General features: G+C 45.6%; 1 protein-coding gene across 1 annotated transcript; it reads right to left on the bottom strand.

Annotated features, from left to right (window-relative positions):
* Positions 1–14,640: 14,640 nt before the first annotated feature.
* Dkc1 (dyskerin pseudouridine synthase 1) lies at positions 14,641–28,740 on the bottom strand. The gene is made up of 12 exons (XM_032890538.1): positions 28,549–28,740; positions 27,249–27,319; positions 26,768–26,854; positions 26,321–26,412; positions 24,989–25,173; positions 24,299–24,363; positions 23,070–23,196; positions 22,111–22,241; positions 20,781–20,924; positions 17,000–17,120; positions 15,431–15,549; positions 14,641–14,748 (listed from the first exon to the last, which is right to left on the bottom strand). Exons 1-12 carry the CDS (start codon positions 28,562–28,564, stop codon positions 14,641–14,643), a joined length of 1,266 nt encoding a protein of 421 aa, XP_032746429.1. The 5' UTR covers positions 28,565–28,740.
* Between the last annotated feature and the right edge of the window lie 43,349 nt (positions 28,741–72,089).

Here is a 72,089-nt window from a genome sequence, read left to right as displayed (position 1 = left end):
GTGATAATTATTAAGGCTGGGGTGAGTGGTTCAGTGGTCAGAGCGGGGGACATAAGGATGGAGAAGGGTGGCTCAGTGGTCAGAACTGGGGACATACGATGGAGAGGGGTGGCTCACTGGTCAGAGCAGGGACATCGTGATTATTGTTAAGGCTGGGGCGAGTGGCTCAGTGTTCAGAGCAGGAGAAGCCATGATTATTAAGGCGGGGGGTGTTGCTCAGTGGTCAGATTGTAGGACGTCATGGTTATTAAGGCTGGGGCGAGTGTCTCAGTGGTCAGAGCCGGGCATATAAGGATGGAGAGAGGTGGCTCAGTGGTCAGAGCCGGGGACATAAGGATGGAGAGGGGTGGCTTAGTGGTCAGAACTGGGGACATAAGGATGGAGAGGGGTGGCTCAGTGGTCAGAGCATGGACACCGTGATAATTATTAAGGCTGGGGTGAGTGGTTCAGTGGTCAGAGCGGGGACATAAGGATGGAGAAGGGTGGCTCAGTGGTCAGAACTGGGGACATACGATGGAGAGGGGGTGGCTCACTGGTCAGCAGGGGACACGTGATTATTGTTAAGGCTGGGGCGAGTGGCTCAGTGGTCAGAGCAGGAGAAGCCATGATTATTAAGGCTGTGGCGAGTGGCTCAGTGGTCAGATTGTAGGACGTCATGGTTATTAAGGCTGGGGCGAGTGTCTCAGTGGTCAGAGCCGGGCATATAAGGATGGAGAGAGGTGGCTCAGTGGTCAGAGCCGGGGACATAAGGATGAATGGGATGGCTCAGTGGTCAGAACTAGGGACAGAAAGATGGAGAGGGGTGGCTCAGTGGTCAGAGCCGGAGACATAAGGATGGAGAGGGGTGGCTCAGTGGTCAGAGCAGGGACACCGTGATTATTATTAAGGCTGGGGCGAGTGGCTCAGTGGTCAGAGCCGGGGACATAAAGATGGAGAGTGGTGGCTCAGTGTTCAGAGCGGGGGACGCCATGATTGTTATTAAGATCGGGTTGGGGGTTGGGGCTCAGTGGTTAGAGCAGGCGACGCCTTTATTCTTAAGGGTGGAGAAGGGTGGCTCTGTGGTCAGAGCGGGGGACACCATCATTATTAAGGCTGGGGCGAGTGGCTCAGTGGTTAGAGTGAGGGGCACGCCATGATTATTAAGGCTGGGGATCGTGGCTCAGTGGTGAGAGCACCCGGGGCTGGGGCTGGGGAGGGTGGCTCAGTGGTCCGGGCAGCACTGACTGCATTCCGGTGGGTGTCTCAGTGGAGAGAGCAGCACCAAATGTGGGGTGGTGGGTCAGTGGTGAGAGCACCTGGGTCTGGGGAGGGTGGTTTAGTGGTCAGAGCAGAATGTGGCGCTGGGGATTGTGGCTCAGTGGTCAGAGCAGTACCTGGGGCTTTGGAGGGTGGCTCAGTGGTCAGAGTAGTACCTGGGGCTTTGGAGGGTGGCTCAGTGGTCAGAGCAGTACCTCGGGCTGGGTAGGGGGGCTCAGTGGTCAGCGCAGTACCTGGCGCTGGGGGAGGTTTGCTCAGTGGTCAGAGCAGAACCTGTGGGTGGGGAGGGGAGCTCATTGGTCAGAGCACCCAGGGCTGGGGAGGGGTGCTCATTGGCCAGAGCAGTTCCCGGGGCTGGGGAGGGTGTCTCAGGGGTCAGAGCAGTTCCCGGGGCTAGGGATTATTGCTCAATGGTCAGAACAGTACCTGGGACTGGAATTGGTGGTTCAGTGGACAGAGCACACGGGACTGGGTAGGGTAGATTAGTGGTCAGGGCAGCACCGACTGAGGGCAGTGGGTGGCTCAGTGGTGAGAGCACGTCGGGCTTAGGAGGGTGGCTCAGTGGTCGGAGCAGCAAGGACTGCGGGGCAGTGGGTGGCTCAGTGGTCACAGCAGAACATGGGGTTGGGGAGGGTGGCTCAATGGTTAGAGCAGTACCTGGGGCTGGAGAGGGTGGATCAGTGGTCAGAGCAGTACGTGGACTGGGGAGGGTGGCGCATTGTTGAGAGCAGTACCTGGGGCTGGGGTGGTGGCTCAGTGGTCAGAGCTCCCGGAGCTGGGGAGGTCGGCTCAGTGGTCAGAGCATCACCGACTGCGGGGCGATGGGTGCCTCAGTGGTGGGAGCAGCACTGACCTCGGTGCGATGGGAGGGTCAGGGGTCAGCGCACCCGGGCTGGGGAGGGTGACTCAGTGGTCAGAGCAGTACATGGGGATAGGGAGGGTGGTTCAGTGGTCCGAGCAGTATCTGGGTCTGGGGAGGGTGATTAAGTGGTCAGAGCAATACCTGGGGCTGGGGATTGTGGCTCAGTGGTCAGAGCAGTACCTGGGGCTTTGGAGGGTGGCTCAGTGGTCAGAGCAGTACCTGGGGCTGGGGATCGTGGCTCAGTGGTGAGAGCAGTACGGGAGGCTGGGGATCGTGGGTCAGTGGTCAGAGCACCTGGGGCTGGGGTTGGGGATGGTAGCTCAGTGGTCAAGGCAGCACAGACTGCGCGGCGGTGGGTGGCTCAGTGGTTAGAGACCCCGGGGCTGGGGAGGGTGGCTTAGTGGTCAGAGCCGTACTTGGGGACATAAGGATGGAGAAGGGTGGCTCAGTGGTCAGAGCGGAGGATGCCATGATTATTAAGGTGGGGGCGAGTTGCTCAGTGGTCAGAGCCGAGGACATAAGGATGGAGAGGGGTAGCTCAGTGGTCAGAGCGGGGGGGACATAAGGATGGAGAGGTGGCTCAGTGGTCAGAGCCGGGGGACATATGATGGAGAGGGGTGGCTCACTGGTCAGAGCAGGGACACCGTGATTATTATTAAGGCTGGGGCGAGTGGCTCAGTGGTCAGAGCAGGGGAAGCCATGATTATTAAGGCGGGTGGTGTGGCTCAGTGGTTAGATTGGGGGACGCCATGGTTATTAAGGCTGGGGCGAGTGGCTCAGTGGTCAGAGCCGGGGACATAAGGATGGAGAGAGGTGGCTCAGTGGTCAGAGCGGGGGACGCCATGATTGTTATTAAGATCGGGTTGGGGGTTGCGGCTCAGTGGTTAGAGCAGGCGACGCCATTATTCTTAAGGATGGAGAAGGGTGGCTCTGTGGTCAGAGCGGGGGACACCATCATTATTAAGGCTGGGGCGAGTGGCTCAGTGGTTAGAGTGAGGGGCACGCCATGATTATTAAGGCTGGGGATCGTGGCTCAGTGGTCAGAGCAGGCGGGGCTGGGCCTGGGGATGGAAACTCAGTAGTCAAGGCAGCACCGACTGTGGGGCGATGTGTCGCTCAGTGGTTAGAGCACCCGGGACTGGGGAGGGTGGCTCAGTGGTCAGAGCAGTACCTGGGGCTGGGGGAGAGTTGCTCAGTGGTCTGGGGATCACCAACTGCGGGGCGGTGGGTGGCTCAGTGGTCAGAGCACCCGGGGCTGGGGAGTGTCGCTCAGTGTTTAGAGCCGGGGACATAAGGATGGAGAGTGGTGGCTCAGTGGTCAGAGCGGGGGACGCCATGGTTATTATTAAAGCCGGGTGGGGGATGCTGCTCAGTGGTTAGAGCAGGGGACACCATAATTATTATTACAGATGGAGAGAGGTGGCTCAGTGGTCAGAGCATTACCTGGGGCTGGGAAGGGTGTCTCAGTGGTCAGAGAATTACACAAGGCTGGGGATGGAAGCTCAGTGGTGAGAGCATCCGGAGCTGGGCAGGGTAGCTCAGTGGTCAGAGCAGTATGTGGGGCTTGGGTGGGTTGCTCAGTGGTCAGAGCAGTACCTGGGGCTGGGGAGGGTGGCTCAGTGGTCAGAGCAGTACCAGGGGCTGGGGAGGGTGGTTCAGTAGTCAGAGCAGTACCTGGGGCTGGGGAGGGTTGCTCAGTGGTCAGAGCAGTACCCGGAGCTGGGGATCGTGGCTCAGTGGTCAGAGCAATACCTGGGGCTGGGGGAGGATTCCTCAGTGGTCTGGGCAGCACCGACTGCGGGGTAGTGGGTGGCTCAGTAATCAGATCACCCGGGGCTCGGTAGGATGGGAGCAGCACCGACTGCGGGGCGCTGGGTGTTTCAGTGGTCAGAGCAGTACCTGGGGCTGGGGAGGGTGGTTCAGAGGTCAGGGCAGTACCTAGGGCTGGGGAGGGTGACTCAGTGGTCAGAGCACCCGGGGCTGGGTAGGATTTCTCATTGGTCAGGGCAGCATCGACTGCGGAGTGATGGGTGGCTCAGTGGTGAGAGCACCCCGGGCTGGGATTGGGGAGGGTAGCTCAGTGTTCAGGGCAGCATTGACTGCAGGGCTGAGGGTGGCTCAGTGCTCAGAGCAGTACCTGGGGCTGGGGAGGGTGGTTCAGTGGTCAGGGCAGTACCTAGGGCTGGGGAGGGTGACTCAGTGGTCAGAGCAGTGCCTGGGGCTGGGTAGGGTGCTCAGTGGTCAGAGCAGTACCTGGGCTGGGAGGGTCGCTCAGTGGTCAGAGCAGTGCCCTGGGGTGGGGAGGGTGGTTCAGTGGTCAGAGCAGTTCCTGGGGCTGGGGGAGGGTTGCTCAGTGGTCAGGGCAGCACCGACTTTTGGGCGGTGAGTGGCTCAGTAGTTAGAGCAGTACCTGGGGCTGGGGAGTGTTGCTCAGTGGTCGGGGCAGCACCGACTTTTGGGCGGTGAGTGGCTCAGTCGTGAGAGCACCTGGGTCTGGGGAGTGTTGCACAGTGGTTGGGGCAGCACCGACTCGGGGCGGTGGGTGGCTCAGTGGTGAGAGCACCTGGGCTGGCAAGGGTGGCTTAGTGGGCATAGCAGTGCCTGGGACTGAGGAGGGTGGCTCAGTGGTCAGAGCAGTACCTGGGGCTGGGGAGGGTGGTTCAGTGGTCAAAGCAGCACCTGGGATTGGGATGGGTTGCTCAGTGGTCAGGGAAGTACTGATGTGGGGCGGTCGATGGCTCATTGGTCAGAGCAGTACCTGGGGCTGGGGAGGCTGGCTCAGTGGTTAGAGCAGTACCTGGGGCTGGGGAGAGTGGCTCAGTGGTCAGAGCAGTACCTGGGGCTGGGGAGAGTGGCTCAGTGGTCAGAGCAGTGCCCTGGGCTGGGGAGGGTGGCTCAGTGGTCAGAGCAGTGCCTGGGGCTGGGGAGGGTGGTTCAGTGGTTAGAGCAGTACCTGGGGCTGGGGAGAGTGGCTCAGTGGTCAGAGCAGTACCTGGGCTGGGGAGGGTGGCTCAGTGGTCAGAGCAGTGCCTGGGGCTGGGTAGGGTGCTCAGTGGTCAGAGCACTACCTGGGCTGGGGAGGGTCGCTCAGTGGTCAGAGCAGTGCCCTGGTCTGGGGAGGCTGGTTCAGTGGTCAGAGCAGTTCCTGGGGCTGGGGAGGGTTGCTCAGTGGTCAGGGCAGCACCTGAGGGTGGGGGGGGTGGCTCAGTGGTCAGAGAAGTACCTGGGCTGGGTTCCTAGCTCAGTGGTCAGAGCAGTACCTGGGGCTGGGGAGGGGTGGCTCAGTGGTCAGAGCATACCTGGGGCTGGGGATCGTTGCTCAGTGGTCAACGCAGTACCTGTGCTGGGGAGGGTGGCTCAGTGGTCAAAGCATTACCAGTGACTGGTGTGGGTGGCTCAGTGGTCAGAGCATCCGGGGTTAGGTAGGGTGGTTCAGTGGTCAGAGCAGTACCTAGGGCTGGGGATTTTGGCTCAGTGGTCAGAGCAGTACCTGGGGCTGGGGAGGGTGGATCAGTGGTTAGAGCAGTTCCTAGGGCTAGGGAGGGTAGCTGAATGGTCAGAACACTACCTGAGGCTGGGGATCGTGGCTCAGTGGTGAGAGCACCCGGGCTTTGGCTCGGGATGTTAGCTCAGTGGTCAAGGCAGCAACGACAGCGGGCCGATGGGTAGCTCATTGGTGAGAGCACCCGGGGCTGGGGAGGGTAGTTCAGTGGTCAGAGCAGAACCTGGGATAGGGAGGGTTGTTCAGTGGTGAGAGCACCAAGGGCTGGGGATCGGGGCTGAGTGGTAGGGGCAGCACCAACTGCGGGGCGGTGGGTGGCTCAGTAGTCAGAGCTCCCGGGGCTGGGGAGGGTGGTTCAGTGGTAAGGGCAGTACCTAGGGCTGGGGAGGGTGACTCATTGGTCAGAGCACCCGGGGCTGTGTAGGGTGGCTCATTGGTCAGGGCAGCACCGACTGTGGAGTGATGGGTGGCTGAGTGGTGAGAGCACCCTGGACTGGGGCTGGGCAGGGTGGCTCAGTGGTCAGAGAACCTGGGGCTGGGTAGGGTGGTTCAGTGTTCAGGGCAGTACCTGGTGATGGGGAGGGTGGCTCAGTGGTGAGAGCAGTACCTGGGGCTGGGGAAGCTGGCTCATTGTTCAGAGCACCTGGGGCTGGGGAGTGTAGCTCAGTGGTCAGACCCGGGGACATAAGGATGGAGAGTGGTGGCTCAGTGGTCAGAGCGGGGGATGCCATGATTATTATTAAAGCCGGGTGGGGGATGCCGCTCAGTGTTTAGAGCAGGGGACACCATAATTATTAAGGATGGAGAGAGGTGGCTCAGTGGTCAGAGCGCGGGACACCATGATTATTATTAAGGCTGGGGCGAGTGGCTCAGTGATTAGAGTGGTGGGGGGCGCCACTACTATTAAGGCGAGGACTGGGTAGCTCAGCGGTCAGGGGTCCGACCCCCACCCTCGATCCCAAAGGAGAGGGCGGGGTAGGTCAGTGGTGAGAGCGGGGGACGCCATTATTATTAAAGGTGGGAGGGGCGTGGGGTGGGCTGAGTGGTCAGAACTGGGGGACGCCATTACTATCAAGGCCGAGGACTGGGTTTCTCAGTAGTTAGAGCAGGAGGGGTACGTCATGATTATTAAGGATGGGGAGAGTGGCTCAGTAGTGAGAGCACCCGGGGCTGGGGAGGGTGGCTCAGTAGTGAGAGCACCCGGTGCTGGGGAGGGTGGCTCAGTGATTGGGGCAACAACGACTGCATAGCGATGGGTGGGTCAGTGGTCAGAGCACCCGGGGCTAAGGAGGGTGGCTCAGTGGTCAGAGAAGTACCTGGGGCTGGGGAGGGTCGCTCAATGGTCGGGGAAGCACCGACTGCGGGGCAGTGGGTGGCTCAATGGTCAGAGCAGTACCTGGGGCTGGGGAGGGTGGCTCAGTGGTCAGGGCAGCACCGACTGCGGGGCGGTGGGTGTCTCAGTAGTCAGAGCACCCGGGGCTGGGGAGGTGAGGGTGGCTCAGTAATCAGATCACCCGGGGCTGGGTAGGATGGGAGCAGCACCGACTGCGGGGCGCTGGGTGTTTCAGTGGTCAGAGCAGTACCTGGGGCTGGGGAGGGTGGTTCAGTGGTCAGGGCAGTACCTAGGGCTGGGGAGGGTGACTCAGTGGTCAGAGCACCCGGGGCTGGGGAGGATTTCTCATTGGTCAGGGCAGCATCGACTGCGGAGTGATGGGTGGCTCAGTGGTGAGAGCACCCCGGGCTGGGATTGGGGAGGGTGGCTCAGTGTTCAGGGCAGCATTGACTGCAGGGCTGAGGGTGGCTCAGTGGTCAGAGCAGTACCTGGGCTGGGGAGGGTGATTCAGTGGTCAGAGTAGTTCCTCCGGCTGGAGATTCTGGCTCAGTGGTCAGAGCAGTACCTGGGGATGGGGGAGGGTTGCTCAGTGGTCGGGCCAGCACCGACTGCGTGTCAGTGGGTCGCTCAGTGGTCAGACCAGAATGTGGGGCTGGAGATCGTGACTCAGTGGTCAGAGTAGTACTTGGGGTTGGGGGTGGGTCACTCAGTGGTCAGAGCAGTATCGTGGGCTGGGTAGGATTGCTCAATGGTCAGGGCAGCACTGACTTCGGGGAGGTGGGTGGCTGAGTGATCAGAGCATTACCTGGGGTTGGGAAGGGTTGCACAGTGGTCAGAGCAGTACCTGTGGCTGCGGAGGGTGGCTCAGTGGTCAGAGCACCCATGGCTACGGAGGGTGGCTCAGTGGTCAGAGCAGTACCTAGGGCTGGGCAGGTTTGCTCAGTGGTCAAAGCAGTACCTGGGCTGGGGGAGGGTGTCACAGTGGTCGGGGCAGCACAGACTGTGGGGCGGTGGGTGACTCAGTGGAGAGAGCAGCACCAAATGCGGGGTGGTGGGTCAGTGGTGAGAGCACCTGGGTCTGGGGAGGGTGGTTCAGTGGTCAGAGCAGAACGTGGCGCTGGGGATTGTGGCTCAGTGGTCAGAGCAGTACCTGGGGCTTTGGAGGGTGGCTCAGTGGTCAGAGCAGTACCTGGGGCTTTGGAGGGTGGCTCAGTGGTCAGAGCAGTACCTCGGGCTGGGTAGGGGGGCTCAGTGGTCAGAGCACCCGGGGCTGGGTAGGATTTCTCTTTGGTCAGGGAAGCATCGACTGTGGAGTGATGGGTGGCTCAGTGGTGAGTGCACCCTGGGCTGGGACTGGGCATGGTGGATCAGTCGTCAGAGCATCTGGGGCTGGGGAGGGTGGGTTGGTGGTCAGAGCAGTGCCTTGGGCTGGGGAGGGTGGCTCAGTAATCAGAGCAGTAGCCCGGGATGGGTAGGGTGGTTCAGTGGTCAGAGCAGTACCTGGGGATAGGGATTGTGCTAAAAACAAAGGAAGGGGCTGGGAAGTTCAGTGGGTAGCGCTGTCCACGTCATAGACACAATATTGGGCTGGGCAGCTGTGTGGCTGGCGCACCCCGGGTTAAAAAAAAGAGAACAGGGCTGGGAAGTTCAGTGGTAGCACTGTCCACGTCATAGACACAAAATTGGGCTGGGAAGATGAGTGGCTGGCCCTTCAAGGGTTAAAAAAAAGGATGAGTGCTGGGAAGTTCAATGGGTAGCGCTGTCGACGTCACAGACACAAAATGATGCTGCATAGCTGCGTGGGTGGCGCTTCCCCTTTGAAAACAAAGACCCAGGCTGGAAAGTTCAATGGGTTGCCCTGTCCATGTCATAGACACAAAATTGAGCTGGGAACCTCAGTGGATGGCGCTTCCCATGTTAAAAACAAAGAACGGGGCTGGGAAGTTCAGTGGATAGAGCTGTCCACTTCATAGACACAAAATGGAGGAGGGCAGCTGTGTGGGTAGCGCTTCACCTTTGAAAAAAAAGACCCGGGCTGGGCAGTTCAATGGGTTGTGCTGTCCATGTTATAGACACAAAATTGAGCTGGGACCCTGAGTGGCTGACACTTCCGGGTTAAAAAAAAAGAACAGGGCGGGGAAGTTCAGTGGGTAGCGCTGTCCTCCTCATAGACACAAAAGTGGGCTGGGAAGCTGAGTGGCTGGCACTTCCATCGTTAAAAACAAAGAACGGGGCTGGGAAGTCCAGTGGGTAGCACTGTTGACGTCATAGACACAAAACGCAGCTGTGCAGCTGGGTGGGTGTCGCTTCCCCTTTGAAAACAAAGACTCGGGCTGGGAAGTTCAGTGGGTAGCACTGTCGATGTCATAGACACAAAATGGAGCTGTGCAGCTGGGTGGGTGGCGCTTCCCTCGTTAAAAACAAGGAACGGGGCTGGGATGTTCAGTGGGTTGCGCTGTCCATTTCATAGTTACAAAATTGGGCTGGGAAGCTGAGTGGCTGGCGTTTCCCGAGTTAAAAACAACGAACGGGGCAGGGAAGTTCAGTGGGTTGTGCTGTCCATGTCATAGACACAAAATAGGGCTGGTAGGCTAAGTGGCTAGCCCTTCCCAGGTTAAAAACAAAGAACGGGCCTGGGAAGTTCACTGGGTATAGCTGTCCACGTCATAGACACAAAAGTGGGCTGGGAAGCTGAGTGGCTGGCACTTCCCGGGTTAAAAAAAAAAGAACAGGGCTCGGAAGTTCAGTGGGTAGCGATGTCCATTTCATAGACACAAAATTGGGCTGGGAAGCTGAGTACTGGCGTTTCCCGCGTTAAAAACAAAGAACAGGGCTGGGAAGTTCAGTGCGTAGCGCTGTCCACGTCCTAGACACAAAATGGAGCTGGGCAGCTGGGTGGGTGGCTCTTCCCGCGTTAAAGACAAAGAATGGGGCTGGGAAGTTCAGTGGGTAGCGCTGTCCACGTCATAGACACAAAATGGAGCTGGGCAGCTGGGTGGGTGGTGCTTGCGGTATTAAAAACAAAGAACAGGGCTGGGACGCTCAATCGGTGGAGCTGTCCAGGTCATAGACACAAAACGGAGCTGGGCAGCTGGGTGGGTTGCGTTTTCCGATTTAAAAACAAAGAACGGGGCTGGGAAGTTCAGTGGGTAGCCCTGTCCACGTCATAGACACAAAATGGAGATGGGCAGCTGGGTGGGTGGCGCTTCCCGCGTTAAAAACAAAGAAAGGGGCTGGGAAGTTCAGTGCGTAGCGATGTCCACATCATAGACACAAAATGGAGCTGGGCAGCTGGGTGGGCGGCTCTTCCCAAGGTAAAAACAAAGAATGGGGCTGGAAAGTTCAGTGGGTAGCGCTGTCCACGTCATAGACACAATATTGGGCTGGGAAGCTGAGTGGCTGGCCCTTCCCGTGTTAAAAACAAAGAACGGAGCTGGGAAGTTCAATGGGTAGCCCTGTCCACATCATAGACACAAAATTGGGCTGGGAAGCTGAGTGGCTGGCACTTTCCAGGGAAAAAAAAAAGAACAGGGCTGGGAAGTTCTGTGGGTAGCGCTCTCCACGTCATAGACACAAAATGCAGCTGGAAATGTGGGTGGCTGTCGCTTCCCGCGTTAAAAAAAAAGAACAGGGCTGGGAATTTCAGTGGGTAGAGCTGTCCACGTCATAGAAACAAAATTGAGCTGGGAAGGTGAGTGGGTGGCACTTCCAAGGTTAAAAAAAAAGAGCAGGGCTGGGAAGTTCAGTGGGTAGCGCTCTCCACGTCACGGACACAAAATTGGGTTGGGAAGCTGAGTGGCTGGCGATTCCCAGGTTAAAAAGAAAGAACCGGGCTGGGAAGTTCAGTGGGTAGCGCTATCCAGGTCATAGACAGCAAATGGAGCTGGGCAGCTGGGTGGGTGGCGCTTCCCGCGTTAAAATAAAGGAACAGGGCTGGGATCTTCAGTGGGTAGTGCTGTCCATGTCATAGACACAAAATTGGGCGGGGCAGCTGGGTGGGTGGGGCTTCCCGCATTAAAAACAAAGAAGGGGGATGGGAAGTTCACTGGGTAGAGCTGTCCATGTCATAGACACAATATTGGGCTGGGAAGCTGAGTGGCTGTCGCTTACCGGGTTTAAAAAAAAGAACGGGGCTGGGAAGTTCAGCGGGTAGCGCTGTCCACGGCATAGACACAAAATGGAGCTGGGCAGCTGGGTGGGTGGCGCTTCCTGGGTTAAAAACAAAGAATGGGGCTGGGAAGTTCAGTGGGTAGCGCTGTCCATGTCATAGACACAAAATGGAGCTGGGCAGCTGGGTGGGTGGCGCTTCCCGCGTTAAAAACAAAGATCGGGGCTGGGAAGTACAGTGGGTAGCGCTGTCCCCGTCATAGACACAAAATGTAGCTGGGCAGCTGGGTGGGCGTCGCTTCCCACGTTAAAAACAAAGATCGGGGCTGGGAAGTTCAGTGGGTAGCGCCGTCTACGTCATAGGCACAAAATTGGGCTGGGAAGCTGAGTGGCTTGCGCTTCCCGAGTTATAAACAAAGAACGGGGCTGGGATGTTCAGTGGGTAACGCTGTCGATGTCATAGACACAAAATGGAGCTGGGCAGCTGGGTGGGTGTCTTTTCCCCTGTTAAAGCAAGGAACAGGGCTCGGAAGTTCAGTGGGTAGCGCTGTCCAAGTCATAGACACAAAATTGGACTGGGAAGCTGAGTGGCTTGCGCTTCCCGAGTTAAAAACAACAGGGCTGGGAAGTTTAGTGGGCAGCGCTGTCCACTACATAGACACAAAACTGGGCTGGGAAGCTGAGTGGCTGGCCCTTCCTGTGTCAAAAAACAAAAGAATCCAGCTGTAAAGTTCAGTCGGCAGCGCTGTCCATGTCATAGACAAAAATTCGACTGGGAAGTTGAATGGCTGGCACTTCCCGGTTAAAAGCCAAGAATCAGGGTGGGAAGTGCAGTGGGTAGCACTGTCCATGTCATAGACACAAAATGGAGCCGGGCAGCTGGGTGGGCGGCGTTTTCCGCGTTAAAAACAAAGAACAGGGCAGGGAAGTTCAGTGGGTTGCGCTGTCCACGTCATAGACACAAAATGTAGCTGGGCAGCTGGGTAAGTGGCGCTTCCCCCTTTAAAAACAAAGATCCGGACTGGGAAGTTCAGTGGGTAGCACTGTCGATATCATAGACGCTGACAGTGAGACTCAGACACACGGACACTCACACTCAGATTCACTCATTCTCACTCAGACTCACACTGATACACTCAGACTCATACACTCTGACTCCTACAAAGATGCTCAGACTCACTCATACAAATATTCAGATTCACTCAGACTCACACTCAGACACTCTGATGCACTCAGACTCATACACTTACGTTCAGACTCACAGACACTCAGACTCACACTGAGACTCACTCGGACACAGAGACACTGACACTCAGACTCAGACACACTCACAGACACACACTTGCTCAAACTCACACTCATGCTCACAGACTCATACACTCAGATTCACACCGACACAGACTCACACTGACACACTCAGACACTGACACACTCAGACACTGACACACTCAGACTCACACTCAAACTCATTCACACTCAGACTCACACTCAGACTCACACTGACACTCAGACTCAGACACACTCACACACACTTGCTCAAACTCACACTCATGCTCACAGACTCATACACTCAGATTCACACCGACACAGACTCACACTGACACTCACACTCAGACACTGACACACTCAGACTCACACTCAAACTCATTCACACTCAGACTCACACACTCAGACTCACACTGACACTCAGCCTCACTCACTCAGGCAGACACTCACCCACACAGAATACTCCGCTTTGCACACCAAACACGAGCAGCCGCGCGGAGTCGGATAAACCGGGTTTATTTTTTTTCCTTTTTTTTTTTTTTTTTTTTTTTAACAAACTTTTCTTAAAAAAAAGGGAGGGCAGGCGGGGCCGTCTGCGGCATGGCCTCCCGTGAATCGCCGCGGGCAGTCGTCGGGGGCTCCAGAGAGTGGAGGGGTCAGCGGCGGAGACCCCGTTCCTACGCCTCGCGTCCTTAAAACAGGACGGGACGGCCACCGCGTGAGGGTCGGGGGTAGTCGCTAACCACTGAGCTCCTCTGCCGCCCTTGCCTTCTTCTTCTTCTTCTTCCTTGTGGCGTGGCGTCCTTGGGGGTGAGGGGAGAGGTGGGGAAAGCTCAGTGCATGGAACACGGCGCACCGGCGCAGCTCCCAAGGGGTTCTGGGTAATGACGGTCAGTGTGTTCAGAGTGTGAGTCATACGCATCTTGCACACTCACCCCCAATGGATTCTGGGAAATTGCGTGTCTTGCACACTCACCCCGTCCTCCGCAGCCTCCTCCCCGCCGTCCGCCTTCTCCTTTTTCTTCTTCTTCTCCTTCTTCACCCGGGGCGTGGTGGTGGGCGTCGCCTCATCGGCGTCGCTGTCGCTGTCGCGTTTCCTCTGCGGGGGTTGGGGGACACGAGTGTCACACACACGCTCACCTGGGTGATCACGGCCCGCGCAACCCACTAGGCTGCACCGACTCACACGCCTGTGAGACTCACAGTGAGCTGAGCCGCACACCAGGCTACCCTGCCCCTACCCCCCCCAACTCCCGCACTGCACACCAGACTACCTGCCCCCCTGCCCCAGGCCTCTCGCAAGACTACACTGCACACCAGGCTACCCTGCCCCTGCCCCACGCCTCCACCACGGACCGCACTGCACACCAGGCTACCCTGCCGCCGCCCTACACCTCTTGCACGGACCACACTTCCCACTAGGCTACCCTGCCCCTGGCTCCACGGATCTCGCACAAACCACGCCACTCACTTTCACGATGCTGGCGGCGTCCGCGGCGACCCCAGCGCCCGGCGTGGCTTCGGCGGCCATCGCTTTCTTGCCGGAGTCACTGAAACAGGGGGACGGGTGCGAGGTTAGAGCTCCCCGCAGCGGCCATATCAGGTCCCGTGACCCGCGTCAGCCATGTTATTCCCCATCAGGTCCCGGGGTCGGGGTGGGCGGGGCGATTTCAGGAGGAATTGATAAACCCCACCCACCATCGCACCAAGCCCCGCCCACAACCCTAAGCCCCGCCCACACCATGAGCTCCATCCCTGCCCCCATAAGCCCCGCCCTTACCTGAGAATACGTCCCATAAACCCCACCCTCTCTAAGCCGTGCGCTCCCCTTTGAACCACGCCCACAAGCCCCACCCACCCTGCCCAGAGCTCTTTCTAGTCACTCCCGCCTCCCCAAGCCCCGCCCACACATGTAACCCCTCCCACCCTGTAAGCACCGCCCTCTCCTTTGAACCATGCCCACCTCCTTAAGCCCCACCCACCCCGCCCAGACCTGTCTAGTCACGCCCACCTCGGTGGCCCGCCCAAACCTGAGCCCCATCCAACCTTTAAGTCCCACCCTCTCCTTTGAGCCCCACCCACCTCCAAGCCCCACCCACCCTGCCCAGACCTCTTTCTAATTCCGCCCACCTCTGTAAGTCCCGCCCACACCTAAGCCCCATCGTGGCCTGCAAGCCCCACCCTCTCTGAACCACACCCACCCTATAAGTCCCACCCAGACCTCTTCTGGCCACGCCCACCTGTGTATGCCCCGCCCGCTTGTAACCCCACCCGCCCCAACTACAAGTCCTGCCCACCCCTAAGCCCCGCCCCTCACCTGTAGTCCACGTAGTCGCGCGTCCAGGAGGCAGGGGTGCCGTCCGTGGGTCGGCCATGTTTGTCCAGGAGGCCCTGCTTGATCAGCTGCTTCTTCTGGCTCGCCTGGGGGGAAGGGGGTGTCATCAATAACCATTACAAATCAATAAGAATTAGTGATCAATCAATACATCATCAATAACCATTATGTCATCGATGATCAATGAACATCATCAGAAATGTCATCAATGATCAATAATTAATGTGTTATCGGCCACCTTAATTGCCCATCAATATGTTATCAACAATCGATTATAAGATCATCAATAATTAAATCATTACATCATTGGTAATCAATACGTCATCAGTGAATAATCAATAAACAGGGAGGTGGCCATGTTGATTACCAATCGATATGTCACCAATCACTAATTAATCATCGATCCACACGGGAGGCGGCAATGTTGATTACCAATCGATACGTCACCAATCACTAATCAATCAATCATCGATCCACACGGGAGGCAGCCATGTTGATTGCCAATCAATACCTCACCAATCACTAATCAATCAATCATCGATCAATATGGGAGGCAGCCATGTTGATTACCAATCGATACCTCATCAATCACCAATCAATCATCGATCAACACAGGAGGCAGCCATGTTGATTATTGACCCACGTCACCACAACAAATCAGTTGATGATTGATCGTTGTTCAATGCAGCAATGGCCGCCCCCCTGACCTCTGATCCCCCACCCACCCCACCTCTCCGCCGACCTCTCACCCCCTCGAGCCCGACTGACCTTCGGCCCCAGGCCCCACTTGCGGGGGTAGGTGTCGCGCTCCATGATGACGCGCTTGATCTTCGCCACCACCCCGTGGTCGCATGTGGAGATCACGGCGGTCGTCATCAGCGCGATGGCTGCCGGGGAGAGGAGTGGGTGGGTCAGCGGTCAGAGCAGGGGACATAAGGATGGAGAGGGGTTGCTCAGTGGTCAGAGCCGGGGGCATAAGGATGGAGAGGGGTTGCTCAGTGGTCAGAGCCGGGGGCATAAGGATGGAGAGGGGTTGCTCTGTGGCCAGAGTGGGGGACACCGTGATTATTATTAAGGCTGGGGCGAGTGGCTCAGTGGTCAGAGCGGGGGACGCCATTATTATTAAGGATGGAGAGGGGTGGTTCAGTGGTCAGAGCCGGGGACATAAGGATGGAGAGGAGTGGCTCAGTGGTCAGAGCAGCAAGGGACGCCATGATTATTATTAAGGATGGAGAGGGGTGGCTCAGTGGTCAGAGCAGCAGGGGACGCCATGATTATTATTAAGGCGGGGGGGGGGCAGTGTGTGCAGCTCAGTGGTTAGAGCAGGTGACACCATGATTATTATTAAGACTGGGTGGGGGGGTGCGGGTCAGTGTTTAGAGCAGGTGACGCCATTATTATTAAGGATAGGGAGCTGGCTCAGTGGTCAGAGCGGTGGACGTCATGATTATTAAGGCTCGGGGAGTGGCTTAGTGGTGAGAGACGGGGACACCGTGATTATTAAGGATGGAGAGGGGTGGCTCAGTGGTTAGAGTTGGGGGGGGGAACGTCATTGTCTTTAGGGCTGGCGCTGTGGCTCAGTGGTCAGGGGCCCCGACCCCCACCATCGACCCCAAAGGAGAAGGTGGGGTGGTTCAGTGGTGAAAGCAGAGGACATTATTATTAAGGCTGGAGGGTGGGGTGGGGTGCGGCCCAGTGGTCAGAGCGGGGGGGGGGGGGGATGCCATTACTATTAAAGCTGAGGACTGGGTAGCTCAGTGGTCAGGGAGCGGGGGGAGAGGGAGGGAGGGGATGCCATTACTATTAAAGCTGAGGACTGGGTAGCTCAATGGTCAGAGCGGGGGAGAGGGAGGAGGGGATGCCATTACTATTAAAGCTGAGGACTGGGTAGCTCAATGGTCAGAGCGGGGGAGGGAGGGAGGGAGGGGATGCCATTACTATTAAAGCTGAGGACTGGGTAGCTCAATGGTCAGAGAGCGGGGGGGAGGGGAGGGGATGCCATTACTATTAAAGCTGAGGACTGGGTAGCTCAATGGTCAGAGCGGGGGGGAGAGAGGGAGGGGAGGGATGCCATTACTATTAAAGCTGAGGACTGGGTAGCTCAGTGGTCAGAGCGGGAGGGGTACGCCATGATTATTAAGGATAGCGGGGAGGGGTTGGGGATTTAGCTCAGTGGTTAGAGCACTTGCCTAGCAAGCACAAGGCCCTGGGTTCGGTCCCAGCTCCGAGAAAAAAAAAAAAAAAAAAAGGATAGCGGGGTGGGTGGCTCAGTGGTCAGGGGCCCCGACCCTACCCACCCCCTCCCCAGACCAAGATGGCGCCGGGCCCCGCCCTCACCGACGCAGATGGCCTCGCCCTTGGTGGTGATGACCACGATCTCCTGGTTGACCTCGATGCCATCCTCGTAGCGCAGGAGGCCGGGGAGCATGATCTTCGCGCCGTAGCAGATGGCGTTTACCTACGGGGGTGGGGGGAGACGGGGGTCACGTGAGGGCCTGGGCGCTGACCACTGCCCCGTCTGTCCCTCCTTCCGTGCTGGGATGGGGGACGGCTGATGGCACTGGGCGCTAACCACTTCCCCACCTGGGCGCTAACCATTGCCCTGTGTTCCCTCCTTCTGTGCCGGGATGGGGGACGGCTGATCGCACCGGGCGCTAACCACTGTCCTGCCTGGGCGCTAACCACTTCCCCACCTGGGCGCTAACCACTGCCCCACCTGGGCGCTAACCGCTTCCCCACCTGGGCGCGAACCATTGCCCTGTGTTCCCTCCTTCTATGCCGGGGGATGGCTGATCGCACCGGGCGCTAACCACTGTCCTGCCTGGGCGCTAACCACTGCCCCACCTGGGCGCTGAGCACTGCCCCGACTGTCCCTCCTTCCGTGCCGGGATCGGGGACGGCTGATCGCACCGGACGCTAACCACTGTCCCGCCTGAGGGCTAACCACTGCCCCGCCTGGGCGCTAACCACTGCCCGGTCTATCCCTCCTTCTATGCTGGGATAGGGGAGATGGCTGATCGCGCCAAGCGCTAACCACTGCCCCATCTGGGCGCTAACCGTCTGCCCTCCTCTGGTGCCGGGGCGGAGGAAGGGCGCTAACCACTACCCTTCCTGTCCCTTCTTCAATACCGGAATGGGGGATGGTATGGCCGTTCGCATCGGGCGCTAACCACTACCCCGCCTAGGCGCTGAGCACTGCCCCGTCTGGTCCCTCCTTCCGTGCTGGGATGGGGGGGGGGGTGGCTGATCACACCCAGCGCTAACCACTGCCCCACCTGGGCGCTAACCATTGCCCTGTCTGCCCTCCTTCTGTTCCAGGATGGAGGAAGAGCACTAACCACTACCCGTGTCTGTCCCTTCTTCAATACCAGGATGGGGGATGGCTGTTCGCATCAGGCGCTAACCAGTGCCCCGCCTGGGCACTAACCACTGCCCTGTCTGGGCTCTAACCACTGCCCCGTCTATCCTCCTTCCATACTGGGACTGGTGAAGGCCAACCGCATTGGACGATGACCACTGCCCCGCCTGGGTGCTAACCACTGCCCTGTCTGCCCTCCTCACGTGTCAGGATTGAGGAAGAGCGCTAACCACTACCCTGCCTGTCCCTTCTCCAATACCGGGATGCGGGACGGGATGGCAGTTCGCACCGGGCGCTAATCATTGTCCCGTCTGCCCTTCTTTCATGCCAGCTAATCGCATTGGACGCTAACCACTGCCCCGTCTGTCCCTCCTTCCGTGCTGGGATGGGGGACGGCCGTTCGCACCGGGCGCTAACCACTACCCCACCTAGGCGCTAACCACTGCCCTGCCTGGGTGCTAACCACTGTCCCATCTATCCTCCTTCCATACTGGGACTGGTGAAGGCCAACCACATTGGACAATGACCACTGCCCCGCCTGGGCGCTAACCACTGCCCCGTCTGCCCTCCTCCCGTGCCGGGATGGAGAAAGGGCGCTAACCACTACCCTGTCTGTCCCTTCTCCAATACCGAGATGGGGGACGGGACGGCCGTTTGCACCGGGCACTAACCACTAACCCGCCTGGGCGCTAACCACTGCCCCGTCCGTCCCTCCTTCCATGCCGGGATGGGGAACGGCTGATGGCACCAGGCGCTAACCACTGTCCCACCTGGGCGCTAACCATTACCCTGTCTCTCCTTCCATACTGGGACTGGTGAAGGCCAGCCACAGTGGACGATGACCACTGCCCCACCTGGGCGCTAACCACTGCCCCGTCTGGACGCTAACCACTGCCCCGTCCGTCTCTCCTTCCGTGCTGGGATGGGGAACGGCTGATGGCACCGGGCGCCAGCGCCAACCACTGCCCCACCTGGGCGCTAACCATTACCCTGTCTATCCTTCCATACTGGGACTGGTGAAGGCCAACCACATTGGACCATGACCACTACCCCACCTGGGGGCTGAGCACTGCCCCGTCCGTCCCTCCTTCCGTGCTGGGATGGGGGGGATGGCTGATCGCACCAAGCGCTAACCACTGCCCCGCCTGGGCACTAACCACTGCCCCGTCTGCCCTTCCATAATGGGACTGGTGAAGGCCAATCGCATTGGACGATGACCACTGCCCCGTCTGGGCTCTAACCACTGACTGCCCCGTCTGCCCTCCTCCCGTGCCGGGAAGGAGGAAGGGCGCTAACTACTACCCTGTCTGTCCCTTCTTCAATACCAGGATGGGGGATGGGACGGCCGTTCGCACCGGGCGCTGACCACTGCCCCGTCTGCCCTTCTTTCATGCCAGCTCATCGCACTGGACGCTAATCACTGCCCCGTCCGCCCCTCCGTACCAGATTCCCATACATCCTGTTCTATATGCCGCCCCCCATACGTCCCTGTTCCCACAGTGCAGGGGGGAACGTATAGAATGAGCGGGGAACATAGACTACTAATGGCACAGAGAGAACGTATGGAACGAACGTACAGAAATACTGACGCATAGAATCAGCGACATAGGAACGCATAGGACAGGTGGGGAATGTACGGAATCAACACCATCATAAAGGGGGCCTATACGGTTAGCGGGGAACCTATGGAACCATATACAATTAACGGTGTAGAGGGGAATGTATAGAAGAGGCGGGGAATGTGTGGAATCAGTGAGGAATGTATAGAATTAGTGGGGAACATATAGAATCAATAGCACTGTAAGGAGAACGCATACAATTAACGAGAAAAAGAGAATGTATAGAACTGGCAGGGAACATATAGGATAAGCAGGTGATGTACAGAATCAGGGGTAACATAGAATCAGGGGTGACTTAATGTATGTATGGGATATATGGAATCGGGGATGACATATGGAATGGGGGGGCAATGTAAAGGGATCATATGGAATCAATGCCATCCTAAAGGAACCTATATAATTAGCAGGAAACCTATGGAATTGGCAGGAAATGTGTAGAATCAGTGACTTAAGAATGTATAGGGCAGGTAGGGAACGTATGGAATCAATGCCATCATAAAGGGAGCCTATACAATTAGTGGGGAACCTAAGGAAACAGCAGGGATCGTATATATTAATGGTACAGCGGGGAATGTATAAGATAGACAGGGAACATATGGAATCAGTGGACAGTGTATAGAATTAGTGTGGAATGTACAGAACCAGCAGGGAACATATAGAAGGAAACATGGTAAAGAGAATGCATGCGGGTTGGGGATTTAGCTCAGTGGTAGAGTGCTTGCCTAGGAAGCACAAGGCCCTGGGTTCGGTCCCCAGTTCCGGAAAAAAAAAGAAAAAAAAAAAAAAAAAAAAAAAAAAAAAAGAGAATGCATGCAATTAGCAAAAATGGAACATATAGAACAGGCAGGGAGCGTATAGAATGGGTGACGTATGGAATCAGTGATGTAAAGGGAACATTTAGAAATGGGGGCATCGTAAAGGGAACATATAGAATCAATCAGGGGTGACATATAGAATCGGGGACGACATAAAGGGAACATGTGGAACCGGCAGGGAACGTATAGAACGGGTGGGTGATGTATGGCACCGGAAGTACCATATGGAACGGGCAGGTGACATATAGAACGTATAGAACTAGCAGGTAATGTATGGAATTGGGGTGACATAAACGTATAGACCGGGCACTGCCTGCGCCACCTACCGCGCTGTCCTTCATCACCAGGCGCTTGTGCGACGTCAGCAGCTTCTCCAGCGGGAAAACCACGCGGCGCAGGTAGCTCTCGTCCCGGTGGTGGTCGTATAGATACTGCGCGTCTAGCACATCATGCATCGTCACCATGTGGTCCTGGGGGGCGGGGCGGGGACCCGTGCTGTCATTACGTACGTCCTGCCCCCCATGTGACGTATAGCTATAAGTCAGACCGCCCCCCAAAATAACATATATCTATACATTGGGCCCTCAAATACTTCATTCTATGTCTGACCCCCCACATACTGCATATCTATACATCCAACCCCCACTTAATGTATGTCTATACATCAGACCAGATACTACATCACTCCCCCAAAAACAATGTATATGTATACATCCGACCCCCCTCAAAAATACTGTATTTCTATACATCCCATCCCCACATACTGTGTTATCTATACATCTGACCCTCAAATGCTGTGGTTCTATACGTCAGGCCTTCATATTTCTATACATCACATCTTCAAATACTTGACACATAACATATATCTGTATGTCAGGTCGCCCCAAAATATTGTATTTCTATACGTCAGACTCTCAGATACCATATATAAACATGTTGGACAACAAAATACCGTACATCTGTCAGTATTAACTACACATTGTCTTCTATACGTTGTCTGCTACACTCAGCGTGAACTACAGTCTCCTATATGATGCCACCCATACATCGTGCCATACATATATTGTCCCCACACATCAACTATGAATTGTCTTCTATATGCTGTCTCCTATGCATTTCCCCCATACATTGCATCCCATATCACCCTACATTCCCTCCCATACACTGTCCTTACATTTTCTCCTATACATTGACTCCTATATGCTGCCTCCCATACATTGCCACCCACACATCATCCCCTATACATCGTGTTGTATACATTCTTCCCATACATTGACCTCTACACACTGCACCCATACATCCTGTTCCATACATCGTCCCCCATATATCTATACATTAACTACAACATATCTTATTGTCACCTATACGCTGTCCCCATACTTCCTGCTCTATATGCCATCCCCTACACATCATACTCTATACATTGACCTCTGTATGCCATTCCCTATACATCACGTCCCATACATTTTCTCCTATACAGCGCACCCTATACATTCTGCTCTACTCTCCACCCCCCATACGTTAACCATACGTGGTCCCCTCTCCCCCGCTATACGAGTCCCGTAGATCATGTTCTATACATCACCCCCTATACATTGTTCCATACGTTGACCACTGCACGGTGCCCCCCATACGTTGTCTCCACCCCCTGCTCACCCGCTCGCCCACGACGCCCGAGCGTACGCGCCGCAGCTCCTGCATCTGCCCCCCGACGCCCAGCAGCAGCCCCAGGTGCACGCACAGCGTCCGGATGTAGGTGCCGGCCTCGCAGCTCACCCAGAACACACCTGGGGGGTAACGGGGAGGTCAGGGGTCACGGTGGGGTCGGGGGTCACGGGTCATGGGACGGACGGGGGGTGTGAAGGGGGAGAGAATGAACACGGAGTGATCGGGGGTCACGGGGGGCAGGGGGAGGTGGTCTGGGGTCACAGGGAGGTCAGGGGTCATGGGATGGACGGATGGGGGTGGGGGAGAGAATGAACACGGACAGGTCGGACTCAGGAGGTATGGGAAGGTCAATGGTCATGGGTAGGTTGGGGGTCTCAGGACGGACGGATGGGGGGGGAGAAGGGGGAGAGAATGAACACGGAGAGGTTGTGGGGTCACAGGGAGGTCGGTAATCACGGGACAGATGGACAGATGGGAACGGAGACGAGAAAAATAAATACGAAGAGGTCAGGGGTCACGGAGAGATCAGAGGAGGTCACAGACACCACATTCAAAACAAGTACACAGAGAGGTCAGGGGTCACAGGACGGACGGGGATGGACGCGAAAAATAGAGGTCAGGGGTCACAGAGGGGTCAGAGGACACAAGACGGACAGGGATTGGGGGGATGAGACTAGACGCGGAGAGGTCAGGGGTCACAGAGAGATCAAAGTTCATGGGACGGATGGACAAAATATGGGGAGGTCACAGTTCACAGGTATGGGACGTGAGGTCAGAGGTCACACAGCGACCCCGACAGCAGGGTCAGAGCTCACAGACTTGCGGTGAAAGGTTACACTTCCCAGAAAGGTCAGAGTTCACACAGCATGACCACCCGACAGGGGAACCCCCAGGAACACGCCCCGCCCTCCCTCCTGCCCATGACCCCATCGTGACCCCGGCCTCACCCAGCCTGCGCTCAGGGTCGTACTCGACAACGCGGCTCTCGTAGATCGTGCGCACACGCAGCTGCCGCTTCACCGCCGCAATGAGCGGGGGCCGCTGGAACAGGGCACCCGTCAGGGTCTCCAGGGCCTGGGGGCAGGGGCGGGGCAAGATGGCGGTCAGGGTCACGTGAGGTACAGGGGTGGAAGAGAAATTAACATTCAAATCCGTGAAATATTCAAATTTATGAGCAATATAATTAACATGCAAATTCCAGACAGTAATTCCAACTTATAATTCCAATGGATATGCAAGTCCAAAAAATTAATATTTAAATCCACAAAAATCAATATTCAGATTCATAAAACAATGTAATTAATGTCCAAATTCATAGCAGTTATAAAGTTCATAGAATTCAAACTCATAAAAATCTATTTACATCTGCAAGATTAACATTCAAATTTACCAGTTAATGTATTCAGTATGCAAACTCATAGATTTTACATATTCAAATCCAAAAACTAACTTTACAAGCTTGAGTTTGAATTAATGCAAGTTCAAGAAATTAATTCCAATTTGTAAACTTAGCATTCAAATCCATAAAATTTAATATTTAAATCCCCAAAAATCAATATTCTGATTCATAAAACAATGTATCACTGAGCCCCGTAATCTCCTCAAATCCGCGCACTCTCACCGTAATCTCTCTAAAACCGCGCACGTTCCCCTTAATCTCCGTGAAGGCGGGCACTCTGTACCGTAATCTCTTTAAAACCACGCACTCTGTACCGTAATATCTGTAAAATCGCGCAGTTTCCCCCGTAATCTCCCTGACACCGCGCAGCACTGCGTACCGTAATCTCCCTGACAGGGCGCACTCTGTCTAAAACCCCGCAGCACTGCGTACCGTAATCTCCCTTAAAACACCGTACTCTGTCCAGTAATCTCTCCAATGCAATGGACGGTACCGTAATTCCTCTAAAGCTGCTCACTGTCCCGTCCTCTCCTTAAAATGCGCACTCAGTACCGTAATCTCTCTAATACCGCGTATGTACCGTATTTCCTCTAAAGCCGCTCACCCTGTCCCGTAATCTCCTTAATGGCGCGCACTCTCTACGGTAATCTCCCTGACAGCGCGCAGCAGTGAGTACCGTAAATTCCATAAAACCGCGCACTCGGTACCATAATCTCCCCAATAACTCCCCGGGTGCCCCAGGCAGTGAGGCCACCTGCTTAGGTGACCCCAACTCACCCTGGAGAGCTGGGCGGTCCCCTCGATGGCGTTGTGCAGCCGCACGACCCCGACATACTCTTTGCCTGCAGGGAGGACACACAGGGGCGGTCAGGGCAGGATCGCGAGGGGGTGGGGTCTGCGTCAGTGAAGTCAGGAAGGGGGTTCGCGAACTGAGGACGCTTTGAGTCTAACATGGGCGATGTCTTAGTGAACGGCGCGATGACGTCACCCCGACCCCGAAGTGTGGAGTCTGAGATCTTCTGAGTGAAATAAGTCCCATCCCACGCCCCTCCCTCCTGCCCCTCCCCCTGTCCTCCATCTGTCTCAGCCCCAGCCTCACTCACAGAAACCCCCTCCCACCTGCGCATCCCCCTTGCAACTGCCCGTGTCCTGAGTACCCACCCTCCTTCCTGCCCCTCCTCCCCCCTCCCTCCTGCCCCTCCCTTCCCCCACTACCCCACTCTACCCCCCTCACCTGTATTACCCAACCCTCCCTCCTGCCCCTGCCCCTCCTTCCACCTTCCCCTACCCCCTCCCACGCTCACCCACCCCTCCCTTCCCCAGAACCCGTCCCCTCCTCCCCTGCCCTCCCTCTTGCCCCTCCCCATCCTCTACCCCATTCCCTGCACTACCCATCGCTCCCACCCCTTGCTCACCCACCCCTCCCTCTTTCATTGCCCCTCCCCTCCCCCCTTCGCCCCCCCTCACCTGCGCTCTGCTGTGACTTGACCAGGCGTGTGGCACGCTCAATGCAGACGATGAGGCACCCGGTGACCTTGGGGTCAAGCGTCCCGCTGTGCCCCGTCTTCTCCACGCGCAGGATGCGGCGGATCCAGGCCACGACCTCGTGCGAGGAGGGGTTGGACGGCTTGTCCAGGTTGATGAAGCCGGTCCTGGAGGGGGGGATGTATATGTCACGTGTAGGCCATATGTCACACGTCACTTATATAACATGTTACATATAGGCTACACGTCATATACGTGTCATGTATACACCATGTGTATGCAACATATAGAACATACATCATATATGTATCACACACGTGTCACATATACATTATATATACATCGTGTATAGGTTATATGTTCCATATACATCATGTGTTCAGATGCAGCCAGTCCTGGGGGGGGGATATGTATACGTCACATGTACTCTATATGTCACACATGTCACACACACACGTCACATATGCATCACATATACATCATGTATACATAACATAAAGGCCATACATCATATGTGTCACACACATCACACATACATTATATACACATTATGCATAGGTTATGTGTTCTATATATGTCGTGTTCAGACAAAGCTGGTCCTGGGGCTGGGGAGGGATGGATAAGTCATGTGTAGGCCATACATCACACACGTCACACACCTGTCATATATACGTCATATATATGTTATGTATAGGCTACACATCATATATGCATCATATATACCTCATGTATACATAACAGATAGTCCATACATCATATATGTGACACATATGTCACAGATACATTATGTACACATGATGCATAGGTTATATGTTCTCTATACATCATGTGTACAGACGAAGCTGGTCCTGGGGAGGCAGGAGGTGCATGGATGTATTCATTATACTGTATATATATGCTATATATAGGTTGTGTGTTTTATATACACTAAGTATCCTATGTATACACATTATACATAGGTTACTTATGCAGCAGATCGCCTATATGTATACATACAGGTGATATATGGAGAAAACAGATGACAGATTGCATATATATATACACACACACACACACACACACGTGATAATTGGAGCAAATCACATACATATAGGATATGATATGGCGATATATAATGTATATATGTAGGCTATATACATTATATGCTCACCCAACCTCGTGTGTATATATATAGAGGTCATACAGTATACAAATGTGTACCTACAGGTCACATACTCAGATCACGTATATACACATAGATTAGGATACAGATACTATGATATATATACATATAAATATATGGGTTAAACGTCCAGGTCTCCCTGTCCCGCCTACCTGACGTACTCCCCGATCTCCCTCTTCAACGGGTTGGAACCGCACGGGATGGGCGTATAGTGCGCCGTCCGCACGTTCAGTCTGTCAAAGTTCTGGGGAGGCAATGGCGGGGTGGGGGGTGAGGGGGTCAAAGGTCACCCACAGTAAAGATGGCCACCAAGCCAACTCACCCACGCCGCCCAAATCAAAGATGGCTGCCAACTCTCTTCGCTCAGGCCGCCCACCTTAAAGATGGCGCTGACCCACCTCTACGGTTCCTCCCCAGCCCAGTTTTGAGGAAGGGTCTCTCTCTACCTAGACGAGGCTAGCCCAGCCCACTGGTGTCAAAGGGGTGGAGCAGGACACGGCCTCCTAGTGGTCAGCGCCCTTTATGATTAGGGTTTTAGATAGGAAATGGTATGGAATCCACGCATCCTGTGACATGGGTGGGGGTGGGGCGGGACCTACCTTGAGCAGCAGGGGCCACTGGGAGGTGTCCAACTGAGCCGCCTTGGACTCCGGTTTGATCAGGAAATCTTCCACATGCTGGATCTCCTGCAGGGGCGACAGGAAGTGGGGGGTGACAGGAAGTGAGGGGTGACAGGAAGGGACAGGCCATCCCCCCCCGGGGGGGGGTGGTCAGGTCCGATAACTTCGGACGTGTCAGGCTGGACCCGAATATTTAAATATTTTAGCATATATTAATGTTAATGTTCTACTAAAGCCTGGGGCCGGAAGTGGAATGTCGGGATGACGTCATCGGGCAGTTCACTATGACATCACACACGCAACATATAGTCTGGAAAGGTCGGGGATGATGTCATCGCACACTTCATTGACATCATACGTGGGACGGGTCACAGGGTCGGGGATGACGCCATCGCTCCGTGTGCTGTGACGTCACACGTCAGAAAAATAAGAATAAAAAAAAAACCCCACGGCCACTCACAGCCACGTCAGCTTCCGGCAGCGGCTTCCGGTCTTTCTTCTTCTTGTGCTTCTTCGGGAACGTCATGGCGGCTATGGGGGAGACAAATGCAGGGACCTGAGCAGTGCCTGCACAGACTGAGAGGTTTAAAGTCGGCTCTGACGCCGGGGCCCAAAGAAAGCCTGATGTCACCGAAAACCCATTCGTTCGAAAGCCTGACGTCACCAAAAAAAATGTATTCTAAAGTCTAGCGTCACCAAAAATTAGGTCAGAAGTCACTGAAAACCGTTTATTTTGAACACTGACGTCACCCAAAGTTTATTCTTAGGTCTGACTTGACCGAAAAAACTTGAAAGTCTCACGTCACCAAAAGTTTTAAAGTCTGACGTCACCAAAAATTTATTTTAGTGTCTGACGTAAAATAAACATTCTAGGTTCTGACGTCACCAAAACCCCATTTGTTCTAAAGTCTGATGTCACCAAAAATTAGGCCTGACGTAACCGAAAACCGTTCATTTTAAACTCTGACGTCACCCAAAGTTTATTCTTAAGTCTGACATCACCGAAAAACAGGAAAGTCTCACGTCACCAAAAGTTTTAAAGTGTGACATCACCAAAATTAGGTCTGACGTCACAGAAAACCATATATTTTTGAGCTCTGACGTAACCCAAACTTTATTCTTAGGTCTGACGTCACCGATAAAAACTTTAAAGTCTGACGTCACCAAAAGTTAATTTTAATGTTTTACGTAAAAGTAATACACACTAGTCGCTGACGTCATCAAAAATTATTCTAAGGCCTGACGTAAAAATAAGCAGACATTTTAAAGTCTGACGTCAGCGGAGGGGGAACCACGTCCCTAACGCACAACCTGGCGAAAAGGCCCCCACACAGATGCCGATCAGCACCCCCCCCCGCCCTCGCCGTCACGGCTCCCGGCCTCTCGTGTTTGGCCCGAGGCAGGGAGCTAAGAAAGTCACGCGGGTCTAAAGCGCGTGTGTGGCCCCGGCATGGACTCTCCGCGCCTCCTTATGACGACACAGTCTGGCCAGCCTCTATGACGCACTCGGGAGGCGACCCGGGTCATGTTTGGCCCGGGACCCAGAGCCAAGGTAGTCACGCGGGTCCGCGCTCGGCCCCGGCACAGATAAAGGCCAGCGGCGCAACGGTCAGACCGCTGGACTGGAAACGCGCGGACCACGCGGGTCGCGCAAGCGCGGCGCTGCGCGACTGCCTCCGGGTCACTTAGCGACTGCGCTGGAACTCGCTCCGGGTTACGGAGCGCGCCGCGTAGGGCCTATCCGGCGCTGCGGTCCTTACCTTCCGCGTCCGCCATGTCGCAGGCAGACAACCCCGGCCAACCGCCGCTAACCGCCGCCGCGAGCCAAGAACCGCGCACGCAAACGGTCACCACGCGCCGCAGGGACACGCCCACCGCTGTTCGCACCGCCCCGGATGCAGGAAAACGGAAATAGCAGCCCGGAAGTCAAGGGGCGGGAACGGCCGTGAATGGCAGACTGCTACCGCCCGACACCCGTGAGGCTACAGCAAAACGGAAGTAGCTGCCGGGAAGGCGGCCCCGAAGTGGTGCGGCGGGAGCAGGTTAGGGGCGGAGTCTCCGGGAGCGAGCGTATCTCATTGGCTGGCTGTGCCGTAGAGGGTGGGGCCCGCACGTGCGCGGGGACGCTCTCCCGCGCTCCTCCCGGCCCTCCACACCGCCACCGCTCCGCTTAGCGGAGCCAGGGAGAAGCGATCGTTGCGGTGGCTTGGAGTGGGTGGGCATAGCCTTCGCTCTCCCCCATAAGCCTTTGCTCTCCCCTATCAGCGTGGAGCAGGTGGGCGTGGCCTTCGCTGCCCGCCATCAGCGTGAGGCGGGTGGGCGTGGCCTGCGCTGTCGGACAACAGCTTGGAGCGGGTGGGCGTGGCCTGCGCTGTCCGCCCTCAGCCAGGAGCAGGTGGGCGTGGCCTGCGCTGTCTGCCACAGCATAGAGCGAGTGGGCGGGGCCTGCGCTGTCCGCCATCAGCGTAGAGCTGGTGGGCGTGGCCTGTGCTATCCCCCAGAATCGTGTAAGTGGGTGGGCGTGGCCTTTGCTGTCCCCCATCAGCTTGTAGCGGGTGGGCGGGGCCTGCGCTGTCCTCCCTCTATGTAGAGCGGGTGGGCGGGACCTGTACAGTCTCCGTTAAGCGTAGGGAGTGGACGTGGTCTGGGCTGTTCATCTTTGGCGCTAACGCTCGTAGGCGTGGGCGTGGCCCGCAGTGTCGTAAAGAGGGTGGGTTGTTCTTGGAGCAGGTGGGCGTGCCCCAGACTGTGGGTCTTACGCCTCACCCGCTGTCTAAATCGTTGCCAAGGCCTAGGGAGGGCGGGCGTGGCCTACAGCGAGTGGGCGTGGCCTGTTCTACCTGTCTTAACGTCATCGCTGGTAGGCGTGGCCTATGCCTTCTGTTGGCTGGGTCCGCGCTGTCCGTCTTCAGCGTCACCGCTGTCTAAACCGGTGCCCGCCTTAATGGACACCGACCTTTCCCTCCGCCCGCCGCCACGTCCGTTCCCATTGAAAACCGTTTCTGTCTCTCACCGGACGCGGACGTCGTGTCCCGCAACGGTCCGCGCGGAGGGCGGCCGCGTCTGTGAAGAACGCGAGGAGGGAGCGGGGCCCTAAGATGTCTCCGGCTTTCCTATACGTTTACGGGAAACCGAGTCACGGACGCCGCGTGTGCGGTGTGCAAATGAGTCGTAAGGGGCTGGGGAGTGTGTGTCGTGTTTCCCCCGACCTCTGTGCAGTGGCCATCTCTCATACGTGTATATACGTGTGTCTATATTTCTGTATATGTATGTATATCATATATATTCTATATTCTATTATATATGTATATGTACATACAGTGGGGCTTCCATTTCTACCTGATCGGTGATCCCCATTTCCTTAGAGCGGACTCAATGCCCAAGCACATCATATTGTGTGTATGAATCGTATATATAGTTATATATATACGATATATAGTAAGTTGTATATCTTATATATATACATACAAATACAACATATAATTATATAAATATATACACATGCATACACAAGTATATATAGTATATATAGTAACTTGTATATTTCATATTGATATATATACATGTAGAATACAATATGTATTTCTATACATACATATACATACATATACATATATACTTATATATCTGTATGAGAGATAACCATTGTACACAGGTTGGGGAAAACACGACACACACTCACTAGTCCCCTTATGACAATGCACACGCATGCTCACAGACACACACACACATATACACATAGACACACACACATGCACGATACACACACCATACATGGACACACACACACGCACATCTCACACACACATACACATATATATACACATGCCCATGAACACGCATGTTCATCTCACACACACAAGGGCAACAATAAATAGACTCAGGACGTTTTACAGACAGACAGACACAGACACATGCGCGCGCACACATATGCATTTATTAACAACCCTGATTAAAGAATTCATGAGTTTGAGCGGGAGTTTGGGGTGCGCGTGAAGAGTTGAAGGCGGGAGAGGAAGGGGAAGTCATGTGTTCTTTTAAAGAAATATCAGCGGGATCCCGGGATAAAAATACAAATTTGAAATAAAATATATAATATATATATATAAGTATAAAATATAAAGTATTTTACATTTCGTTTCCCCCAGACAGGGTTTCTCTGTGTAGCCCAGGCTGTCCTAGAACTTGTTCCGTAGCCCAGGCCTGCCATGGACTCAGAGATTTTAGGTTTTGTGATTCTTTAACATAATTAATTAATGGGGTTGATGATTTGGCTCAGTGGTAGAGTGCTTCCCTAGCAAGTGCAAGGCCTTGGGTTCAGTCCCCAGATCCAAAAAAAGAAAAAGAAAAAAAAGATAATTAATAATAATTTAACTGAATGAAATGGAAATCGAGGTCAGTATTCTCGCGCGTGTACAGGTTAATTTAACACTCACACATCACACACATCACACACTCACTCACAGGTTGGCCTGGAACTCAGAGATTCTCTCGCCTCTGCCTCCCGAGTCCCAGGATTAAAGATGTAAAGGATGCGGCACCACGCATGGCTGGGCTTTGTGATTCTGTAACATAATTCATCGATGATAATTAATTATTAATTGATTAATTATTAATTGATTAATTAATGGTTAAATCGAATGAAATAAAAATAAAAAATTAAATAAAAATAAAAGTCGAGGTCAGTGTCCGTGCACATGCACAAGTTAATGTGTGATAAAAAGTGGATCAGAAGATGAAGTTATGAGGAGAAACGGATGAATAGAAAAGTTTTCACACTCACACTCACACACACACACACACACACACACACATTACATTACAGTTCAGTAGCAAAGTCACAATATATATATGATATATATGTGTGCACGCACGTGTGTGTGTGTGTGTGTGTGTGTGTGTGTGTGTGTGTGTGTGTGTGTTTGATGATCTCAGCGCCATGTCGTAACCTGACATTTCCTTCTCATTCATCAAACACCGTCTGGTTTGTAGATTTCTGTGTCCTGCAATTCCTCCAAAAACTCATTGGACCCAAAAATTCACTCCAAATCTGCATAATTTCAACCGAAAGAGCAGTGGTTAGAATGTAAATGAGGAAAGCAATAGACACAGAGTCAAATACTTGGGTATTAATTTTATTTATGTTCTCTTTTAACTTCGACTTTTATGCATAAATAAAATAAAAAATAAATATAAAATTAAAATAAATACATAGAAAAATAAAATAAAATATGATGTATTTCTTATATATTTTATTTTTTATGATGGTGAGAGGCCCTGCCCGCCACTCGAATGTGTGCTGCCCTGTCCTCTGCAGGTGAGCAAAGATAATAAAGATGATGATGATGATGACGATGATGATGATGATAATAATGATAAAGATAATAACAATAATAGTGATAATAATATAGATAATGATAATGATAAGAGTAATGACAACAATAATATTGATAATGATAATAATAATAATAATTTTTACTTCTTCCTTTCCTCTGTTGAACAGGTGTGGGGAGGGTGGGCGTCCTAACCTCTTGGTTTTTGACAAAATTCCTCAGGACTCTCTTTTTGTTTATGTCGATGTCGTTTTTTTGCCGTTGTCAAACTTTAAAATGGATGGGTTTTTTTCGATGACGTCAGACTTTAAAATGTTTATTATTTTGACGTCAGACTTTAGAATAAATTTTTGGTGACGTCAGACTTTCAAATGAATGTTTTTCGGTGACGTCAGACTTTTTTGGGTGCCGATATCAGAGCTGATTTTAAACTTTTCAGTTGCGCCATAACCGTTCAGTTTCCTGAGTTTGTCTCCCCTACAGCCGCCATGACTTTCCCGAAGAAAAATAAAATAATAAAATAAAAATGAAATGAAATGAATAAAATAAAATAAATAAAATAAAAAAATAGATTAATTAAATAAAAACAAAATGAAATGAAATGAATAATATAAAGTACAGTAAAAATAAATAAAATAAAAATAAAAAATAAAAATAAAAATTAAATTAAATTAAATAAATAAAAAATGAATAAGTAAAACAAAAGTAAAATAAAATGAAATAAATTAAATAAATAAATAGAAAAATAAAATAAATAAAAATAAAATGTATATTCAACATACAAAAAGGTGATCCGGAGCCTATGCCTGACATCTCTCAGGAAAATTCAATGCGTGTGCGGTTACATGTGATGTCTCTGCATAGAAACAGAATGGGGAAAGGGGGTAGAACAAGGAAGAAAGAATTACAACCACCCCAGGCCCTATCAAATCGACATTATTTATTATTATTATTATTATTATTATTATTATTATTACTACTACTACTACTACTACTACTATTCATGGGATTGAAGCACAATATCGATATTCTCTACTCTTTAAAAAATAATAATAATAATAAACAAAAAGGATCGATTCTCTGAAAGAACGGATCCTCGGAAACACGAATGAGCGTTCAGTGAGGGGAAGTGACTGAGTGTGTGAAGACCTCTGGATCTGACAGTGTGTGAGTGAGAGTGTGAGTGTATGTGGGTGTCTGAGTGTGAGATTAAAAGCTTGCTGATCCATATTTTGCAGGAAAAGAAATGAATATAAAAATAAAATGTCTAGAATGACACTGTATAGAAGAGCCACTTCAATGCACTGGGCACTCGCCAGTTAAAGTCGCTTAGAATTCACCGCCAGAACGGTGCCATCCGACTTCACTTATGTTCAAATTTATTTATTTTATTTATTTTTTTAACGTTTGAATGATTGGGTTTATTTACAATTTTTCGGGGCAGGAGATGCACTCGTATAGTTACTTGAGTCCCCATATTCCATGACGTAGGCCCAGTCAATGTATAAATTCTATACGTCCCCAAAGCAAGCATGACTGCCAGGCAGGTTATAGCCAAACAAAAAAAAAGTAAAAAAAAAAAAAAAAGTCAAAATGCAACAGAAAACTTCAAGTCACGTGGTTCAGGGACGTATAGAATTTATACATTCGGATTCAAAAAACTCAAAGGAAAATGAGGAAATTGATACAAGACATCAGCAGAGCGATGAGGTGGGGACCGAACCACCAGACAGAAGCCAAACCAAGAGGACGTGGATTGAGAAAGCTCAGTGGTTAGCGAGACACGACCCCTGAACCCGTGACGAAATTAATCAGATGCAGAAGAGGCCCGGGAGAGAGTGAGTTCAGTTCGAGGACTTGGTAAAGTTCGATAATAAAATGTCAGAAATGCAAAAATCTATACGAACAGGGTGTAGGAGAGTCTGCAGGGAAATGTGAATATATATATTTTACTTACTATACATAGTTATATATTTTATTCACTTATACATTATTTATTACATATTTATATATTATTTATTACATATATTATACATACTTATATATTTTATTTATTCATATATATTATTTATTATATACACATTTATACATTTCATTTATATTTTATGACATATTAAACATACTTATATATTTCATTTACTTATATAATACTATATTTTATACATATGTATATATTTTATTTATTTATATTACTTATATATTATACATATGTATATATTTTATTTATATATTATTTATTATGTATCATACACATTTACATATTTTATGTATTCATATGTACTATTTATTTTATATACTATACATAGTCATATATTTTATTTGTATATACGTGTGTGTATAGATAATATAGATATATATACATATATGATGCTGTACCCAAGGTGCAGGGCGTGATGTCCATACAATAATATCGGGGAGTTTCTGAAACCTAGGTGTGGAAGACGATTCAAAGTCCGTGTCAAGGGCCGCAGAAAATTAAAAAAATTGTGAATAAAAAATCAAGAATTAGGACCGAGCGCGGTTAAAGCCGCAGAAACAAAGAATAAAGGAAGCGACCAGAAACTGCTTAGGATGAGATTCGTTATGAAACCTCGTCGGAATGCCGCCAGGTGTATGAGGGAATAAAGGCGATGGATTTTACCTTTCCTCTGATTTTACCGTTCGTGTGATCTGCTCCTCCGCGAGGGGAATTTATTTATTTTTTTTTATTTTTCTATTCATTTTTTATTTTATTTTATTTCATTTTAATTTAATTTAATTTTTCTTTTATTTTTTATTTTATTTTATATCTTTTGATTTATTTTATTTCACTTCATTTATTTTTATTTTATCTTTTTATTTTATTTCATTTTAATTTAATTTTATTTTCCTTTTATTTACTTTTCAGCCTTTATTTCCTCATTTCTTGACCCGTATTTCAATTCAATAAGGAGTCCCTGTCCCTCTTCAGGGTAGAGTGGGTGGGCGTGACCTGTTCCTTCTGTGGGCGTGGCCCGCGCTGTCCAGCTTCAGCATAGAGCGGGTGGGTGTGGCCCGTGCCATCTGTGGGCGTGGCCCGCGCTGTCCAGCTTCAGCATAGAGCGGGTGGGCGTGGCCCGCGCTGTGCTTTAGCGTCACCCGCTGTCTAAACCATTGCCTCAGCCTAGGGAGTGTGGGCGTGGCCTAGAAAGGGTGGGCCTGGCCAGCAATGTCAATCAACGGACACCGACGTGTTTTCCGCCCGCTGTAACGTCCGTCTTTGTCAGTTCCGGTTTGAGACCGCGTACGATCCGACGTGACTGGGGCGGTGGCACCTTCGTCTCAGGTTCCGGCTTCCTGCACAGAGGATGAAGGGTCCTGATGGGGAAACTGCGGTGTCTGGAATATGCGTGTATACAAAGTCTTGTTAAAGTGTGATATATATGTATTAATTTATGTTAGATAATATAAATATGCAATATATATCTGTTCCTATATTGTTATGTATATTTATTAATTTATGTTAAAATAATATATATAATGTATTATTACATTGTTATATATATTTATTTATATATGCTAAAGTATAATCAATACTTATAATATCTACTATTATATTTATATATTAATATAATCATACAATAATGTATTTTATTATTATAAGTGTTAATATATTGAAGTAATAAACATATATAATATCTATTATATTTATATATTAATATATATTGAAAATATAAACATATCACGTATATCTATTATTATATTGTTATATATTAATATATATTAAAATAATATAAATATATATTTATAATTATTACATTATTATATATTTATCTATTAAAATGATATAAATATATACCATATATCTATTATATTGTATAGTAATATATTGAAATAATATAAATATATGTAATATATTGGTCTTATATTATCATATATTAATATATATTAAAATAACATAAATACATGATATGTATTATCATATTATGCTATATTGTCATATATATTAAATCAAAATTAATATACAATATATTTGCTATTGTATTATCATATATATTAAAATATCTATTAAGTTAAAATATATATTATCGTTTTACTATTATATAGTAATATAAATATATTATTGTACTATGATATATTAATTATATTTTTTAACTTTTCCCTTCTCGTGTGCGTCACCTCAGCCGCAGTACGTAGCTGCTGTGCTGCTGAGGAAACATTGGTTGATTCTGCAGATCTTGTGTCTTTAGTATGGAAAGAGCAAAACAGGATGTGAACTAACACAGAGGTAACTTCCTCTCATAAAGCCACGCCCGCTCTACCCTTTACCTTTGACCTTTTACAGAGGGAACCCTGGGTCAAGTGTCACACGGCAACAAGATTGCAGTGCCATATTCATTTCCCAGAACCACTTAGGATACATAATAATAATAATAATAATAATAATAACAACAACAACAATGCATATAATATATACAAGAATCTAATAATCTAATAACACACATATGTATATGTAATCTAATAGAGTAATGTTAAATAAAAATCAAAATAAAATAAAATATAAATAAAGAAAAGAAAAAAATAAATGAATAAAATAAATCATAAATAAAAAATCAATCAATAAATAAAAATGAAATAAAATAAAAGTCAGAAAATAAATAAAATAAAATATATAGTAATCTAATAACACACACATATATATAATCTAATAACAGTAGTATAATAACATATATGGATATATGTATGTATAGCAGCTGAAGGGAGAACTGACTTTTCCGGGCCACCCTGGGCTACATGTGATGTCACACACACAAAAAAAGCAAAACCCACATTTGTTCACGCGTTGGTTAATTGTGTGTTATATATGGAAATACTCTTAAATGTCGTCTGTGAAGAATGTGTAGGGGAGTCAGGAGAATGCATTTACATTCAGAGCCGACTGCCTTTGGGGGAGGAAGGGGCTGGGATGGCACTGGATGGACTCGGATCCAATGATGTAGGACGTGCCCCGCGAATTCCATATGTTCTCTTTACGGTGACATTGATTCTATACATTCTATTTACATTCGTTAAATTCCTACCCCGTTAATTCTATACATTCTCTTCATGCCATTAGTAAGGACACAGCCTAGGTCGCGGGTGGGCGTGGCTAGAATGCAGATGGGTGTGACTATGTCCCTGGGGGCGTGGCCAGCGCCCAGGTGGGGGAGGTTAGCACTGGGTGGGCGTGGCTAGGACTCGGATGGGTGCGGCAAGAACGCAGGTGGGCGGGATTAGCTCCAGGTTGGGCATGGCTAGCACTCGAGCAGGCGTGGCTAGCATCCGGGTGGGCGCGGTTAGCACTGGGTGGGCGTGGCTAGGACTTGGGGTGGCGGGACTGAACGCGGGTAGCTCCAGGTGGTGGGCGTGGCTAGTATTCTGGTAGGCGTGGCTGGGACGCAGACCGGCGCGGCTAAGACCCAGGTGGGCGCGGCTAGAACTCGTGTGTGCGCGGCTAGGTCTCGGGTGGCCGCGGCTAGGACTCGGTGGGCGTCCGTGTCCGGAAAGAGAAACGATTTTCAATGGAAACGGATGTCCCGGCGGGCGGAAGAAAACATTGGTTTCCAATAACACAGTCAACGGTTTGCACAGCGGGTGACGCTGAAGTCGGCCAGCGCGGGACACGCCCACAGACGGTACAGGCCACGCCCACCCGCGATGACGCTGCAGACTTATTAGCTCCCCAAAAGTCCAGCCCTACAAAGGATAACATTTGGAAAACACGAGGAGGGAAACTACGCGTAGAGAAAGCAAGAAAGTGATCTCTCCTTGCAGCGACACAAAAGGAAGAGAGCCACACAGACATAATTCCATCTCTAACAACAAAAGTGTTCGCCTGGACGTGTGTGTGTATGTGTGTGTGTGTGTGTGTGTGTCTGTGTGTCTGTGTGTGTCTGTGTGTGTCTGTGCCGCGTGTGATCAGTAGGCTCCAGCAGAGGGTGCTGTGCCTGGGAGTTTGCTGTCCTAGAACTCACTATGTAGGTCACACCCCCAGCCTTGAACTTCAAGACACACAGACTCACACACTCCACAGACACACACACACACAGATTCACAAACACACAGACACACACAGACACACAGACACACAAACACACACTCACACACAGACACACACACACACACACTCACACAATTGTCTCCCCAGGAAAAGATCAGCCTTTGTGTTTAAGAAGAGACACCAGGGGCAGGGTTGGGGATTTAGCTCAGTGGTAGAGCGCTAGCAGGTTCAAGGCCCTGGGTTCGGTCCTCAGCTCCGGGGGATAAAATAAAATTAAAAAAAAAAGAAGAGACACCAACTCTTCCCCGAAAACTGTATTTTCAAACACTATCGATTATTATTATTATCATTATCATTATTATTATTATTATTATTATTATTATTATTATTATCGATTATCATGGCATCTGTTTAGGTGCAGGCAGGGAACACAGGGTTTTCCCTACTTTTGTGTATTTTCACAGACTCCACGAGCGGACCATACTGCGTTATAATAATTAATTATAATAATTAACTATAATTAATTATAGCTGACAGGAATGTAGTTTGCCATAGGAGCTACACGAAACACTATACAATGTGTGCTGTTCGGCGCAAGTGTGGGATTTTAAGAAATAAAAAGATTTTCTCCCTCACGGGACAGCGGAGGAGAAGCTCTGAAAGTTTCTCACCGTGAACATCACCTCATATTGACTTCTGTTCTGGATGTGTGTGATCCTTGCATGGAAAACAAACCCTGCGGTACACACTCAGACTCACACTCACGCTCAGACACTCACACTCACAGACACTCACACTCACTCAGACACTCACACTCACAGACACTCAGACTCACACTCACTCAGACACACACTCAAACTCACTCAGACACTCACACTCACAGACACTCAGACTCACACTCACTCAGACACTCAGACTCACACTCAGACACTCAGACTCACTCACAGACACTCAGACTCACACTCACTCAGACACTCAGACTCACACTCAGACACTCAGACTCACTCACAGACACTCAGACTCACTCACAGACTCACACTCACTCACACTCACGGACTCATACTCACACTTACATTCACACTCACTCAGACACTCACACTCACAGACTCACACTCACAGACACTCAGACTCACACTCACAGGCACTCATACTCACTCAGACTCACACTCACATTAAAAATTTGCCTATCCTTATTTTGCAGGAAAAGAAATGCAAATAAAAATGAAATGTTTAGAATGACAATGTATAGAAGAGCCGCTTCAATGCACTGGGCACTCGCTAGTTAAAGGCGCTTAGAATTAACGGCTGGGACAGCGGCATCCGACCTCACTTATGTTCACATTTATTTATTTTATTTCTTTTTCACTCGTTTATTATTTTTCATATTTGCACGATCGTGTTTATTTGCAATTTTTGGGGGAGGGAGATGCACTCATATAGTTACTTGATTGCCTATATTCCATGATGTAGGTCATTCAGTGTATATATTCTATACATCTCCAAAGCATGTAACTGCCAGGCAGGTTATAGCAAAAAATCAAAACCAAAAACAAAAAAAAAAAAAAAGCAGAAAAAATTCCAAGTCACACGGTTCAGGGACGTATAGAATGTATACATTTGGATTCAAACAACTCAAAGGGAAGAATCAACTGGAAGCGGGTGTAGGGGGAGATGAAATAAACGGAGGAAAATGAGAAAATTGATACAAGACGTCAGCAGAGCGATGAGACCGCAGGGAAACGTGAAAAAAATATAAATATATAACTATGTATATTTTATTTATTATATATTTTATTTATATATAATTTATTATATACATATTAAAGAAAAGTATACAAATATATACAATATATATATATATATATCAAAGTCCTAAAGTATCTCAACCTCTGTCCAAGTTTATTTCTTCAGTGTCTTGGGACAACAAGAGAATGAATGAAATAAAATAAAATAAAAAAGAAAATAAATTAAATAAAATAATAATAATAGGTAAAATAAGATAAAATAAAAAATAAGTATGAATAAAATAAAAATGATAAAAAATAAAAAATTTAAAAAAGCAAAAATAAAATAAATAAAATAAAATAAGTAGGAAAATAAAATAAAATAAATAAAAATAAATAAGTAGAAAAATAAAAAAATAAAGAAAGAAAAAATAATAAAAAATAAAATAAATTCTCCTCTCACAGAAGCAGATCCCTCCCTGTCCTGGTTCAGCATAGAGCAGGTGGGCATGGCCGGTACTCACTTACTGACACTCACACTCAGACACTCAGACTCACTCACAGACACACTCACACTAACACTCAGACTCACACTCACACATAGACACTCAGACTCACACTCACTCACAGACACTGAGACTCACTCACAGACACTCAGATTCACACTCACTCACAGACACTCACACACAGACACCTCAGACTTACACTCAATCACAGACCTCAGACTCACACTCACAGACACTCACACATAGACACTCACTGACACTCAGACTCACTCACAGACACTCAGACTCACTCACAGACACTCAGATTCACACTCTCTCACAGACACTCACACACAGACACTCAGACTTACACTCAATCACAGACACTCAGACTCACACTCACTCACAGACACTAACACATAGACACTCACTGACACTCAGACTCACTCACAGACACTCAGACTCACACTCACTCACAGACACTCAGACTCACACTCACTCACAGACACACTCACTCACAGACACTCAGACTCACTCAGACACACTTACAAATCCTGCAGTACACACTCAGGCAATCACACTCTCACTCAGACTCACACTCTCACTCAGACTCACACTCACTAACAGACACTCACACTGACACGCAAACACTCTCACTCAGACTCACACTCAGACTCACACTCGCTCAGAAACTCAGACTCACACTCACACTCACAGACACTCAGACTCACACACTCACAATCACTCAAAGACACTCAGACTCACACTCAGACACAGTCACAAATCCTGCAGTACACACTCAGGCAATCACACTCTCACTCAGACTCCCACTCACAGACACACACACTCACACACACACTGGCCAACCCCGAACTCAGAGATTCTCTCGCCTCTGCCTTCTGAGTCCCAGGATTAAACATGTAAAAGATGCGGCACCGCGCCTGGCTGGGTTTTGTGATTCTTTAAGATAATCAATCGATAATTAATTATTAATTGATAGTGATTTAATCGGATGAAATAAAAATAAAAAAATAAAAAAATAAAAATAAAAGTCGAGGTCAGTATCCATACATGTGCACAAGTTAATGTGTGATAAAAAGTGGATCGGAAGATGAAGTTATAAGGGGAAACGAATGAATAAAAAAGTTTTCACACTCACAGACACTCACACTCACACACACACACATGTATTACATTACAGTTGAGGAGCAAAGCCACAAAATATATATATGATATATATGTGTGCACACCCGTGTGTGCGTGTGTGTGTGAAAACCATTTGTTTCTCTCTCTGTCACCGGAGACGGATTTTAATCTTTCAGAGTTGATTTTGTTCGCTCGCTTGCTTATTTATGTATGTATGTATGTATGTATGTATGTATGTATGTATGTCGGCCTCATTTTTATTTAAATACATATATAACGTATCCCTTATATGTTTTATTTTTTATGGCCCTGCCCGCCACTCCGATGTGTGCCGCCCTGTCCTTTGCAGGTGAGCAAAGATAATAAAGATGATGATGGTGATGATGATGATGATGATGATGATAATAATAAGGATAATAATAACAGTGATGATGATAATAAAGATAATAATAATGATAAGAACAATAATGATAATTATAATTATAATTAAGGTAATAACAATATTAGTAATAATAATGATGATGATAATAATAATAATAATAATTTTTACTTCTCCCTTTACTGTGTTGAACAGGTGTGGGGAAGGTGGGCGTCCTTACCTCTTGGTTTTGATCAAAACTCCTCACGACTCTCTTTTCGTTTATTTTGATGTAGGTTTTTTTGCCAATGTCAGACTTTAAAATGAATGGGTTTTTTGGTGATGTCAGAATTTAAAATGAATTTCTGGTGACACCAGACTTTAAAATGAATTTTTGGTGACGTCAGACTATAAGTGAATGGTTTTTCGGTGACGTCAAACATTAAAATAATTTTTTTTGGTGACGTCAGACTTTTTTTGGGCCCCGACCTCAGAGCCGACTTTAAACCTCTCAGTTTCTGCCAAAACTGCTCAGGTCCCCGTGTTTGTCTTCCCCGCAGCTGCCATAACTTTCTCGAACAAAAATAAAATATATAAATAAAATAAAAATGAGTAAAATAAAAATAAATAAATAAAATAAAAGTAAACTACAATAAAATAAATAAAATAAAAATAAATAAAATATAATAAAAAATAAAATAAGTACTCAATGTTCAAAAAAGGTGATGCAGGGCCTATGCCCAATATCCTTGAGGTTCCAGATCTCTCTGGTTGGGTCTCAAAGAAAATTAAATGCATGTGATGTCTCTGCCTATAAACAGAATGGGGAAAAAGGATAAAACACGAAAAAAGGAATTAAAACCACCTCCAGCCTTATCAAATTGACATTATTTATCATCATCATCATCATCATCATCATCATCATCATCATCATTCATGGCACTGAAGCCCGATATCAATATTCTCTACTCTTTAAAAAATAATAATAAACAAAAAGTATTGATTCTCTAAAAGAACGGATCCTCGGAAAGACGAATGAGTGTTCAGTGATGGGAAGTGGCTGAGTGTGTGAAGAAGACCTCTGGATCCAAGAGTAGTTAGTGTGTGTGTGAGTGTGAGTGTGAGTGTGACTGTGAGTGTCTGAGTGTCTGAGTGTGAGTGTGAGATGTGAGTGTGTCTGAGTGTGTGAGTGTGTGAGTGTGAGATGTGAGTGTGTTTGAGTGTGTTTGAGTGTGTGAGTGTGTTTGAGTGTTTGTGAGTGTTTGAGTGTGAATGTGAATGTCTGAGTGTGAGTGTGAGATGTGAGTGTGAGTGTCTGAGTGTGAGATGTGAGTGTGTTTGAGTGTGTGAGTGTGAGTGTCTGTGTGTGTGACTGAGAGTGAATGTTAGTGTATGAGTGTCTGAGTGTAGTGTGAGATGTGAGTGTGTCTGAGTGCACGTGTGAGTGTCTGAGTATGAGTGTGAATGTCTGAGTGTGAGTGTGAGTGCGAGTGTCTCAGTGTGAAACTGTGTGTGTGTCTGTGCGAGTGCGTCTGACCTGATCCTCTGACACTTTTCATTCTTATATTTAAGCACCTGATTAAAAACTTGCTGATCCATATCTTACAGAAAAAGAAACGAAATTAGAAATAAAATGTTTAGAATGAGAATGTATATAGTAAGAGTTGTTCAATGCACTGGGCTCTCGCCAGTTCAGGTCGCTTAGAATTCAACGGACAGGACTGCGTCATCGAGGTCACTTATGTTCACATTTATTTATTTTATTTATTTTTTACTCATTCATTTTTTCCCCACATTTGCACGATCAGGTTTATTTACAATTTTTTTGGTGAGGGAGATGCACTCGTATAGTTACTTGACTCGTATAGTCACTCAATGTATAAATTCTATACATCCATCCCTGAAGGAAGCACGGATCGCCCAGGGGGGTTTATAGTCCCCACCAAAAAAAAGAACCAAAAAAAAAAAAAAAAGTAAAATGCAACAGAAAACTTCAAGTCACGTGGTTCAGGGACATATAGAATTTATACATTTGGATTAAAAAACTCAAAGGAAAATGAGGAAATTGATACAAGATGTCAGCAGAGCGATGAGATGGGGACCGAACCACGTGACAGAAGCTTAACCAAGAGGACGTGGGACGAGACAGCTCAGTGGTGAGCGCAACGTGACCCCCAAACCGATGAAGAAATTAACCAGATGCAGAAGAGGCCCGCGAAAGGGTGAGTTCAGTTCGAAGACTTGGTAAAGTCCAATAATAAAATGTCAGAAATGTAAAGATCTATAGGAACAGGGCATGGGAGAGCCCGCAGGGACACGTGAAAAAATTATATAAATATATAAATATGTATATTTTATTATATATTTATATATTTATATATATTATATACATATAAATATAATATATATTATATATATTTATATACTATTATATTTATATTTATTATATAAATATTTATATATTTATGTATTTTATTTATTTATATATCATTTATTATATGTATTATACACATTCACATACTTTATTTATATATACTATTTTATATATTATACATATTTATACATTTTATATATTATTTACTATATATTATACATATTTATATGTATCATTTATATATTATACATGTTTATATTTTGTTTATTTATATTACTTATTATATATTATACACATTTACATCTTTTATTTATATTTTATGTATTATATATTTATATATTTTATATATCTATATGATGCTGTACCCAAGGTGTGCAGCATGATGTCCATACAATAATATCCGGGAGTTTCCAAAACCTAGGTGTGGAAGACACATTGAAGTCTGCAACAAGGGCCGCAGAAAATTAAGAAAATTTGAATAAAAAATAAGAACAGATTATTTTCAGAAATATACACTTCCCAGCTGCAAGGTGATAGAGCTCTAGGATTCAAGGATATGATCCTCTTATTGGGTTTTATGCATCTACTTCATATATATTTAAGTTTGTGTTATTGATATGAAGTCCCTCATCAGTTATATGCATAATGTTCTATACCTACAGAAACTCACAGTATAAAAGACAAAGATAAAAGATATTTTATTTTTTCTTAAAGTTAGTGAAAACTTTTTTATTATTATTATGTATTTAATCCCTTTTTACAGCCAGTCATTCCTGTCCCATTCTTAATCCACCTGAAGGCTCCCCATCCCATACCTCTCCTTCCCTGCCAAGAAGAGGATGTCCCTCACAGTCACACCACTCCTCAGTAGACCTCCCCATTCCATGGGGACTCAAATCTATCAAGGGTTAGATGAATCTTCTCTCACTGATGCCAGACAAGGTAATCCTCTGGTGTAGTGTATATGTGTCAGGGGCTTCATATCACCTGCCTGGTTGGGGGCTCAAGGCAATTTATCAAATATTATAGAAAAAGTCTATTTAAAATCTGTCCCTAAAGAGAGAATCACTTTTAAAAGGACTTTTTCTATGGTATTTGATAAACTGCTCTGAAGAAGAATATTTACCATAAAAACGTCTTCTTCATATTTCAGGATAAATCTTAAGTACAGAGGAGATTCATGTTCCTAATTAGTAAAGTGTGCTTTGCCTCTAGATAGCTAGACAACTATTGCTTATGACAAAATTTTGACATTTTAGATATATTTCTTTGTTCTGGCATGTTAAGTTACATAATTGATTCATCATGGAAGCATTCCAAAGAACTCTAGTGTATTTTTTTTTTTTTTTTTTTTTGGTTCTTTTTTTCGGAGCTGGGGACCGAACCCAGGGCCTTGCGCTTCCTAGGTAAGCGCTCTACCACTGAGCTAAATCCCCAGCCCCTCTAGTGTATTTCTGAAACTGAAATCCTTTGTGTATTGATTTTAACTTATGTATACATGTTTCTACATCAGCTACAAAATATTAACAACCATCACAGATAACAAACCAAAACAATTATAAATCTATACTATGACAAAAAGCCACAGGACTATGGTCTTGATGAAAGTCAAGACAAAGGTTGCAGACTGCAGGTGACTAATGGTACTTGAAACTACAAAGAACAAAAGTAAAGATATGAGAGAATTACTATACTTGTAATAAGCCTGGGAAGAAAACATGGCACACCATTTGTATGACTTTACTTAAGTATTATAGCTATAATGCACATGCTTCTTTAACTTGAAATATTATTTCTAGGTTCCTGTCTATTGTTTATTATTTATCCATTTAACAGCTATGAATGATTAACCTATCATGGTCCAGAATTCCATGCCGTATGAAGATTGTAGCTTTCTTAAGGAACTCTTAGGTGTTTTAATATCTCTGACCTTCAGGTCGTCATATACTGGAAGATATTTTACAAAGCATATAAATTTTATGAGAACACTACTCAAAACCCAGTTAAATACCCCCAATGTTGTAATAATTCTGTTATAATGCCTGCCTCTTCCATCGGTGTGTTCTGTAGACAAGTACAAATGTACTCATAGATGACAAAATATTAATGTGAACAATACGTGATTGAAGTTTAAAATTGATTTTATGATATTTAAAGTAATTGCATGGAAAATGTATTACATTTTAAAATTTAAGACTTCAATTAGTTTTAGACAGACCCCAATTTTTCAATTACAGTAAATTCTTGGTTTTATCTTTTGTTTATTTAAACAAAATTTCTAAGTTAAGTAGATGAGGTTACTAGCTATGAATTTACAACAATCCACTTTGCTTAACCTCCTAAATTTTGGAATTATAGAAATTAGCTACCAAGCCTGGCTTCTGTTATCTATGTTAGACATTAACTAAGCCAGTGAGCACAGAGGCAGAGCATTTATTTACCCAGAAATGTGCTAGCAAAGCCTAGCACTATGCATTTCATAGCACAGGATTAAATCCTCAGCAGGGCAAAATGAAGTCAAGTGATTCCTAATCAATTTAGGAAAGGGCATATCTTTGGTGCTTGCCTACTATGTAGAGAACAATGGTTCAAGTCCGAAACGCAAAAACAAGTTAAAATAATAAAATATTGCAGGTTAGTATTTGATTTTTGTCTTTAGACATAAAACTAAGGAGGAGCATGTAGGAGGATACCTATAATTTTTACACCAGGGTTGTCTACATAACACGTTCTAGGCTAACCAAGGCTACATAGCACACTGTCTCAATAAAGAACAGGATGTATAGGAAATAACCTACCTGATAAGTACTCTGAGATTTAATTCAGTGTCCTGCAATTCACAATATTTTCCTTCCCCTTATAAAATTGAATGTGGTAAATATGAAAAAGACTTCTCTATAATATGTCATTGTAGTTAAATAGTCTTGCTGGTTCTCATTGTAACATTTGATCAAAATATTTAGTTTCCATTTGCTTATATATGTATCATCAGTACTTTTATTTTATTGTAGGGTTGGGGATTGAGCTCAGTGCTAGGCCCTGGGTTCGGTCCCCAGCTCCAAAAAAAAAAAACAAAAAACCAGACCCCCCAAAAAAACTTTATTGTAAGTTCAAGTCCCAGCACCCCTCTATATATACATATATATATACACATATATGTACATATATAAATATATTTTAATCATTCCTGGACTTTACACTACTATATATATGCTTCCTGTATAGTATTCAGCAGCATTTGTGGTATGAACAAATAAGTATCCAATAGAAATAAATACTGTATATATTTATATATACATGTATATGTGTATGATATAGAAAATATGAACTATAACATAAATCTGAACTAAAAGTTAAGAATATACTTTCACATTTTTTAATAGAAGTACTATTAACAATTTATGCTCTAAGACTTCATTTTTAATAGCCTTTAAACTTGTGAAATTATTCATAGGTGTTCTAGTTTAAAAGACACAATCCTATCAATTGATAATCATCCTGAAAGGATAATTATCATCCTTTAAAAGGACAGGATTTGGAAACCAGAAAACCTTAATTTTGCATAAAAGGAATCTGAGACCAAGTGATAAAATAATTTGAAAAAAAAAACCCATGTAAAATAGTTGAACAACAGTCATGCATAGTAACACATTCCTTTTACTGTAGCACTCATGAGGCAGAGGCAGGTGGATTTCTGAAAGTTTGAAGCCAGTCATAAATACACTGCTGTCTGTCAAGGTTAACGAACTTCAAAAAGAAATCTAGTTACCACTTAGAAACAGTGGTGCATGCAACATTTCAAAGCACAAAACTTTTTTTTATTAATTGGGAGGATTTGATTAAAAATACATTTTATTAAAAGGTGTGATGGTTTGCATATGCTTGAAGTGGCACTATTAGAAGGTGTGACCTTGTTGGAGGAGGTGTGTCACTGTGGGGTGGGCTTGGAGACCCTTCTCCTAGCTGCCTGAGGATGCTCAGTCTGTTCCTGGCTTCCTTCGGGTGAAGATGTAGAACTCAGCTACTCATGTACCATGCCTACCTTGTTGCATGCTTCCGCCTTGTACTCATGTTGCCATGCTTCTGCTTTGATGATAATGGAAATTAAGTCAGCCCCAATTAAATGTTGTCCTTTATAAAACTCGTGTTGGTCATGGTGTCTGTTTACAGCAATAAGACAAAAGGACTCATTATTCCTGGTATTTCATCCTACCTCATGGATAAAAGGCATCAGTTAAATTTTTTTAGGATTTTGTTCAAGGGTGATTATAAACAATGATGCTTGGCTGAGCATTCCTGCACAAAAAGAGTGACAGTGTCTGTTTTATATCTACCACTTAATATTTCTCTTACAAACTGATAAGGGTCCCTAAAATAAGGGCTCTAAAATTAACTGTTTTTGTCTTTGCAGAAATGAGCTCTTGGACATAATTTGAGGTCTGGATATTAACAAGATACTGAACACAGGATGTGCCTGGGCCACAGCATTTTATTCTCCAATACTAACAAACATTTCTAACACTGCTTATTGTTGCTGTATAAAAGTCCTGCTGAAAACCACTGAACTGAGAATAGGACCCCCCATTGAAGGAATCAGAGAAAGGACTGGAAGAGCTTGAAGGGCTCGAGACCCCATATGTACAACAATGCCAAGCAACCAGAGCTTCAGGGGACTAAGCCACCTAAAGACTATACATGGACTGACCCTGGACTCTGACCTCATAGGTAGCAATGAATATCCTAGTAAAGCACCAGTGGAAGGGGAAGCCCTGGGTCCTGCTAAGACTGAACCCCAGTGAACTAGACTGTTGGGGGAGGCGGCAATGGGGGAGGGGGGGAGGAACACCCATAAGGAAGGGGAGGGGAGGGGATGTTTGCCGGGAAACTGGGAAGGGAATAACACTCGAAATGTAAATAAGAAATACCCAAGTTGGGGGGACAAAAGTCAAAATTACTGAGACTAATAATTTAAACTTTTAAAATTTAAATTTAAAAATTAAAATTTAAAACTAATTTATACATTATAAAAATATAGATTCACTTTTCAATATGTACTTATAGGACGGATGAGTATTCCTTTCAGAATTATGCAATTTAAGTTGGTGCACAAAAGGCAGATAATGGAAAGGAAAATGAAGTGGTATAGGAATTACATTTAGAGATATTTCTACTCTTGATTGCTTAAATATAAGGAGATGTAATTTTTACTGACATTTGTGTAAATCCTTTTACTTGAGACATCCTATACAACCAGTATTTCCTTACACCTTAAGTAATTAATGACTAGGGCCATAAAGTATGGTCCTTGTGATTTACATGTTATTCAGAGTATAATTATACATAATTTTCTCATATATTTTCCTCCCTCCAACCCCTTTCATATACCCAGTTTTTCTCTCTTTCAAATTCATGGAATTTTTTTCATTAAATGTTGTTAAATACAAATATGTATATGTATATATTCCTAAATACATAAGTACAACATATTAGGTCTAGTAATGTTGCTTTTCTGTATGTTTTGAGGAGTGAATACATGACTGCCTAAGCATGAGGTAAACAAGGACAGTTAACAATAAATACCCTAAAGAGGATTGGGAAAGCTCAGGAGGCTGAGTAGCTATATAAAAGTCTACAGGCAAATTAGGAATACTGAGAGTAAACAAATAGTCTTTCTTAGGGAAGGGTATACCTAATGGCTGTCCAAAATCTTTTTACATTTTCCATGGTCATATAATTTTACCTTATCACAATTGACCAAGTCAGTGGATCAAAAGTATAGGTTGATGTCATTATACAGATGAAGACAGACACGTTAGGGCAAGGCTATGATTGGACAGTAAAAAAATAAGGTGGGGAAATGCTTTTGTAAGGAGGGAGAGAATGGGAAGAAGAGGAGAATCAAGATGGAGACAGGGAATGATGTTCCAGATTCGGGTAGTCTTAAAATGCCAAGGTAGCTAGGATAGATTTCTGTAGGCAAATTTATCTTATGTAATTTATCTTATGGATGGACCTATGAAGAGCATTCTGAGTAAGGTAACCCAGTCCCAAAATTACATGCATGGTATATACTCCCTTATAATTGGATATTAGCCACAACATACAGGCACCATGCTTCACTTCATAGAACTAAAGAAGCTAAATGTTTAGGAAGACTCTCACTTAGATGGGAAATTAAATTGTCATAAGAGATGGAGGGAGGGAGGAATGAGAGAGGGAGGGAGGAATGTGGGAGGGAATGAAGACGGTCATCAGGGTTTCAGGATAGGTGTGAGGAAGGACAGGAGAGATAGCTAGTGGTCCATGAAAATCTGCAACTGATGGGAATGAGGAAATGTGTACATTTCCAAGTCAAGACAGAGACCTGGAAATATGGGACACACCTAAGGAGGTAATCTTAGCTGTGATTCATAGCACTGGGAATATGGAACCTGAAGAGGCCACCTCTTGTAGCCCAGCAGGAAACCCAGTGGAATGACAAAAGATATCAAACACTCTCACAAAACTTTTAACCCAAATTTATCCTGTCTACAAGAAATGGGGGATGGAACAGAGACTGAGGGAATGGCCAACCAATAACCACTTCAACTGGATACACATTCCATAGGCAAGCACCAATCCCTATCACTATTAATAATGTAGTATTATGCTTGAAGACAGGAGCATGCTGCCCTCTGAGAGGGTCCACCCAGCAACTGACTGAAACAGACGCAGATCCCCATGGCCAAACATTGGTAGACCTTGGAGACTTTTATGGAAGAATAAAAGGAAGGATAGGAATTGCACAGAAAGACCAATGGAATCTACTAACTTGGACTCTTTAGGCTCTCAGAGACTGAAACACCAACCAAAGAACATATACAGGCTTGGTCTAGGCCTCCCTACACATATGCAGGGGATATGTAGGCAGCTTGACCTTCATGGAGGTCCTGAACAATTGGTGTGGGAGCTATCCCAAAAGCTGTTACTCTAGGAAGGCTGCCTTGTCTGGCCTCAGAGGGGAAGAAGCACCTAGCCTCACAGAGATTTGAGTTGAGGATACCTAGGGCCGCCACAAGCTTCTAAAGGAGAAGGAATAGGGATGGGGTAAGGATTGTGAGAGTGGGTGACCAGAATGGGAAGTGAGATGGAAGTGCATAAGTGAAAAAAACTAAAATTAAATTTAAAAAGTAATTTCAATCGCTTATAATTTTAAAGCCCTGAAGTAATAATATATCTGTATTATTTCTCAAAATTTTATGTCTTAACCTCACGTAATAAATATATCCTCTTGTCTATTTTACATTTTGAAATTGTGAGGCAGTTAAGTTATTACACGCATATTCATCTGAAGTAAAACAATTTTCTGTTAACTACCTAGAATAAATATTAACACAGTTTAGTTTTGCTTTTGTACAGTCCACAGAAGCCTCACCATTTTAACAAGGAAAGACAGGCATGATATATATTAGTCATTTGAGTAAAGAAGTAATTCAATCAGGATGACGGGAGTAAACCCGAAATCCACAAACAAAGCTATCTAGCACAGCATGCCCACAATTTCATGCATGTCCCTTAACTAGTCCCTGCCCTCTCTTTCTCTTCCCTTTATTGATCTTTGATATTTTCCACACTTACCATTACTATAAGCTGTTCCTAGATTTTTTTTTTAATTTTTTTTCTCCCCTCTGAGGTTGGTTTATGTTCCACAACGTTCTCTGTAAGCAGATGAATTACACCTTTTACTACGAATAAAGACTCAATAAAAAAAAAGCTAGTATTTTGAACTCATGGAGAATGTCCTCATTTTTAAAAGAGTATCTGCATACTCTCCCTTTTTATTAATTTGTTTTTAATGTTTTAATCATTTCTCAAGGTAAAAGTGGTATGATACACTCCTTGTGAGAGTAATTCAAAGAAGTTTGGCCATATATCCTTTTGAAGGAAGAATAATTGAAAATTATAATGTAGTGTAACAGGATTTACCAGTATATTTGCTTATAAAATGTTTGTTTGACACATAAATAAAATTGTAGTTCAGCAAACAGGAGCAAAATTTTTAAACATGTCATATAGTTTTGAGCTCAGATTTTTTTTTAAATAAAAGGAATATAAGTCATGTTTTCACTAAAAGAATGTTACTATTATAAAGGGAGAAATCTGAATAATATTAAAGAATGTAAACAAAAACTCTTTGGCTGTGACTATAACTGAAAATTATTTATATTAAAAGGTTATTACAGGCAACATTTTTAGATGAAATTCAAACACATGACAGGGTTCATAAAGTGGTTTTTGGCAATGTGTTTACAGAAGTAGAACCATAGGGAGGCCTAGGACAGGACCCTTCTGGTCTCCATCTGCACCCAGTGCTGTCCCACAGTCCTTGACCCAAACCTGTCTGCAAAGATTGGTTTGCAGAGCACTCTCCCTAAGGTTTTCCCACAGTTCAGGTGGGACCCTATTCCACTGACTATCCCAGGAGACCCACCATCTGCTCCCAGAGCTGGGGCTCCTGCAGCTTCTGACCCAACCCCGCCTGAGAGAGCTGGTATGCAAGGAGCCCTATCCTCCTGTAAGATCACAGCTTGATACCCCACTAGGAGACAGCAAAAAACCAACTAACATTAGAGATAACACAGATGGTGAAAGGCAAGCAAGAACCCCAACAGAAACCAAGACTATTTACATCATCAGGACCCAGTTCTCTCATCACAGCAAATATTGGATATCCTACCAACCAGAAAAGAAAGATACATTTAAAACCACATCTCATGATAATGGGAGAGAGGGAATTTAAGGGCTTTTCAATTTCCTAAACCTGAACAGGAAAACAAAGAAGCCCTTAAAGAGAAAACACAAAAACTCCATAAAGTATTACAGAAACACAATACAAACAGGTGAAGGAACTGAACAAAACTATTCAGGATGTAAGAAATAAAATAGAAACAATAAAACAGCCCAGATAGAAAACCCCCGGGGAAAGAGATGAGGAGTCATAGATAAGCATCACCAACAGAATGCAAGAATAGAGGGGATCTCGGGTGGGATTCCATAGAAAATAATGACACAATAGTGAAAGAAAATACACAAAGCAAAAAGCTCCAAACCCAAAATATCCAGGAAATCCAGGATAGAATGAGAAGTCCTAAGGAAAGGATGATAAGTATAGAAGGGAATGCAGATTACCAACGTAAAGGGTCAGTAAATATCTTCAAGAAAATTATAGAAGAAAACTTCCCTAACTTCAAGAAAGAGATACCCATGAACAGTTGAAATGTAAATACAAAAAATAAATTCAAGAAAAATTTTTAAAAGCAGGTGAACTATTGCAACCTAACCAAATTTGGATATTTCTCATTTAGCCCCAACTCTCCTGAGCTTCAAGATGGTTACTTTGTTGAGAATTTAAACAATGTACCACTAAAATGCCAAAGTTTTGATTGATTTAATATGAATGCATCGTTTGGAAAATGTTTGTAATAAGATTTTTCATTGTGAGGCTCTTTATGCAATATAATTTTTTATGTGCACAAATGAGATGTGAATCATAACAATGATCAGTATAGTATACCCGAGAGGTTCAATGCTTGTGGTAAGCATAGCTTGGTGTAACTATTCTAAAATTGACTTAAAAGGCCCTCTCTCAAGAGGGAAACCATGAACAATTACAACTCTAGCCTGACAATACTGGGGAAAAAAGGGGGGTGGGGAAGCAATGAATTATCACTGATAATAAAACCAGTGTAAAACCAGGTACTAGTATACTTTTAAAAGCGCAGAAAACAATGTCCTATAAAATAAGAAGTACATTTTGTTGAATATTTTAAAAACTAAGGGCCCATACAAATAACTTTGCCTGCAGGTTTTTGGTAGTAAAGACATTTTTGGTAAGAAGCCCGTCTATCTCATAGCAAATGAGAAATAGAAGTGAAGGTACATACCCATTTTCAAATTTATATCACTTAGGTCCTCAAACCTTAGAAAATATGGTCTTTTGCACTTATACTTAAATATTTTAGAAGATTTTCATCATGGAGCCCAAGCTAATACCTCATTAGTGTTTGAGGTCTTCTGGTGTAAAATTGTATGAATTATTTGATCATCTAAAACATTTCACAACTGTTTAGAAGAGAAAATGTAACCAGAAGTATTCAGTTGACTTTTAGCAACAAAACATTATCTCACAGAATCAAGAAAATAAAAAGATGGGTTTGAAATGCATTTTATAAATTTAAAATATTTCATCATCTCAATTTTTTTTATTTGTCCCTCATATACAGAGAGAGTATTTGGATTCACTACATCTGATAACGACCATTACTTTGCACCACTTTAATTCTAATTTCCAGTGGGCTGCTTCTTAAATAGTGAACTCAATATCCCTTTCTATTTTTGATATCAAGAATGTTTTCTGTTTGTAGGTTTAATCTCTGGATGGAGCTACCTGTTCTAAAATTAAGAAAATAGAGGTGTTTTATCAGGTGCAGTCTTCCTTGGACCTTGGTCACCCACTTCTCTTGACATGTTTTATGTGAATATATAAGGTTAAAAGATACCCAACAGAGTCTAAAGATTCTATGGTGAAATGATCCTTTCTGGAACCAAAAGTATTAAAATAAAAATCAAAACCAATCAGTTGGTTGATGTTAAAAGAAAAACATTGTATTTAAAAACAGAGAATAGACTTGAAAAATTGCCATAGCTCATTTCATTGTCTCATTTATATTCTTACCTTCCAGCTCTTTATTTATTGATTGGCTTTAATCGGCATGCTATTTTTATAGTTTACAAACAACTTTTGACTTATGGGTCTAGGAGAATTACTTAAATCAAAATAAAATGCTAGAAATATTGTCAATAGCATATGTTACTTATTATAGGTGTAATCTTGCTTCTAGAAATAGTGGTACTGAGTTCAAGCTTATTCAGATTAACCTTGCATTAACAATAGGACTTTGATTTGAATATTAAATTAGGAAAATGTATCTATTGCGGTAACAGTCAATTTCCTTGGGTGTCACATTTATTCCCATTGCATCATGGCAGACAAAAGATAAGTCAACGTATTGATTCGAAAATATTTTGTGGTTTTGTATTTAACATCATCAATTTCATCGAATCTTCCATAAACCACAAATCTCACTACTATAAGAGAATATCATACGTTCCAACATTGAACCCGAACTGAGAACAGGATTCCTTGGGGGATTAGAGGAAGTATTGAAAGAGCTGAAAAGAGCCTTATACCCCAAACAACAATGCCAACCAACCAGAGCTTCTCGGACTAAACCACTGCCCAAAGACTACACGTGACTGACCCAGGAATCTAACTGCATATGTAGTAGAGGAATAGCCTTGTTGGGCACCAGTGGGAGGGAAGCCCTGGTTCTGCAAGGTTGGACCCCCAGTGTAGGGAATGGTCAGGTCGGGGATTCAGGAAAGGTGGTGTTGGTCATAGTTCACCCTTTGATTAAAAATGGGAAGAGTAACAGATGGGGATTTTATGGATAGGAAACTGGGAAGGGATAATATTTGAAATGTAAATATCTATCCAATAATAAAAGAATTTGAAGTCTAAAATGTGATCCTACTTTGTGTGTAAAAGTGTGCTTGTGCATGTGTGTGTGTATGAGTGTCTGCTCGTGAGTGTGCATGGGTGTGTGTGTGTGCCCACAGCCATTTTAAATCCATGATACTACCGCTACTGTGTCTCACATACCATCACTGTATCAAAAATCCACACTTAAGTCCCTGAAACGAACCTTCTTCTTCTTCTTCTTCCTCTCCCTCTTCTTCTTCTTCTTCTTCTTCTTCTTCTTCTTCTTCTTCTTCTTCTTCTTCTTCTAAATAGGTAGTTTAGGAGTAACTTTCCTCCTCCTCCTCTCCTAGCTTCTTCTTCCTCTTCTTCTTCCTTCTTCTTCTTCTTCTTCTTCTTCCTTCTTCTTCCTTAGTTTTCTTCTAAATTTTTGTTAGAGGAGTAACTTTTCACTTTTAATAGACCGAACTCAAACTCCTTGGTTCTACTGTTCCTTATAAATGGGCGTTAAAGCTGCCTTTTATAGGCAATATTCCATGAAATGTATCATGTATATGAAAGTTCATTAACGAGTAGCTCAGCAGGCAACTAAGCTTTTGGATTGGATGTCTATATATGGTCAGTGCTGAAAGAATAAAATTCATGAATCTGAATAAATAATATTCTGCTTTTGGCTTTAATGTCCTTTGGGACTCTGATATTAAATCTTGTGTTTCAATATAGCGATTAAATATAGAAATTCTCTTTCTTTGAAAGAAAATTATGGGATGTTCACACATTACTAGGTTTCTAGAGATGTCTCAAGGGTGGATATGCATGCATCTTCTTTAGATTTTTTGCTTTGTTTTGTGGTATTTTGGAGGTGTATTTTATTTGAGTTCTTACTTTTGACTTTTTCTTTTCTTTTCTTTTTAGACTGAGGACAGAACCCAGGCCTTAGCTTGCTAGGCAAAACCTACCACTGAGCTAAATCCCCAACCCCACTTTTTTTTTTATGAATAAAATCTTCTAAGATAGTTTAGTAAATTAGTTACCTGCATTTCCTACTAATTACACATAACTTTTCCTGATAAGGAATCCAGGATGTGTAACTCAGTTACAAATTTCATCATTTATTAAAATATAATATTTTGTACAGTCATAAATAGCCTTGTTTTATATCATATTACATTATTATAGATAATAATGTTGTCTCAACAAAGACCTGAAGGCCAAAATTTGAATTTGGAGTATTATAAACAAACATCCATAGTAAAAAAATGAAAAGCATTTCAGTTTTCCATGGAGGACTCAAGCATTTTTACTTATACTGCAAATGTGATACTTCAGTCATCAAAGAATTTGCTACAAGTAATTTCATTTACATTCAGAGTAAGAGATTTGAACATTCAATGAGATGATGGAGCATCTTTTAGGGAACTTTGATCAGCTGGAGACATAAGAGATAACTATTGCTAATTCCAAATATCAAAAAGGAGGTATATGGTCAATTCTCTCAAATGTTGTGTGTTTGATCAGATCAAAATTAAAAATATTGATAATTGACTAAATACTTATCAGAAATTGAGTCTATTAAAAAGTTGATTGAAATATATATGTGTGTATATATGAGAGATTTAAACAACAATGTGCTAGGGAATAATGAATGAAGAAACATAGAGGAAAGTTAATTAATTAATTAATTAATTAATTTATTTATTTATTTGATGGTGGAAATTGAATGTTGTCCCGCAGAACAGTCAGGGTGGAAGTTGGGAACCACCTAGGAGGAATGGGGACAAGAGACACTAAGAAGGATGCTGGAACAATGAGTCTGATCAAGGTGACAAATTTATTCTTTTTATTTTTTTCCCAAGGCTGAATTTATACTCTAGCAGAGTAACAGAATGGGAAGTGAGAAGCATCTACAAGCCAGAAACACACTACCATGGGGTGAGTGATGTCACAGGATGTTGGTTTTTCTCAGAAAGGTCAAACTTTGTCATATCATCATAATGACCACCAGATTTGCTTAGTCTTCTGCAGACTGGGGATTTTCCATGAACTCAGTCATACTAAACTCTAACATAAATTAACATCAATAATGGAGGGATTTGGGGCCTTGCTCCCCAACAGAATGTAAGATAGTGAGGTATGAAGCAAACTTGTCAAAAGTGGAGGCCATGGATTACCTTGATGAAAAACTCAAAGGTACAGATTGTGGCTTTGAAATTATGTTATTTTGAAGTAATCTGAACTGAATGAAATATTAGATATTTATGCACATATATTGATCAGGTTGAAGATGTACCTCCTGATTTCAAGAGAGTCTAGCTAGAGGAAATTTTGGACACTTGTAGCATACCAAATTGGGTTTTAAATTATTGATCTGTATATAAGGAAAAAACTAGAAAACCAGGAAAGATAAATGCCAGTGACTGAGAGAACTGAAGTACCAATGATTGAAATTATAAAGAGAAGAACATATATAAAAAGTGGAGAAGCAGTCAACGATGCAGGAAAAATGAACAGAGATTTATTTTGAGGTCAATAAATAAAAATAGTTAAATTAACAGGGAGGTATAAAATTCATCAAATGATAGTAGGTAGAAGTTAGAAAACTATGTTTTTGCTGCTAGGAAATAATCCGAGGAGAAAATAATATTGATATTGAAAAAGGGGAAGAGAGTTCTGAAATCTGAGATGGTAAAAGTAATATAAAAGTGAGACTCAGAGCGCAATGGTATGGGAGTTGGTAAACACTCAGTTTTGCCAAGCATGAATTTATCACTAAATGGACTGACTGAAACACACACACACACACACACACACACACACACATACACACACACACACACTCCCGCCAACCAAAGTCTCATGTTCTCATTCAAAGAAAAATAATACTGTTATGGAAACCATATCAGCCAAGATTTTCTTGGATTTTAAACAGAGTTAGAGGTATGATTTGGTAATTTTATTTGAAATCACTGCCAACCTCTATGGTCTTTTTTGTTTTGGTCCACACCAGATGATGACATAAATTGAAAGAACAGTTCACTGTCTTCAGCAACACAGCACAACAGCCAGAACACGTAGAAGACAGGCAAGTGTACATGTAGTATGTTAGAAAACCCTCCAAGGTACTGAGTTTTAATTTTTGAAGTACTGTAGCAACTTTGAAAGATCCCAAGAGAGACCCTTTACTCAAGTCCGGGAAATCGTGGTAGACCCCAGAAGGTTAGAGACCATTTTGGATGTAATAAGAAAGGTGTTTATTACAGAGACTCAGCTGAGATCTCAACATATCACGCATCCCAGACAGGAGAGTCGACCCTGAGTGGCTGAGGCGACTTATTTTTTTCTTTTTCTTTCTTTCTTTTTTTTTTCTTCCGAGTCAGATCGAACCTAGGGGGCCCAGCCATAGCAAGGCTCTACCACTGAGCTACAAACTCAACCCCGAGAAGGACTTTTATGAAGAAGTCAAGCCCCAGGAGATGAGGGGATGTCAAAAGGAAATACCAAAAGTGTCAAGAGGGGAAACTCTCAAAGTCACAGAATTGTTCTTAAGACTCTAGGGTTTGACATCGAGGGGAAAGGTCAAGCATTCTCCTGAGAACAGATCCTGTTTGTCCTTTAGGGTAAATGTTTGTCAGAGTTGATGAGGCATCTGCATCTGGAAACACATCTGGTTAGGGCTTGGCCGTGCTTTCCTGAAATACTCTCCGTAGGACACAGTGGCCGGAGGGAACAGAGGGGACTTGGAACAAACATCAGAGGCAGAACAAAACCCCATTACTCATTTACTTCCAGTCCGGTGATAAGCAGGAGGGTCAGTGACTCTGAACCAGTTCTCCTGCATGGCCAATCTGCCCTCCTGAGTCAGATCCTGTTGCTGGAGTTTGTGAGCTAATTTAAAACTCTCTATCTCTCACTTTCAAGCCTCTAAGTGTCAAAAGGTGGAATGACTAAATTTATGCATTAAAATGCTTTTGCTGAGGGTTTAGACTCCTCCTTTCAGTGGTAACTTTAATTTATTCTGCGACATTACTAGAGCCAAAGATTAGCAGAGGCTTAAAGCACAAGGTGAAGATTACCGAAGCATTATTGTCACTGCAAATCATACATTCTCGGGGGAGTCATTTAGTAATTGCTATGGCTAGAGTTGTATATTGGTGTGTGTGCGTGTGTGCACTGTTGTGTGTGTGTGTGTGTGTGTGTGTGTGTGTGCGTGCGTGCCTGCATGTGTGTGCGCGTGTGCCTGGATGTGTGCGTGTGTGCGCGAGTGTGTGCACGCGTATGTGCGCGCGTGTGTGTGCGCATGTGTGTGTACGCGTGTATGTGTGTGCCCGCGCGTTTGTATGTGTTGGTGCGTGCGTGTCTAGTGCACTTGTTTGGGCACATGCAGTAGATTGAACCATTGTGAGTTTGTCAGTAATGTGAGGGCAACCCTCAGGAGCATCTGAAGTGAGACAAACCTAATAGAGTGGGAAGGCGGGGAGCACAGTTCTACTGAGTCCTTTCAAATGCATTATCTGCTGCCTCTAGCTTCTAAATGGCTAACTTAGATTGAGTCTTAAAATCCTGCCCTGGTAGTATTTGTTACTAGGTACTGACATGGGCGTGGCGCAGTATTTAAGACACTCGTGTTTTGTTCGGCCCAGTAAGCTGGTCCTTGGGCAGAGTTAGGACTCCTGAAGGTCTCTGCAGAGTCCCTGAGTTACCCCATCCTATTTAGGAATCCTACTGCCAGCCACGCAGTTAGGTACTCTTAGGAGGACCTGCTGAGCATGCGTAAGGAGCATTGCGCATGCTCTGTGGCGTGGTCAGGTTTAGCCAGCACGAGCTCTTTGCTTGACGACTGTTTGCCCGCCTACCCTGCGCAGAACGCCCCTCCCAGTCTTCCGGCCCCCGGGAGTAGCGCTTCCTGCATGGCCACATCGCTCCTCACCTCCTACCCCCATCCCTTACCCCTACTTCACACCAGCACCACTCGGGGCTGGGAAATCTGCATTTACGAGAGTGTGATTCCACAGCGCCTCTGCGGCCGTGGGTTCTTCCAGCGCCGCACAGGTGACGTGTTGGCATCCGCCATATTGGCTGCTCAGGGAGCTAGGAGGGGGCTGGGGAGATGGAAGGATGGGGCATGGCGTGAGCGGAGCTGGCGGCAGAGGAGTGGCCGGGTAGAGCTTGGTGGGGCCGGAGCAAGGGCTGTGTGGCTACCCCAGGTGAGGCAGCACTGAGTTTGTCTTCTCTTTCTGCACCCCAGCAGCGGTCGGGGACCACTGTGGTTTCTCTTGTGAGGTACCTGCTGTTGCCGAGGCCAGCAGAAGTCCAGCGGCAGTCCTGGTCCTACAAGAAGACCAAGCACGAGCCTGCTCACCAGACAAAATGCATGCTGGTGCTGGGGACAAGCAGCTTCTTTTCGAGTGCTCCTGAAGTGGAGGTGCTACCATTCGCTCCTACCGAGGATTCTCGGGACCAAGAAATGGAGGTGTAGGCAGTGTCAGCTTGAGCTTTACCAAGGTTAGTGTGGTGGGCGGGACCGGCTGAAAATCTACAGCCCAGCGTTCAGGGAGATCCTGGACAGTCAGGCTCGAGAGCGGGGTGGCGGCTAGTATCCCACTCCCTTCCTGGGGGCCCAGAGCTAGCTGTCGTAGAATGAGACCAGAAAAGCTGTCAGGACAAGGAGCTCCAGTCTGCAGAGCTGCATGCAGCCTGGCCTCCCGAGGAGCTGCAGCCATGCTAGAGCTTGTTTCTTCACTTGCAACCAGAAGGTGGACTAGGGGACGAGCTGGGTGCCTTGCCTGACTCTGCATTCCTCTTGCCTCTGCTCTCTGAGAATTGGAGTTGAGGACCAGAGCTTGCTGTTGAACTCCAGTGCTTTATGAGCTCACCACACCAAAGTGACTAACTCTGGGGACTGTCACCATAGAGGACGACCATTCCTTCATACCAGCGTTCTCATTTCTTTGCAGTCTGCTATATTTCTTCCTCCCTGAAGGGGAGAACAAACAGCCTTTAATCCATGTGCAGGTGAGGGACTGCTGCCTGTTCTCAGTTCCCCTTACTCTCCCTCAGTTTTACTCAACCCTTTACCTTTCCCCAGTCTTCACACCTGGCCAGAGGCCAAGGGATGCCCAGAGCTTATGAGACCTGAGTTTAGTAAAAGCCTAGCCAAGGTGAACAAAAATACTTCCGTTCTCCTCTTTTCACACCACTGTTCGTTCTATTTTTAAAATTTTCTTTTACTGGACATTTTATTTTCATTGCAAATGTTATCCCTTTTCCTGGTTTCCCATCCACAAAACCCCTTATAACACCCCCTCCCCCTTCTACTATGAGGGTGTTACCACACCCACCCAAACACCCAGGCCTACCTGCCTCCCTGTTCTGGTTTGCCCCTACACTGGGGCATCAAACCTTCACAGAACAAGGGCTTCTCCTCCTATTGATGCTTCTGTTATGACCATGGTTTACATATGGACTGAGCCATGGGTTGTCTAGTTGATGCCTCCAAGTGTTGGTGTTTAGTCTCTGGAGCTCTTGGGGTGTCTGTTGGTCATACTGTTGTTCTTCCCATGGGGTTGCAACTGCCTCGAGATACCCCAGTTCTTTCTCTAACTCCTCCATTGGGGACCCCAGCTCAATTGGCTGCCAAACTCCTGTATTTGCTGTTCTGGCAGAGCCTCCTAGCAGACAGCTATTGAGTTCCTATAAATATGTCATCTGGCAATCTCAATAGTGTCTGGGTTTGAAATGGACTGCACATTTCATCATGGGCGATTTTTCACCCTTCTGTAGCATCATATCTCTCTTCTGAGCTCACAGTTCACAAATTGTATTCCTGTATCCACGCTTTTGGGCTAATATCCCTTATCAGTGAGTTGCATACCATGTGTGTTTTTCTGTGATTGGGTTACCTCCACTCAGAATGATGTTTTCCAGTTCCATCCATTTGCCTATAAATTTTCATGAAGTACAATTGTTTTTGATGGCTGAGTAATATTCCATTGTAGATGTACCACATTTTCTGTATCCCATTCCTCTGTTGAAGGGCATCTGGGTTCTTTTCCAGCTTCATTTATTATAAATAAGGCTGCTATGAACATAGTGGAAACATGTCTTGTTATATGTTGGGGCATCTTTGGTATATGCCCCAGAGAGGTATAGCTGGAGTCCCTCAGGTAGTGCTGTCCAATTTTCTGAGGAACCTCCAGACTGATTTAGAGTGGTTGTCTTATTAGCAATCCCATGAGAAGAATGCAGGAGGTACCATGTCCCCAAATTTTTGCTAGCATCTGCTGCCACCTGAGCTTTAGTTTATCTAGCCATTCTGACTGGGTGGAGGTGGAATCTCAGGGTTGTTTTGATTTACATTTTCCCGGATATGAGATGTTGAATGGATGATTTCTTTAGTGCTTCTCCAGACATTCTATATTCCTCAACTGTGATTCTTTGTTTACCTCTGTACACCCCCAGTTTTAATAAGGGTTTATTTGGCTCTCGAGTTCTTCTTGAGTTCTTTGTATATTTTGGATACTAACCCTCTATCGTGTAACATTGGTAAAAGATCTTTTCCCAATCTGTTGGTTGCTGTCCCCAATGATGGTGTCCTTTACCTTACAAACTTTGCAGTTTTATGAGGTCCCCATTTGTTGATTCTTGATCTTAGAGCATAAGCCATTGGTGTTTTTGTTGAAATTTTTCTCCAGTGCCCAAGAGTTCAAGGCTCTTCCACGCTTGTCTTCAGTTACTCTCAGTGTATCTGGTTTATGTGGCAGTCTTCAATCCTCGTGGACTTGAGCTTTGTACAGGGAGATAAGAATGGATCGATTTGCATTCTTCTGCATGCAGACCTCTAGGTCAACCAGTACCATTTGTTGAAAATGCTGCCCTTTCTCTCCTCCCTACTCTCAACCCCCCACCCCTTTTCTCTTTCTCTCTCTCTCTCTTTTGTTGGATAGGTCTTTATTTACATTTCAAATGTTACCCCCTTTCCTGATTTCCTGCCCATAAATCCTGTATTCCATTCTTCCTCTCCATAACCACCCACCCCTTCCCTTATCCCTGCCCTGACATCGCCTACACTGGTGGTTGCAGCCTTGGCAGGACCAAGGGCTTCTCCTTCTATTGGTGCCCAACAAGGCCATCCTCTGCTACATATGCAGCTGGAGCCATGGGTCTGTTCATGTGTAGTCTTTGGATGGTGGTTTGGTCCCTGGGAGCTCTGGTTGGTTGGTATTCTTGTTCTTATGAGGTCACAAGCCCCTTTAGTTCCTTCAATACTTTCTCTAACTCCTCCAATGTCTCTCTTTTCATTTCTGATTTTGTTAATTTGGATACTTTCTCTCTGCCCTATAGCTAGTCCAGGGAAGGGTTTATCTGTCTTGTTGATTTTCTCAAAGAACCACCTCCTGGTTTACTGATTCTTGGTACAGTACTTTTTGTTTCTGCTTGGTTGATTTCAGCCCTGAGCTTATTTCCTGCCTTCTCCTCCTCCTTGGGTGTTTTTGCTTCTTTTTGTTCCAGAGCTTTTAGCTGTCTGTTTAGGTGTGCTGATGTATGCTCTCTCCTGTTTCTTTTTGGAGGCACTCAGAGCTAAGAGTTTTCCTCTGAGTACTGCTTTCATTGTGTTCCATAAATTTAGGAATGTTGTGCCTTCATTTTCATTAAATTCCAAAGAGACTTTAATTTCTTTATTTCTTCCTTGACCAAGTTGTCATTGAGTAGAGCATTGTTCAGCTTCCATGTGTATGTTGGTTTTCTGCTTTTTTTGTTATTTTGAAGACGAGCTTTAGTCCATGCTGATCTGATAGGATGCGTGGAATTATTTCAGTCTCCTTTTATCTATTGAGGTTCTGTTTTGTGACCAATGATATGGTCAATTTTGAGAAGGTACCATGAGGTTCTGAGAAGAAGGTATATTCCTTTGTTTTAGGATGTAATGTCCTTTGGATATATGTTAAATCCATTTAGTTGATAACTTCTGTTAATTTCCCTGTGTCTCTGTTTAGTTTCTGTTTTCGCAATCTGCTCATTGATGAGAGTGGTGTTAGAACTCTCCTATTATTGTGTGAAGGAATGTATACTTTGAGCTTCAGTAAAGTTTTTTTTTTTTTTTTTTTTGTTTGTTCATTTATTATATATAAGTACAATTGTAGCTGTCTTCAGATACCACCAGAAGAGGACATGGGATCTCTTTACAGATGGTTGTGGAGCCACCATGTGTAGTTTGCTGGAACTCATGACCTCTGGAAGAGCAGTCAGGTGCTCTTAACCGCTGAGCCATCTCCCAGCCCTCTTTTTTTTTTTAATGTCAACCATTTTATTATATCCAGCAAAACCATCTATCGTAGTGCAATGAAGAACATTTCTACAATTAAAACAAGCTAAAGGTCTACAATAGACACTTGAATGGATCCTTTGGTTGAAAAGGAAGATGAACACGTTCAGAAAAAAACTGAAGCCCCCAAAACACTAGCTAAGCAAAGAAAGACTAGGAAACAACTCAGAGTAAAATGTCAGCAAAACCACAGGATCCAATACAGGCCTTTTAAAAATGGTCTCCGTTCCCCATCAAACAGTAAGGACCAGCAGCTTGATTTAAAAAGAGGACTTTTCTATTTGATGCTTCTAAGAAACACAGCAGATATGGCCAGAGACAAGTGGATCTGAGGGTAAGGAATGGAAACTGTCCCCCATGGACATGAAGCTAGAGATCATACAGAGTTTGGTTCTTTGACAAAACACACTAGATATTAAAGCTAAAAGTCAATTTGATATTGATTAAAAAGGATGTTGTGTTGTGACTCTTAACCTGTAAAGGTTACTGACCATGGGTTCTCAATTTTTTAAGAGAATTTTATTAAAATAACTTTTTTTGTCTGCTCCAATTTTTTTTTAATCTTTTATTAACTTGAGTATTTCTTATATACATTGAGTGTTATTCCTTTCCAAGCGGCAAACATCCCCCTCCCCTCCCCTTGCCAAATTGTTCCCCCCACCCTCCCCCCATTGCCACCTCCCCCAACAGTCTAGTTCATCTGGGGTTCAGTCTCTTGCAGGACCTAGGGCTTCCCCTTCCACTGGTGATCTTACTAGGATATTCATTGCTACCTATGAGGTCAGAGTCCAGGGTCAGTCCATGTATAGTCTTTAGGTAGTGGCTTAGTCCTAGTTTCTAGTTGCTTGGCATTGTTGTTCATATAACCTAGGCCCTTCAAGCTCTTCCAGTTCTTTCTCTGATTGTAGCAGGGGTCCTGTTCTCAGTTCAGTGGTTTGCTGTGACATTAGCCTCTGTATTTGCTGTATTCTGGCTGTGTCTCTCGGAGAGCGATCTACATCCCTGCTCCTAAGCCTGCACTTCTTTGCTTCCATCCATCTTGTCTAATTGGGTGGCTGTATGCATGGCCACATGGGCCACATGGGTGTTCCTTCAGATAGGTTTTAATTTTTGTTCATACAGGTATTCTTGTTCTCTTTTGTGAAGGAGTGAAGTATTCATTTTGATCATCCTTCTTGAGTTTCATGTGTTCTGTGCATCTAGGGTAATTCAAGCATTTGGGCTAATAGCCTTCAGTAAAGTTTCTTTTATGAACATGGGTACCCTTGCATTTGGAGCATCGATGTTAACAAGTGAGAGTTCACTATGGTAGATTTTTCCTTTGATGTATAAAGCATCTTTCCTTATCTGTTTTGATAACTTTTATTTGAAAGTCGAGTTTGTTCGATATTAGAATGGCTACTCCAACTTGTTTCTTGGGACCATTTGTTTGGAAAATTGTTTTCCAGCCTTTTACTCTGAGGTAATGTCAGTCTTTGTCACTGAGGTGTGTTTCCTGTATGCAGCAAAATGCTGGGTCTTTTCTATGTATTCAGTCTTTTAGTCTGGGTCTTTTTGTTGGGGAATTAGTTCCGTGATGTTAAGAGATTTTTTAAGGAATGATGATTGTTTCCTGTCATTTTTTGTTATTAGAGGTGGAACTGTGTTTGTGTGTCTCTTCTTTTTGGATTTGTTACAGGAAGATTGCTTCTTTGCTTCTCTCGGGTGTAGTTTTCTTCCTTGTGTTGGAGTTTTCTGTCTGTTATCCTTTGTAGTGCTGAATTTGTAGAAAGATATTGTGTAAGTTTGGTTTTGTCATGGAATATCTTGTTTTTTCCATCTCTGTTAATTCAGAGTCTTGCTGGATATAGTAGGCTGGGCTGGCATTTGTGTTCTCTTAGGGTCTGTATGACATCTGTCCAGGATCTTCTATCTTTCAAAGTCTCTGGTAAGAAGTCTGGTGTAATTCTGATAGGTCTGCCTTTGTATGACACTTGACCTTTTTCCCCCTTACTGCTTTTAATATTCTTTCTTTGATTTGTGTGTTTGGTGTTTTGACTATTGTGTGACTGGAGGAATATTATTTCTGGTCCATTGTCTTTGAAGTTCTCTCATCTTCTTGTATCTTATGGGCATCTCTTTCTTTAGGTTAGGGAAGTTTTCTTGTATAATTTTGTTGACGATATTTACTGGCCCCTTACATTGGGATTCTTCATTCTCTTCTATACCTATTATCCTTAGGTTCTATCTTCTCATTGTGTCCTGGATTTCCTGGATGTTTTGGTTTAGGAGCTTTTTGCTTTTTGTATTTTCTTTGACTGTTTTGTCAATGTTTTGTATGCTATCTTCTGTCCCTGGAATTCTCTCTTCAATCTCTTGTATTCTGTTGGTAATGCTTGTGTCTATGACTCCTATCTCCAGGGTTTTCTCTCATTGTTTCTATTTCCATCTTTTTAGATCCTGAATCATTTTGTTCATTTCCTTCACCTGTTTATATGTGTTTTCCTGTAATTCTTTATGGTATTTTTTTGTTGCCTCTTTAAGTGATTTTACTTGTTTACCTGTGTTGTCCTGTATTTCTTCAGGGGACTTATTATGTTCTCTTAAAGTCCTCTATTATCATCATGAGATGTGATTTTAAATCCAAATCTTGCTTTTCTGGTGTGTTTGGATATCCAGTATTTGGGAAAACTGGGCTCTGATGATGCCAAGTAGTCTTGGTTTCTGTTGGTTGGGATCTTGTGCTTGCCTCTTGCTATCTGGTTATCTCTGATGTTAGTTGACTTTGCTGTCTCTGACTGGAGCTTGTCTTGCGGAACCTGTCCTGGGAGGCTGTGATCTTAGGAGTGAGAGGACTCCTTGCATACCAGCTCTCTCAGGGCAGGTTTTGGGTCAGAGAGCTATGGGACAGCCCCAGCTCTGGATCCTGATGGAGACTGGAAATGTCCTGTCCCCTGTGCTCTCTTGTTGTGTCTATCCTTGGACAGTCAGTGGTGAGTAGTGGGGTCCCACCTGTGCGCCGTGGGCTCTGGGCTTTGGAAGTAGAGTGCTTCTGGCACACCAACTCTCTGAGAGCAGATTTTTTTTTTTTTTTTTTTTTTGTCTGAGAGCAGTGGGACAGCCCCAGCTCTGGGCACGGTGGATACTGGAAGGCGAGATATGTTTAATAGATATGTTTAATATCATGGCCAATGTGTGATAGTCTCTTGGTGGAATGCACACTGATGGTGGTCCCTTTGTTATGAACACTGTGTGATGGGGAACTCTTATGGTCACTGTGTGAAGACAAGTTAGTGATGAAGACTTTGTGATAACCACCAATTGATGTCCACTGTATGATGGACACTTTGTGATAGTCAGGGTTTGGTGGTCACTATATGCTGATGATTGTGGGTTGACAACTGAGTGATGGCTGTCATATGATTGTTACTGTGGCATGGTCAGTATAATTTGCTCACTTTCTCATGTCCGGACTGTGATAATCCCTCAGTGCTCATCATTGGATGATGGTCACCATATAGAAATCTAAGGTGATAGATAGTATGTATAATGGGAACAATGATTGTCACTGTCAGATGGCCAATATTAGATAGCCACTGAGTGATGGCCACCAGGTAATGGGCATTTCATAATAGTCAATTCTGATGGTCATTCTGTGATGGCTGAATGATGACAGACACTGTATGATGACTATCAAATGATTCCCATGCTGGGTTGAATATGTATAGAGGTCACATTGGGATGGCCACGATGTAATTACTGCTAAATCATGGCCAACAGTTTGACTATAACTGTGTAATGATCTGAGGGAGGACTATTGACTTATGCTAATTAAGATAATCTATGTTTGATGGCATCTATGAGATGGCAACTGTGTGGTCATCACCGTATAATGATTACTCTGTGATTGCCCAAATTTCATGTGACTTCCCTCTGTATCGTAAGAAACCACTGTAGCATTTCATTTTTCTTAGGTACAAATGCATATTAGTCATACAATAAATAAAGTAGTAGAAGAAAACTGCTAATACCATGGGTTAAAGTACCAGTGGGCTATGGAATACAATAAGGTTTTAAATTTGGAATGAATGGATTAGTTTTCCATTTAATATTTAGAAGCAGACCTGGCCACCAAGTTTCCCCTGATATATGGCTCTCCAGACTGGCATAACCTGCCCCCTAACCTAAATTCTCCAGCCATAGACTTGGGGCTTCTCTTCTCCAACTGCCTTTCCATACCTAATTGAAAAATTTGGTTACCTGGATTTTGTCCCGTTCTCTTTGTGCTTCCTAGCCGTTGGAATTGGTTACATTCTCTGCACTCTCCTGTGTTCTACTCTTTTCCCCGTGTGGCTTGGTTGGGTTTCATACCTACTTTATACCTTCTCTCCTGTCCCTGCTTTTGGATATACTCTCCCACATAGGTACAACAAATTTTCTCCTTCACCAAACCTAGTACTATCATAGTCTGTTACATATTAAAGACCTCAAAAATACATAGACATTATCAAACTAAGCACTTAAAATATTCTAGGTAGGAATAAGAAAACGCAGGAGGTTGACTTAGATTGCAAGTTTAATACAAGTCTAAAGTATAAAATGAAACTCGGTCTCAGAGAAATGAGACAGTGTGCTTGAGAAGGTGGATCAGGAGTCTGGAGATGATTGTACAGATAGACACATGTCCTACTAAGTCACCTATACACACTAATACTTTGTAAAATATTGTTCAAACATAAAGAACGGCAAAACAAAAACAAAACCCAACAGCAAACCAACATTTTATAGAAAGGAGGTCAAAAATCAGAAAAAGTATAGAAATGCGAAGTATTTCATTTCACCATAAAAATAGAATAGTAAACAGTTAAGATCTTCATGGGGTTGTTAGACAGTGAAGGAGAGAAACGCATTAGCCTGATAAATTAGCAAAGTTGTTTAGAGAAAATAAACAACTCTGAAATTAGGTACTTTTATCTTATTAACAATGGGCCTAGAAGAGTGCTGATACACTCTGAGAGCAGAGGTAAGACTAATACTTATGCTCTGAGGGATCCGCCTGGAGGCTACAGGACACACGAACCCAGGAGCCATCTGGGACAGGATTCTTCCGCTCTTTGCCTATACCCAGAACTGACTGGGTCCCACATTTCTCTATGCCAAAATCCTGTGGGGGAGAGAGCTAGACCCTGAGAGGTGCAGACAATCCTGAGAGCACAGGGGACATCCCCACTTCTGCTCACATTCCCCGCCCAAGAGGAATCCCCCAGAGCCCTCGGTACACAGGAACCTAGGAGCAGTCAGGGAGAGGAGGATCCTTCCAGTCTCTGCCTGTGCCTAGGTTGGAAAGCCAGTCCCCAGGCTCACTGACTCACTTGAAAGCAGAGGTAAGACCACCACTTCTGCTGCCAGGGACCTGCATGGAGCCTCAGGACACAACAACCCAGGAGCAGACTGGGATAGAACCCTTCCAGTTTCTGCCTGGGCCTGGAGCTGACCAGGTCCCACAGCTCTCTATACCCCTCTGTGAGAAAGCTGGTCTCCAGGAGTGCTGACACACAGGCTTACAGGACTGTCAAACCACTGTCAGAGACAGCAAGACAAGCTAACACCAGGGACAACCAGATGTCAAGAGAAAAGTGCAGGAACCTAAGCAACAGAAACTAAATCTACTTGGCATCATCCATAGCCCAGTTATCCCCCAAAGCAAATAGTGGATAACCAAACACTGGAAAAGCAAGATTAGGATTTGAAATCACACCTCATGATGATGATAGAGGACTTTAAGAAGGATATAAGTAACTAACTCCCTTAAAGAAATACAGGAGAACACAGGTAAACAAGTAGAAACCCTTAAAGAGGAAACACAAAAATTCCTTAAAGAATTACAGGAAATCACAACCAAACAGGTGAAGGAATTGAACAAAAGCATCAAGGATTTAAAAATGGAAATAGAAACAACAAAGAATGCACAAGGGGAGACAACCCTGGAGATAGAAACCCAGGGAAGAGACCAGGAGTCACAAATGTGAGCATCACCAACAGAATACAAGAGATAGAAGGAGAACTTCAGGCAGAATAACCATAGAAAACATTGACAAACTCAAAAAAAAAAAAAAAACAAAACGTAAAAAAAAAAGCTCCTAACCCAAAACATTCAGGAAAATGCAGCAATACAATGAGAAGATAAACCTAAGGATAATAGGTATAGGAAGAAGATAAGACTCCAACTTAAAAGGGCCAGTAAATATAAATCAACAAAATTATACAAGAAAACTTCCAACTTCCCATGAGCTAAAAGAAAGAGATGCCCATAAACATACAAGAAGTCTACAGAACTCCAAATGGAATTGGACCAGAAGAGAAAGTCCCCTCCCATCACATAATAATTAAACACCAAACGTGCAAATATTAAAAGCAGTAAGGGAAAAAGGTCAGCAACGATAAAAGGGCAGACCTATCAGAATCACACAGACTTCTCACCAGAGACTATGAAAGCCAGAAGGGCCTGGACAGGTATCCTTACAGACCTAAGAGAACACAAATGCCACTCCAGACAAAACACCCATTAACATAGATGGGAAACCAAGATATTCACGACAAAACCAAATTTATACAATATCTTTTTTTTTTTTTTGGTTCTTTTTTTTTTTTCAGACTGGGACCGACGAGACTTGCACTTCCTAGGCAAGCGCTCTACCACTGAGCTAAATCCCCAACCCCGCACAATATCTTTCTACAAATCCAGCCCTACAAAGGATAATAGATGGAAAACTCCAACACAAGGAGGGAAACTACACCATAGAAAAAGCAAGAAAGTAATTGCCTTGCAAAGAAACCAGAAGAAGAGACACCTCGAACTACAAAAATAACAGGAAGCAACAATCACTATTCCTTAATATCTCTCAACATCAGTGGACTCAGTTCCCTAACAAAAGGCATAGACTAACAGACTGGACACTAAAAAGGGACCTAGGATTTTGCTACACATTATAAAAACACTTCAGGGACAAAGATAGACACTACACTCAGAGAAAGGGTGAAAAACAGTTTCCAACAAAGGTCCC

The sequence above is a fragment of the Rattus rattus genome, chromosome Y, assembly GCF_011064425.1.
Source record: "Rattus rattus isolate New Zealand chromosome Y, Rrattus_CSIRO_v1, whole genome shotgun sequence".
Taxonomy (NCBI): Eukaryota; Metazoa; Chordata; class Mammalia; order Rodentia; family Muridae; genus Rattus; species Rattus rattus.
Note: the sequence above shows the minus strand (reverse complement) of the source record. Positions and strands in the feature narration are given on the sequence as shown.

Excerpts from the sequence above, each read along its gene's own strand:
- Dkc1 (XM_032890538.1), bottom strand. Across the intron at positions 26,413-26,767 it reads AGTGGCCCCTGCTGCTCAAG|AACTTTGACAGACTGAACGT; the intron begins GTAGGTCCCGCC and ends TTGCCTCCCCAG. Across the intron at positions 15,550-16,999 it reads GGGCGAGGCCATCTGCGTCG|CCATCGCGCTGATGACGACC; the intron begins GTGAGGGCGGGG and ends TCTCCCCGGCAG.